General features: G+C 41.5%; 1 protein-coding gene and 2 pseudogenes across 4 annotated transcripts; 1 reads left to right on the top strand and 2 right to left on the bottom strand.

Moving 5' to 3' along the window:
• The first annotated feature begins 27,731 nt into the window (after positions 1 to 27,731).
• LOC145799353 (phospholipase A1-IIgamma-like) lies at positions 27,732 to 61,046 on the top strand (annotated as a pseudogene).
• LOC145798550 (CDT1-like protein a, chloroplastic) lies at positions 52,038 to 59,538 on the bottom strand. Of its 4 annotated transcripts, none has more exons than XR_014339549.1 (8): positions 58,747 to 59,538; positions 58,565 to 58,645; positions 58,350 to 58,456; positions 57,876 to 58,197; positions 56,230 to 56,278; positions 55,448 to 56,144; positions 53,339 to 54,070; positions 52,038 to 52,665 (listed from the first exon to the last, which is right to left on the bottom strand). XR_014339549.1 is itself a non-coding variant. In XM_082886576.1 (8 exons), the coding sequence occupies exons 6-8, from the start codon at positions 55,558 to 55,560 to the stop codon at positions 52,565 to 52,567; spliced, it is 456 nt and encodes a 151-aa protein (XP_082742702.1). In that variant the 5' UTR covers positions 55,561 to 56,144; positions 56,230 to 56,278; positions 57,876 to 58,197; positions 58,350 to 58,456; positions 58,565 to 58,645; positions 58,747 to 59,538; the 3' UTR covers positions 52,038 to 52,564. The 4 variants fall into 4 exon arrangements, 3 of the variants coding, with proteins under 3 accessions (XP_082742702.1, XP_082742701.1, XP_082742700.1); XM_082886576.1 differs by having other exon boundaries at positions 52,038 to 52,672; positions 53,339 to 53,573; XM_082886575.1 differs by having other exon boundaries at positions 53,339 to 53,573; positions 55,448 to 55,554.
• Positions 61,047 to 63,867: 2,821 nt separating the features above from the next.
• Positions 63,868 to 64,848, bottom strand: LOC114290629 (phospholipase A1-IIgamma pseudogene; annotated as a pseudogene).
• Between the last annotated feature and the right edge of the window lie 7,241 nt (positions 64,849 to 72,089).

Genomic DNA, 72,089 nt, shown 5'->3' with positions numbered 1-72,089 from the left:
CATGGTGTCTGTAGACGACCCCCGAACGCCCCGGGAGAAACGAGTCCCCCATTCCGTTCGATATTGGGCTCACTACAGTTCAGGACTCTCAAATTGTCACGGTTCTAAGTCTAAACCAAAGAGTCCAAATCCGACAAATCGTTTTGAGAAAACAAATTTTTGAAAGAAGTGCCAAACATGGACTGCTTTGCCAGATACAAAGTCGCCACCTAAATGTTTTATTTTGGGGAAATTTAGGAAACCCTGACTCGTTTGCCTAAGGCCACGTGTCCGTCATCACCAAAGTTGCCTCGGCTCGGGAACTTGGGTACGATTGGGGAAGGTCACTTCGTGAGCACCCCCGCTCACCCGATCAAAGATTGGCCTCTACTAACCATGATATCTATTTTTAAAAACATTATGCGTTCTTATTCCGGTTATTAGCCTAGATTTACTATGTGATGCGCACAGCATACAAGTATAGACTGGATCGTCTGAATTGGAACAAAACATTTCATTTTTATTTTTTAAAGTGGTTTGATGGTACTACCCGCAAGTAGGCTAAGACGTGGATTTGCCACCCTCGGGTGGGCTTAGAAAAACATGATTTTGCCACTATCTAGTGGGCTTAAAACACACATTTGATGAATTGTTCCAATTCAAATAACCCAACCTTCACCCACAGGCATTCAGGCAGTTATATCACATAAGCAATTAGCCTCATGGTAAGCATGCTATCATGGCAGTCACTCACACGCATGCAAGGATGCTAAAGCATAAAACTTACCGAATACTCCAAGCCAAAACAAAAACTAATTAGAAATCCATGCATGATCCTAATTATACAGAAATGCCTAATCCAACACATGAAAAAGTGCAACTATAGCAGACTCGGCTATTCTAGACATGGCATATGAAATGCTACAGCTAACATGTATTCAACTTGGAATTGAAAATTCAATGCAGTTAGTATGATGCGCCGAGCCCGGTGCATGCAAGACAGATGAATGAATGCAAACATGCTATCATACTGTATGCTAATTGAAACATGCCCTAATCTAACCATCATAAGTGGGTAAATAAAAGGGAGAAAGACGTGGGGTTGGAAGACATACATCACACACACGCACACTTATTACAGTATTGCCCTCGCGCAGAGGGTCCGAATAAATTATATACAGTCCCGAATAAATATTACAGTCCAAATAATTACAAAATCCTAATTAATTAACAAATTAAACTAGGTAAGCTGTATACTAGCATGCAAGCTAGGGACTGCCTCAACTCTGATCCGGATGATGAATGATGCATGTTCGGGTTGCCTTGCATGGAAATCCACTGCGATGCCCCAATTAGCCTCTGTTTGCGATTGATGCCGGAATGCTGTGCAAGGCTTTTGAAAGGCTACTGATTCTTGATTTGCTATAACAGAGAGCAAGAAAAGGGCATGGCAATGTATTTTCACAAATGTATGCATACCTCGATCCTCGTGCCACCAATCACGCATCTCGATGCATGATGGCCAGGGAGTCGAATTGCATGACTCAATATAGAATGAATGCACATATGAACACAACAAAACCTAAACTCCATCATGGATAATCCGGAGTGTCGGTGACTAGGAATTGAGACACGTTTCGTCACTCGAAGTACGAAACGTCCCTCGTTTCCCGTGCTCGGGCTAACTCCTATCCCAAGCACAATGCGATATGCATGACGTGCATGAATGCAATCCTAACATGCAACATAGCATACACAATGCTATGAAATGGCATACACAATGCACGAGGTAACAAGGCATACACAATGCTCTAACATGCAACCTAGCATACGCAATGCTATGAAATGAAATGGCATACAAAATGCATAATGGACTTACACCAATATGAGTGGACCTCAGCCACACTCACATAAGAGGCCATTAGATGAAAATGAGACACTCGAGATGCGTGCACGCATGCACGCAAACCGAGGACCGAACCCAAGGCATAGCATGCAACACTAACAAGGCATGGCAAGGAATGAAACATGGTATGCAAACATGCAAATTTCAGTGCTGAAATATGATGCAAAACAGCCCCGAAACATGGAAACATGGCACCCGATGCATGGAATGAACCCGAAACACAAAACTAGGCATATGCATTGGCCTATAGCTATACAAAACATGCATTATTCAAACATGAAGTGTGAAGAAATAAGAAAGACAGTCCCAAAAAATGTATATTTCCAGTTTTAAGCAATGCCAAAAAGTGAACACAAATAGGGCTAAGTTAACATGCAAAAATGGCCCCAAAAGAGAGATAATGAAGCAAGTAGCATCTTCTGGCCCTAAATGGCCAAGATCCCTTCAACAAAGTTGAATAGGGGGTCAAAATGAAGCACTTTACAGTTTACAACAAGCCACGAAAACAAACACAAGTATGGCTAAACTATTGTGCAAGAAATGGGCCAAAAGGGAGACAAAGAAGCAAGTGATGGTTTCTGGCCTCAAACAGAGGAGGGCCCTTCAACAAAGTTGAAGAGGGGCCCAAAACATGGTGTTTTACAGTTAGTAACTAAACCCAAAACAGTGCACATGCAAGCTTAAAATACTATGCAAAATAAGGCCTAAAAAGAGGTTTAAACACAAAGAGCAAAAAAGGAACTTCAAACAGCAAAAGTCCCTTGATCAAACATGAAGAGGGTAACAAAATAAGGCTATTTACAGTTCTAACCAGATCCCAAAAATACAAGCACAAGGGGCTAACAAAACATGCAAAAATAAGGCCAAAAAAGGGGATAAAGAGGCAAGTGACAAAAGGAAGCCTCAAACAGTGAGAGCCCTTCAACAATGTTGATGAAGGGCTCAAAATAAGCTACTTTACAGTTTATAACCAAGCTCAAAACAGTTTACAAATAGGCCTAAAATACTATGCAAGAAAGAGGCATACAAGAGAGGTAAAGAAGCAAGTGTAAAAAATAAGCCTCAAACAGGGAGAGGCCCTTAAACAAACATGAAAAGGAGCTCAAAATAATGCTATTTTCAGTTAGGGTCGGAGCCCAAATATGCAAGCAAGAGGAGCTAATATATTGAGCAAAAATAGGCAAGAAAGAGGGAGAATGAGACTTACCCTTGTAGCCTATGTCTTCAACAACTCTTGGACCAAGTTTTGTGGCTCTCAACCTCTGGAAAACAGCCTCAAATTTCTGGAATGGAAGATGGAGTCTTTGTGCTAAGGGGTGTAGGGCAAATGGTGTAGGACTTGAGAGGTTTTGGTGCTTGGAAGAGAATGAGAGGGAGGATCAATGCAAGAGCCTCAAGGCAATTTTTGTAGCCCCTCAGATGGGAGCTGGAGGTGCTGTTATATAGGCAAAGGAGTGGAGAAAAAGGGGGGAAAATGGGGGGGAAAGGAATTCAAGTTTCCCCCCAAAAGTGCAGCCCCCCGGATACAAAATCTGGGGGGAAACAGAATACATTTCTGTAAAGTACCTGGAGAGAGGATCATGGCCGGCCGGTTTCCTAGGGTTTAGGTGGCCGGTCGGCTCTCCCCATGGCCGGCCGGCCAAGGGTCAAAAGGGTCAATGAAGATTAATGGCCGGCCATGCCAAAAAGAGGGCCTCTCATGTGTGCACAACACAACCATGTGGTCAAAAACTGGAGAGAATGAACCAGGAGAGAGAAAAGGGCACTTTTATGAGGGGTTCAAAAGGGTCACACAGAATTACTGGCCGGCCATGTGATATTGGTGGCCTCCCAGGTGTGTACAACACAAATATGTGGTTTAGGGCTGGAAAAGGTGGCCTTAGGGTGGTTAACATTGGCTTCCAAGTGAGAAAAACGGGCAACGGAGGGCGATGGAGGAATAAAACTAGTTTTCAGAACAATTACTAGCCTCCCACCCTTCTACAACCTTTCTAACAATGAAACAGAGGTCCCTGCCAAAAATGAACTCAAACCGATGCAAAATGGAGGTTTGGGGGCCGAAACGCGCAGCCCGAGGCCCCGAAAACTGACTGTTAGGCACCGGAAGTGGTGTTCGACCACGAAGTTGGTTTTTTGGACCGCAGTGTCCCTCAAAAGGGAGTAAATAAGATGCATGCCAAAAACCGGAGCAAATGGAGGTGGTTAAGTGGTCCCGAACCGAGGCACACGGACAACGGCTCTGAAAAACCGAAAACCGGGCTCCAAACGGGAAAAATGGCCTACGACCAGGAAACGTAGCCTACAGCCACTGAGATATGATTTACGAGACCTCTCTCTCCCTTCGGGAAGAGAAAACAGAGAAAACAGAGCCTGGTTCGCAAACCGAGGCAAAGCACAAAAAAGCTCCGAAGTCTGGAGGCAAGGCACGCAGCCAAGACTCCGCAACCTCAGAACGAGCACAATATGCAACATCACCAAGCGCTCAATCGGTGATGTCTGAGTCTTAAGGTCGGTCAAAAATGGGGTGTCTACAGTTGCCCCTCTTTGACAGAACTCGAAAGTCATAAGTGACGGGAGTGAATGTCAAAGCCCAGAGACGACCCATTTTTTACGAGGCCGAAGACTTAGACAAACAGGCAAGATAACAAAGATGTGCCCGCAGGCGTGCCCGCAGGCAGGGGCGAAATGCAAAATGATATGCACAAAGCCGAATGTAGCTCATGATCATGCAAATGCAGCAAGCTGTAATGAGGCAAGTATTCGCAAATAGATGCAACAGTTTTAAGCAAGAATGCAAAGCAACAACTACATTTCATGCAGTTAGGAATGCAGAGAATTATTCAATTCTCGTCGCGTCTCACACGGAGAAGATACGATACCTGCGCGATTCGTCTGGTCGCACCAACTTCAAATGAACCGTACATACAATATCGTGCCTGCAAAATAAAGAAACTCAACAAGCACAACATATCTAACAACATATGTTCAATGTGATATCGAATGCAGACAATCACGGTGTTGACGGAAAAGTGCATCGCAATACGGGAAGAAACGCGCGTGACAACGCGAGTTTAAGCACAAAGGCTCGGTGATATCAAAGAGACGTGCATAACAATGCAAGTATGTGCATGAGAATGCAAGTTATGTGCATGATAACGCAGAACAAGCGTAAACCAGGATATATGTTTGTCACAAAACAATGAGCAAGGAAATGCGCGTTTCGGCGAGGGCGACTCGATCGCGGCCTCCGGTCCACCTCCCGGAGAGGTTACAACATGTTCAAAAGGATACATCTCACTTTCAATGAGTAATGATGAGACACGCATCGGAAGTTGAAGCTGAGGTTCCGGCGGAGCGATTTCGCGACAGAAAGTGCACTTCTCTTGTACTTTTTCAAGTCCCGGGGACTCCAATCCTCCTCAAAATTTGCAGGGACCTTGGGGGGCATGTGGGGAACACCACCGGCCATATTTATTGGGAGAGGGAGGCCACCGGCCAGTTTTTGAAAGGGAATGGCCGGCCTGCCAGAAAAAGTGGCCGGCCGGCCACTTTGCCAAATTTCGGGGCAATTTTGTACTTTCACCCTCTTTCCTTTAAATATACTCATCCAAACACTTTGTGCTCACAAGTGCAGCTCCGAAAACATCTCCTCTTCCTTCCCAAACCATTTTCTCCCTCAGATTTGTGCTCTATACGCGTTTTCCAACGTCCCACGCAAGTTGTTTTCGCGAAATCTTTCAGTTTTAAGCACTTTGAACCAATTAAATTTTGATTTCGGGGCTTCTTTTCTCATTTTCGCCACTTGAGGTGAGTTTGTCTCAATATTTGGAAGATTTTCTCGGGAGTTCACTTTTGTTGACTTTTTCATTTCTCGAGAGTTGACTTATGTTGACTTTTTTCAATTTTTGCTAATTTTTGCCCCCTTTTGCAGATTTTCTGGGATGGCTGATCATTTCCCCCACGGTGGAGGTCCTCCAGATGCCGGAGGTGATCCCGATATCATGGTTCTGCCTCCGAGGGTTCGACCCTTCATACCCGAGAGGTACGACCCACCGGCACATATCCTTCCGCGGGCTGTTTTCTATCACCTCACCGATTTCGACGAGCGAGCACCCGGCGATCTCCTTCTGCGGGAGCCAGAGTATCACCTCTCCCATGAGGCACGAGAGGTATTTACTTCGTTCTTACCTTTTCTGTAACATATTATGAATTTTTCATGCATTCTGTTTGCACTCTGAACACACGGTTCAATCACTTGAATTCCTGAACACTCAGCCCGTAAATTGATTGTGAACACACGGCACACATCGGTTAAGGGTTGAACACGCAGCCCACACACTGATTTTCTGAATACATTGTCCGAATTGAATGTGAACACGCAGCACACACTGATTGAGAGTTGAACACGCAGCCCAAAACACTGATTTTCTGAACACATAGCCCAAATTGAAGGTGAACACGCAGCACACACTGATTGAGAGTTGAACACGCAGCCCAAAACACTGATTTTCTGAACACACAGCCCAAATTGAAGGTGAACACGCAGCCTAAAACACTGATTTTCTGAACACACAGCCCAAATTGAAGGTGAACACGCAGCACACACTGATTGAGAGTTGAACACGCAGCCCAAATTGAAGGTGAACACACAGCACACACTGACTGAGAGTTGAACACGCAGCCCAAAACACTGATTTTCTGAACACACAGCCCAAACTGATTGAGAGTTGAACACGAAGCCCAAAACACTGATTTTCTGAACACACAGCCCAAATTGAAGGTGAACACGCAGCACACACTGATTCTGAACACACGGCTCACTTACTTTACTTTGCACGCAGCCTATTCATTTTATTTGCACGCAGCTTATTCATTTTATGCTGAAACATGTATTCATTCTGAATGCTTATTCATTTTATGCTGAAACATGTATTCATTCTGAATGCAGGTGACTTATCGCATTGTGCGGGGATATGGCTCTACCACGACGAGAGATTGGTACACCGAGCTCCCGGAGGCTGTTCAGGATTTGGTTGACTTGGCGGGGTTTGGGCCCTTCTGTACTGGGCTATCTCATTGTCCTGCAAGGAGGACGTTGATGGCCGCCTTGGTGGAGAGATGGTGGGACACCACCAACTCCTTCCATTTTTCTGCCACGGGGGACTTGACTATGACCCCATTTGACTTCGCCGTACTGACTGGCCTTGACGTGGGAGGTTGGCCCATCCCTTACGACGAGGACATGGGCCAGTGGGAGGCTACTTGGATATATTTTCTGGGGGTTCGCCCGCCTGTTGATAGAGCTTCGGGGAGAGTCCGATACACCTGGTTCTCTTCCCATTTCCGGGGGGTGGAGATGGAGCCCGGGACTCCTGAGGAGGCAGCACAGTATGCCCGCAGCTTTCTGATGTTCCTTTTCGGGACCACTTTGTTTGCCGACAGGGGGAACACTGTTGGGCTTTATCTGTTGAGTGCTTTGGTGGACCTGTCACAGGTCAGACGGTATGACTGGGGTGGCGCCGGCTTGGCTACCCTTTATTGCTACATGAGCGCGACCTCCCGCGGACGGGGGGAGTTACTTGGCGGCTATTGGAGAGCCTGGGAGGTACTTTCTGCCTTCTTAATTTACATTTCTGCTCCTCATTACTTACACATTGCACACATAGCGCACTTTATACTCTGTATCGTGTATTTTGCCCTCAGCACTTCGTATTCTGCTTTGTTTTCCGCAGTTGTGGGTCTATGTGTATTTCCCGACATTGGCCCCGGAGTTGGTGGTAGAGGGACCTCTCGCGACCCCGTACTCACTTGTATTTGAAGGCCAGCATCAGCCAAGACCTCGGGAGTCTCTCCTTTATCTGCGGCAGTACTTCGACACGGTGCGGTCAACGGAGGTATTTCAGAACCCTCAGTTCTTTCTGTTTTCATCTTTGATTTGTCCTGTACACTTTCGATTTCTGCTTGGTTTATGCGTCTGTTATCCGTAGATTACATGGCAGCCCTGGGCGCCTTTAGGTGAAGGTCTCCGATTCCAGTTTGCCGGAGGGTGGGGTGCCTCCCGGTACAGGATCTTGTTCGAAGGGCCAGTTGGTAGGGCCTGGTTTTTGGGGGACCGCTTCTTGCGTCAGGTCTGGGGGTACACTTCTCAGGACCCTCCCTCAGCACCCCCAGTCGATATGCGGATTGCTAATAGACTCTCTTCCCGGGATGTTGTTAGTGCTATGCTGGGTACTGATGCTTTGCTACATCTTGAGGAGGGGAATTACGCTACTTACCGTCACATATACATGATGCCTCCATTGACGGGAGTTCGTACTCCGACGATGAGGCCTGCTGGTATGCCATCTTCGAGCCAGGCCCGGGCTTGGGCTGCAGACGCCCCTTCCACCAGCAGGGTTGGTACATCTAGAGGTGGGGGTGGATTGGGTCCCCCGATTCCTCCGACTTATCCTCATCCTGGATGGTCGGACATGCCGACCGAGTTGATAGGGTGACAATATGGGACTACCTCTCTGATTCCGATCCCGATAGAGCCTCCGATGCCCGGCCATCGATATGTCAGAGACCCCGACTCACCACCGGTATGTTTTACGTCTTTGATTCATTACTCAGATACTTGGACGTTCATTCCTTTACTGATACCCTTGCCTTTGCATCGGCAGCCCCCTGTTGAGTACATGGATTAGGTGCTCGAGATGGTAGCCTCACTTGAGGGGATGGTCCTGCGGGGGGAGGCGCAGTTGTCCATCATGGGCTTCTAGGTACCCTTTAGTTTTCTGTCGTTTATCATACTTCTGATTATATGCTGATTTTTGCTGCATTGATAGGCTACTTGTGTAGAGCACATCTGACACACACCTCACTTATACACTGTGTTTACATGTACCCACTTCATATAGTTTTCTTGTATCTGCATCTGATGTACATATTTGGACTGATGTATTTAAATTAAACTCTTTATTCTCAGATGCCCCCGGTATATGCTCAGCTGGGCCTTCTCGGGGAGGTGGACCATCCGGGCCTTTTCGAGGAGCTGGGCCATCTGGGCCTTTTCGAGGAGTTGGGCCATCCAGGCCTTTTCGAGGAGCTGGGCCATCCAGGCCTTTTCGAGGAGCTAGAGGGGGGGTTGTCTCGCAGACGCAGAGCACACATTGTAGAGGAGGAGCCCAGTGAGGATGAGGAAGAGGAGGCTGCAGATCGTCAGTCGGAGACATCTGCTGACAGAGAGGACGGCTCCGGTCTTGGTTCCGGGAGTGGAGGCGAGGCTGAGGGGGATCCCCGAGGATGACGACTCCGACTCAGATGATGATGATGGCGATGGTGGCGGAGAGTCTATTCCGCAGAAGAGGGCGAAGAGGGCCTCTTATTCCTGCTCTTGAGAGCACAGATGCGGCTATTTCCTGTTTTATTTATCTTTTTGCTAGTAGTTGTAGCACATTGTACATTATCGGGCAGTTTTATTCTTTGTAAAACTTGTGCCTTAGCTTGTAAAATGTTGTAACAAGCGAGACACGATGGAATGAAACAGCTTTTGAAAAAAGTGTTGTATTTTAAACTCTTAGCATCATATCGTATCATTTTGCACCATAATGAGATTGAATGAAAATGTGCATTGCGCATTTTGCCCAGTCAGGTAGTGAACCGACGCAACAACTTAACTTTCTAAGATATAACAAAACTTTAGCAAGTTTACAACTCGATAAACAAAACACAATAGTGTTGATAACTCATTAAACAAGACTCAAACAAAAATTGCTTAAACAAAGAGTAACAACTCAAAAACACGAAACACGACAGCTCGACAAACAACTCGATAAGCAAAACAACAACTCGATAAACAAAACTTAGCAAAACAAAGTGTACTTCGGACGATCTGGGCAACGGAACGCATCCGAAATAGAGGGAAATAGAGGTCTTCGACACACCCGTTGCATGGAAATGCTTGAAACTTTCTCTTGGAGGGTAAAACAGGGCTAAAGACACACATTGGAGCATGGCCGGCTACTTTTGGGAGCCGGCCGGCCAGATTTATTGCAAAGGGGAGGCCGCTGGCCAGGTTTTGAAAAAAGAAATGGCCGGCCTGCCAGAAAAGGTGGCCAGCCGGCCACTCAGCTCAGCAACCGTCAAATTTTTGACACTTGTCCCCCGAATAGTGTCTTTTCCTCTTTAAAAGCCTTAGCTCCGTGTTTTGATTCAATTCATCTTAGTTTTGCACAAAAATGGAGGCGTTTCTCGTTGAAAATCTCACAGCTTGGATCGCTTCTCTAGATGGTTCGGAAAAGTTGAACTTCCGGGGTTTCGACTTGAATGCACTGTTCGTGCTGAGTCGCACTCCGCTGCACCTTCCTTTCCTCCATCCTGCGGCGAGGTTTTGGAACCCGGTGATGCATGTCTTTAGCTTTGGCGGGCAAGAGGTATGTCCAACTTTTGAAGATTTTCAAGTTTTGATGCAATCTGAATGTCATGAAGAGATCTTGCCCCAGTTCCGCTTTGGCCACGCCCAAGCCTTAGGGCAAATGTGTGGACTCACCGCGCATGACGCTCGGTCTCTGATCTGTAATGGGGAACTGGATATCCTCAGTTTGATTCATCATTTTTCTGACGCTGGTGACCGCAGCAACCATTATTGGCAAGGCTTCCGGCGACACGCCCTTTGCTTGTGCCTACTGTCTCATTTTCTGCTTTCCCCGGGCTTTGGCGGATTTAGCATTCGTCTGATTGAAGTTGCTCAAGGCTTGAAAGAAGGAAAGAGCTGCATCGCCATGACCCTGGCCGAGACACTGATGGGCTTGGATGCTATCTATCACCGGGAGATGACTAGATTTGCTGGGAGTCCACTACTGCTGCAGGTAATGTTTCCCACCCAATCTTACATATGTATTTGCTCACATCACTCGGCCCTCATGCTCGATTTTTCTCACAAAAACTGTTTTCTCACTTTTCTCTCACCGTACATCTCTCTATTCTTTATTCTCTCATTTTTCATCCCTCCCCAGGTATGGTTGATGGACAAATTACAGGTTGTGGACTCTTGCCCAGCCTACTCAGCTTGAGGCTATTTCTTTTGACAGCGCCTAGTCGATGCCCCTGATGAAAGATGGTGGTTTGACTGGATGTGCAATTTGTCTGCAGATCACATTGTTTGGCGTTGTCCTTGGCTCAATCTCCCGGCAATGAGTTATAGCATGTCCCAGCTGATCGGGATCCAGTTGATTGGTCTGACCCACTATGTGTTTTACTTTCCGTTCCGGTTCCTGCGCCAGTTCGGTCATGATCAGATTTGCCCGCCAGAGGGGATTGAGTACCCGGCTGCTTTCCCGGTCCGAGGTGCACAGCTTGCCCAATACGCCACAGTATGGAGGACTAGAGAGCTCCTGGCCCCTGCTCCCACTTTCAGTTGCACTTTGTCTGACGAGTGCTTGGATTGGCTCAATGAGGAGGCACAGATTGGGCCTAGCTTGGCATCAGAGGCTTCGACCAGCTCTGGGAAGGGGCGCAGGGATACTTGACTTGAATATGCCCCGGATTTATTGCTTTATTAGTACTTTCAAGTTTTCTTTATGAATGTAATAAAAAGCAACTTCGATTGTATGCAAGAGTAGGAGAACTCTATTTTGAAATCAATGAAATTGAAGGTTGTGGTACTGAAAATTTTCCGCTTTGGTCCAAAAATGGTCTTAGTTGTAAAGAGATTAATTTGAACAAAGTCAACTTTTATTAAAACTTTTCAAAACCATTTTCGATATGGATCAGAACTGGACACGCCTAAGATCTGTCACTGAGATGCACAACCCCGGATCCCTGCAACTGGAAAGTTGCCCCTAGTCTGAAGAGTACCGCGGCACTGCATGGCAACGGAAAGTTGCCCCTAGTCTGAATAGCACTGCACCGGAGATTGCGATAAATGCTGATGGATAAAGATGACTGAGATGGTCAAAATGGACAAAGTTGATCGGGAAAAGTTTATGGCTGAACTTCATGATGAAGTTGCCTACGTATCCCAGAGATGGGAATCAAGCCTTACGTAGTTCAGGCTTAGGTTCACTCGAGTATTTTCACTCTCCTTTTACGCTCTAACTTTTGCCAGGGTCGCCCTTTGCGGGTTTTCAACCTTACGAGTTCAGTTTTTATATTTTCCAATTTTTTGTACTCTAACTTCTGCCTAGGTCGCCCTTTCGGGTTTTCGGCCTAGCGAGCCTGTCAGGGGTAATATTTCCTCAACTTGTCCGTGTTGATCGGTTGGGAGAATTCCAGGCCATCTAGGTCCATCAGAACCACAGCTCCACCTGACCAGATAGCTTTGATGATATAAGGACCAGTCCAATTAGGTCTGAACTTGCCCCTTGGGTCGTGGATGGGAGCTCGGTTGTCTTTGAGCACCAAATCTCCTTCCTTTAGATTCCTGAACTTAACTTTCTTGTTGAAAGCCCGGGCAATTCTGCGCTGATAACCTTGAACATGGTACAGTGCTTTCAGTCTCCTCTCATCAAAGAGCATGAGTTCCTCAAACCTGCTCTGCTGCCAATCTGCTTCGGCTATTTGACACTCAGCCAATACTCGCAATGACGGAACTTCAATCTCGATAGGCAGAACGGCCTCCATCCCATAAACCAATGAATACGGAGTTGCTCCGGTAGAAGTGCTAATTGAAGTCCTGTAGCCCCACAGAGCAAATGGCAGCTTATCTGGCCAATCCCGGTAGGTTTCCACCATCTTCTGCAGTATGTGTTTGATATTCTTGTTGGCGGCCTCGACCGCTCCGTTGGTTTGCGGCCGGTATGTGGATGACTTATGGAAAGCCATGTTGTATTTCTCCAACAAGTCAATCACTTCCTTCTTAAAGTGGGAACCATTATCTGAAATGACCTCGTTTGGGACCCCATAGCGACAGATGATGTTGTTTCTGATAAACTTTGCAACGTGCGAAGCCTTCAACACCACATACGATTGGGCCTCGACCCACTTCGTGAAATAATCTATCGCAACCAGGATGAACTCATGCCCATTCGACCCCTTCGGAGTGACAGCCCCGATCACATCGATTCCCCAAACTGAAAACGGCCATGGCGAGGTCATGTTGTACAGTTTCAACGGCGGGATATTCATGCGATTTGCATGGATCTGACATTTGTGGCATCGCCGAACAAAACTAATACAATCCTCCTCCATGGTGGACCAGTAGTAACCCTGTCTGAGGATCTTCCGTGCTAGCATTACTCCGTTCATATGCGCACCACATTCTCCTCTATGGATGGCCTCCATCAGGCGCTTCGATTCCTCGGCTTCAACACACAGTTAATGCATTCCCAGATGACCTCTCTTATACAGCTTACCCCCACAAATGATGAACTGAACGGCCATTCTTCTTATCGCCCTTTTATCCTTGGCATTTACCCCTGGCGGGTATGCTTCCTTTTCCAAGAAATTCCAAATGTCGTAATACCAGGGTTTTCGTCCTGAACCTCATCTATAGCAGCGATCGACTCATAGGCTGGCGCAAATTTCTGGTCAATGACGACTGAACGCATCCGGATTCCAAACGGGATGTCTATCATGGAAGATAGAGTTGCTAAAGAATCTGTGAACTTGTTGTTCTCTCTTGAGAGATGAGCAAAGTTTAGCTTCTCGAACCTAGGAATTAACAAGTCCAAGGTCTGGTGATACATCATCATCTTTTCTTCTTTGACTTTCCAGTCTCTTTTGCTTGAGACACAACAAGGTTTGAATCCCCGATGACGTCCAACCGTCTTGCTCCTAATTCCAGGGCTGCTTCTAAACCGGCAATGCATGCCTCATATTCTGCTTCGTTGTTTGAGACTTTGAACCGGAGTTTGAAAGCTAGCGGGATACGGGAATTGTCGGGTGGTATCAGCAACACTCCTATCCCATACCCGTACTGATTTGATGCTCCGTCAAAGTACATCGTCCAATACTCGTCGTCGATGTGCAAAATGGCTTCATCTGGGAATAAGTATTCAACTGCTTCACCTCCTTCGACTGGATGATCGGCTAAGAACTCTGCCACTGCTCTTCCCTTGACTGACTTGCGTGTTACATATTTCAGATCGAATTCGGAGAGCAACAGCAACCAACGAGCTAGCCTACCCGTAAGTGCCGATTTCTCGAAAAGGTATTTGATGGGATCCAGTCGTGAAACCAACATTACGAAGTAAGCTAACAAGTAGTGCCGCAGCTTCCTGGTAGCCCATACCAAAGCTTAGCAAGCCTTCTCCAGCGGAGTGTAGCGGGTCTCGTAATCCAACATCTTCTTACTCAGATAGTAGATGGCCCTCTCCACCTTATCCTCTGATTCTTGTGCGAGCATGCAGCCCATTGTAGTCTCAGTCACTGAAAGGTACAATATCAACGGTTTCCCCGGCTCTGGTGGCGACAACACGGGCGGGTTCTGTAAATATTCCTTGATCTGTTCAAAAGCAGCTTGGTATCAGCTGTCCCATTGGAATTTCTTTCCTTTCTTCAGCAGGCCAAAAAGTGGTTCACAAGTCAAGGTTAATTTCGAGATAAACCGTCTTATGAATTGCACTTTACCCAGAAAGTCTCGCACCTCCTTTTCAGTCCTTGGTGGTGGCATTTCTAAGATGGCCTTGATTTTTGAAGGGTCGACCTCGATGCCCCTTTGTGTAATCAGAAATCCCAGCATTTTTCCCGCTGTAACACCGAACGTACACTTCTGAGGATTTAGCCGCAACTGGAATTCCCTGATCCTTTGGAAGAACTTCTGTAAGGCGGTGTAGTGGCCCTCTCTTTCTTTGGACTTGACAATCATGTCGTTCACGTACACCTCAACCTCTTTGTGGATCATACTATGCAATATTGTAGTCGTGGCCTGTTGATATGTAGCTCCAGCATTCTTTAACCCAAACGGCATTACTCTATAGCAGTATGTCCCCCACGGGGTGGTGCCATTACTATCTGATTGTACCCTAAGAACCCATCCATGAATGAGAGCAAAGCATGCCCTGCTGTGAAATCCACCAACTCGTCAATATGCGGCAAGGGAAAGTCGTCCTTCGGACTAGCTCTGTTCAAATCCCTGAAATCCACGCAGACTCGGATCCTGCCATCCTTCTTCAGCACTGGGACAATGTTGGCCAACCAAGTCGGGTATTCGGATACCAGCAGGAAGCCTGCGTCGATTTGCTTGGTGACCTCTTCTTTAATCTTGAGAGCCCAGTCAGGGCGGATCCTCCTGAGTTTCTGTTTGATAGGTCGGGCCTCGGGGTCAAGGGGGATCCGGTGCTGTACAATCTCAGGATCGATCCTAGGCATGTCTTCGTAGGACCACGCGAAAACATCTTTGAAATCTTTTAATAAGGCGACTAAGCGCTCGCGTTCCTCCGAAGACAACGTGGACCCGATCTGGACCAGCCGCGAGTCCTCTTCAGTACCAATATTCACGGTAATGATTTCATCCATTAAGGGTTTGACAAATCTCTCCTACTCCTGCTCAATTAAACGTTGCAAAATCGGAGGAATTTCTTCCTCGTCGTTTTCATCAAAATTTTGAAAGTCTGAGTTTATGCAATAAATTAAGGGCACAGAAAAGTACTCAGAAACCACAGTTACTTGATTCTCATTAAGCACATCCAAATCGTCCGAATTCTCGGTTACAACAGACTCAAACGAGAAAGAAAAAGACGACCTGGACATAACTGTGGCATCCGGGTTATCATCCATAGGATTACCAGACTCAGGCTCAATCGAGCTCGAACCTGATTTTGACTCACAAGACTCGGTGGAATCAGATTCCAGCTCACTACCTGACTCGGTACTACTGGACAAAAATCCCTTTTCATACTGCCAAATGAGAGAGGGTGCAATAGATGCATCCAAAATAGTCGCTGGCGGGCCCGCAGCCGTTCCATTCCCGATCACGCATACCGAGAAGTTATCCCCCAAGCACTCCTGGTCGATCGGAGGATCTGAAAGTAGACACGCCAGTGCTACCCCCATTTCAAATTCGGTGTCCTCAGATTACACTATCCTACTCTGTTCAACGTCAGCCGATGGGTCTGTCTGCTCTTCGGTAATATCATCCCCGGGTAGTTGCAGGTCAAAGAAGATCTCAAAACCTGGCACGCGCTTCTTCTCCGCGTTTAGCCACGGCTCTAGGAAGCCACAAAATGGGAAGTCCTCCCTCTCCCGGACGAAGCGTCCATTCAGGGTACCCCGAATGGGCCTATGCATTAATTCGAAAGGCTTCCCAGCCTGCTTTGCTCTGGCTCTTCCGGCCATTTCCTTACCCTTCCTTACCCAGTCCTCTTTGGTGGGCAGATATCCCAAGCCAAAGGTATGAGGGTTGTGTGGCACTTCGGCCAATGCTGCGACGCCCTTCCGGCCGCTCCTTCCTAATCCCATCTCGGGGATGTGTTGTAACTTGTTCATGAGGTAGACGGATTAAGCACTGGCGTACACCCCCTCATTCACAGCCATAATATTCTGCACCACTCGAGCCTCAGCCAAAGTGAACCCTGATAAGAACACATCCTCAGTGCCATGCTCGATTTCCAAGACTGGTGTGGACACTTTCGGCGGCGGATGGATTGATGAATTCTCGAAGACAATAGCCACCCCCTTCCCGTGAGGGTACTTCAACATCTGATGTAAAGTGGAAGAGACTGCCTTTACTTGGTGCAACCACAGCCGCCCCAAAAGTAGATTGAAGGTTGCGGAAACGTCCAAGACATGGAATTCAATGTTGTGTTGTCCTGGACCAACCTGGGTCTGAATTTTGACAGTCCCCATCACCTCCCTGCTAGTGTTGTCATAGGCTCTGATCACTTGAGTAGTCGGCACGAAGTCCGCGGGCTTCAATCCGATCGCATATGCCGTCCTTGACGGGCATACATTAATGGCGGATCCCGTGTCGATAAGAACCACTGGCACCCACTTATCTCTACATTCCACAGAGATGTAAAGGGGTTTGTTATGATTTGCGCCCTCAGGCGGTAGTTCTTTATCAGAAAAGGTCAACATCGGGGAACCTCCTCCCGGAAAAACCAATCCAACTAACTGCTCTGGTGTGGTGTCTATAGAAAACTTGGCCTTGTCCATGGCTAAAAGGACAGCCTGTCTATGCACTCGTGAAGCCATAAGGAGTCCCCAGATGGAGATGTCTGCTTGTATCTTCTTTAACTGTTTGAGTACAGCCTCCTCTTCAAGCTATTTCTCCTTCTGTTTCTCAGCTTCTTTATCCTTCCCAGATGCCTCGGGTTGGTCCAGGTGTGGGGGCTTGAAGTACCGCCCGCTTCTTGTCATGTGATCAACCTCATCGAGGTACCAGGTGTCGTCTGGTTGATTGCTTCCCCAGTCTTCGTCTATGTGGGCAAGACATAAGTCATCATCTTCTCACCACATTCCGTTGGCATTCAAAAGGCACCTGTCTGGCTCGGGCATGTTTGTACTCACAGCACTTTCAGCCTGCATGCTCACAGCATCCTTTGTTCTTGTGCCCGCAACACTTCCGATCCCCTCATGGATTTTGGCTTTCCCGGTTCTCTCAAAACCCTGTTGTTCTACCTGTGTCAGTGTAGTTTGTTGTTCAACTTTCCCTGCATTCACAATTCCTCTGTCTTGAGCGAAATTCTTTGTACCGGCGCTCTCCGGCAATGCACTCTGACTTTCGGCCCTTCCGGCCATCACTGGTACTCTCGCCCCTGCTTGGCCTTGTTCTGGTTGAAATTCTACAATGTCTGGTTGATCATCTAACCATCCGGTAACTTCTGCCGACTCCTCATATTCAAACCAGTTGACCGCCGCATCCCCTGATTCTTGGTCACTGAAGAACTGGAGGTTGGCAAGGCCCTCTTCTATAGCCGTCAGATTGTCCGTTCCTTGTTCAAATCTGTCCCCCTGAATCACACATAGTTCTGCTTCTTCTGGCAACCCTATACTTAGCTCAGATTGGCCCACTGACAGGATGTACTCACTTGGGTCGTAGGCTTCCCCAGCAAAACTCTCAGACTGTTCAATCCCAGACTCAACAATCCCATTCTTTCCTGAAGTCTGCCCTGCCCCATCTTCGATGGTCACCACCGTTGGCTCGGGTTGGGTTGTGGAGATGTCCATCATGCACAAGAAGTCAGTGCAGTCGGGAAGGAGCACCTCCGGCTTAGGTAGATGGGTAGGAGTAATATAGATGCTAGGATCGTAAGACACGACCCCAGTCTGGATAAGATTGACTCTTTTGGGAGGTGGAGCTTGGTTGTGTGTAGGGAGTGGATTGGTTGTGACGTTAGGTTTCTCCGGGGGTAGAATCACATTTTTGTCAACGAGGTCTTGAATCTCGTGACGCAGCCTGAAACATTGGTCAGTATCATGACCGTGCTGCTGGTGATATGCACAGTACTTGGCTGGGTTGTGAGAGGGTGGAAGTGGATTTGGTAATGGCCTCGGCTCCAGGGGTTTTAGATGCCCTTTTCTGATTAAGACCCCCAGAGCCTTAGACAAAGGCATGTACAGTGGGGTGAAGGTTCTTTGGCCTCTAGGCTAGTATTTAGAGGTTTGGGTATTACTTCCGGATGCACCGGAGAAGGGTGTGGCTGCCATGGGTCTTGGAAGGGGAGGGGGGATGGTGCTGACCATGCTCACCTCTGAAGCTCTTGCAGTTGCAGCGCCATTCGGGCCTGCATTGTTGTTACGGTTGAAAGTCCTCCTTGGTTGTTCCCTATCTTGGTCGATCAAACCCTGTTTCATTGCATCTTCAATCTATACCCCCATCTCGTGCGGGTCTGAAAAGATGGGAAAGGGGAGTACAATCATTTTCTGCATCAATTTTGGTTAGAGGTTGCGCACAATCATCCTGATTTGGTCCTTATCAGTGGGCCTCAAAGTCATCATCGACGCCTTCACCCTCCACCGAGTTACGAAATCTGAGAAAGTCTCTTTGGGCTCCTGCCTCGTTGTTTCGAGATCACGAGTTGTAATCTCGATCTGGGTATTGTACGAGTACTGTGCGACAAAGGCCTCGGCCATTTCGTCCTAACTTCTTTTTACCTCATCTTCCAACTTCGCGTACCAAATAGCGGCCACACCGGACAGGGTTCGGCCGAACAGTGAAAGCTTTTGTGGTCGGGTTAGGCCCATTGGCCACAGTATATCTGAGAATAACCGGAGGTGGACCATGGGATCCCCGGATCCATCAAAACGATCAATCTGCGGCATCTTGAATCTATCTGGCAATGTTACGGCCACATCGGTATATCCGTCCTCGATATCCGGAATAGCCTTTACTCCTTGTGATTTCTTGAAAAGCTTCTCGAGCTTGCTCAGTTTCACAGCTATATGGTCTATTTCGAACTCGAAGGGAGAGTCCGGGTGGTTGGGTGTATGGGTCTTGGACAGTTGAGGCGAAAGCGGGGGCGGAGCTGGCCCCGTTGGAAGGTCTATGTCCTCTTGGATGTTCTGGAGATTGGGTAAGGTGTTCTGGGTGTTTGGCAAGGCATTCTGGACAGTAGGTGCCTGCTCGGGTAACGGGACCCCTGGTGGATGAGGAACTGGATGTGAGGCTGACGCTCCAGCTTGCTGCTGGAGCCGGGTAATTATCTCCACCTGTTGGGCCATGATTGCGACCTGCTGCTTAGAGAATTCCGCTTGGCGGACAGCGTCCTCCTGCATTTGTTTCATGCTTTCTTAGAGCTGACGCATCATTTCCTCCATTCCGGCTACACTCTGCTGATCCTGCTGACTGACTGGTATGTGTATTTCTATGGCAGAAACTAAAACCTCAGCCCGACTGTTCACTGCTAGGGTACACCACTGTTCTGGTAACCTCTGCTCAGACACACTGCGTCTTCTTGGCCTTCTTCTGACAACTGGGGGTAGAGAATGAAACACTGGCTATCCGTCAACCAGATCCTCAGATCGATTGAGCCGACGACCTGTTGTCCAAAGTGCTTGGGGAATATCTACTAGGTCGGAAGCAATTGTGCTAAAACTGCCCCTAGTAAAAAGATAAATAAAGCAATAAGGAAATAAATAAACAGATAAACGGACAGCATAACAGCTTAAAGTAAATGCATGACACACAGCCGGGCATAACAACACACGGTCGATAAACTGAAAACACACTGTCCTCCAACACTGATCATTATCCCTGAATCACTGTCCCCAAAACTGAATCTCTGATACCCGCAGATAACTGATTCTCAAATACTGACTGATGCCTGTAGGCCTGATGCCCCAAACTCATAAACTGATACATGCATTTCCTGTAGAGACACATTCTGACAGCACATAACAGATAATTGAGAGCCAAAACACCCCTATGTTGGGGAAGGGTTTTCCCTGTCCTATTTTGTCAGGAGCTAGGGTTTCACTACGCACGCAGCGGTTTCAAACAACCTATATCGGGTAAGCAACCTGTCCTAGTTTGGAATGGTCACTAGGTCGAATGGTCAAAAAGGGTGCCCCGGTAAAACCGGGGTTTGTGTTCCCATACTGGCAGAGCCCACAACCGGTCAGCCTTATGGTCATGTCTTGACAAGACAAGCCTCCGACAAACTGTTCAGGAATAGCAGATGGCAAACACGGTGTCCTAGGCGCACCAATGCAAATGCAATGCAAAGAAACACATAAGTGTAGTCAAAACCAGATATCATGAGTTCAAGTCAAGTTCTCTAACTCCCCAGCAGAGTCACCAGAAACTGTAGACGTCCCCCGAACGCCCCGGGAGGAACGAGTCCCCCGTTCCGTTCGATATTGGGCTCACTACAGTTCAGGACTCTCAAATTGTCACGGTTCTAAGTCTGAACCAAAGAGTCCAAATCCGGCAAATCGTTTTGAGAAAACAGATTTTTGAAAGAAGTGCCAAACATGGACTGCTTTGCCAGATACAGAGTCGCCACCTAAATGTTTTATTTTGGAAAAATTTAGGAAACCCTGACTCGTTTGCCTAAGGCCACGTGTCCGTCATCACCAAAGTTGCCTCGGCTCGGGAAATCGCGTACGATTGGGGAAGGTCACTTCGTGAGCACCCCCGCTCACCCGATCAAAGATCGGCCTCTACTAACCATGATATCTATTTTTGAAAACATTATGCGTTCTTATTCCGGTTATTAGCCTAGATTTACTATGTGATGCACACAACATACAAGTATAGACTGGATCATCTGAATTGGAACAAAACATTTCATTTTTATTTTTTAAAGTGGTTTGATGGTGCTACCCGCAAGTAGGCTAAGACGTGGATTTGCCACCCTCGGGTGGGCTTAGAAAAACATGATTTTGCCACTATCTAGTGGGCTTAAAACACACATTTGATGAATTGTTCCAATTCAAATAACCCAACCTTCACCCACAGGCATTCAGGCAGTTATATCACATAAGCAATTAGCCTCATGGTAAGCATGCTATCATGGCAGTCACTCACACGCATGCAAGGATGCTAAAGCATAAAACTTACCGAGTACTCCACTCCAAAACAGAAACTAATTAGAAATTCATGCATGATCCTAATTATACAGAAATACCTAATGCAACATATGTAAAAGTGCAACTATAGCAGGCTCGACTATTCTAGACATGGCATATGAAATGCTACAGCTAACATGTATTCAACTTGGAATTGAAAATTCAATGCAGTTAGTATGATGCGCCGAGCCCGGTGCATGCAAGATAGATGAATGAATGCAAACATGCTATCATACTGTATGCTAATTGAAACATGCCCTAATCTAACCATCATAAGCGGGTAAATAAAAGGGAGAAAGTCGTGGGGTTGGAAGACATACATCACACACACGCACACTTATTACAGTATTGCCCTCGCGCAGAGGGTCCGAATAAATAATATACAGTCCCGAATAAATATTACAGTCCAAATAATTTCAAAATCCTAATTAATTAACAAATTAAACTAGGTAAGCTGTATACTAGCATGCAAGCTAGGGACTGCCTCAACTCTAATCCGGATGATGAATGATGCATGTTCGGGTTGCCTTGCGCGGAAATCCACTGCGATGCCCCAATTAGCCTCTGTTTGCGATTGATGCCGGAATGCTGTGCAAGGCTTTTGAAAGGCTACTGATTCTTGATTTGCTACAACAGAGAGCAGGAAAAGGGCATGGCAATGTATTTTCACAAATGTATGCATGCCTCGATCCTCGTGCCACCAATCACACATCTCGATGCATGATGGCCGGGGAGTCGAATTGCATGACTCAATATAGAATGAATGCACATATGAACACAACAAAACCTAAACTCCATCATGGATAATCTGAAGTGTCGGTGACTGGGAATTGAGACACGTTTCGTCACTCGAAGTACGAAACGTCCCTCGTTTCCCGTGCTCGGGCTAACTCCTATCCCAAGCACAATGCAATATGCATGACGTGCATGAATGCAATCCTAACATGCAACCTAGCATACACAATGCTATGAAATGGCATACACAATGCACGAGGTAACAAGGCATACACAATGCTTTAACATGCAACCTAGCATGCGCAATGCTATGAAATGAAATGGCATACACAATGCATAATGGACTTACACCAATATGAGTGGACCTCAGCCACACTCACATAAGAGGCCATTAGATGAAAATGAGACACTCGAGATGCGTGCACGCATGCACGCAAACCGAGGACCGAACCCAAGGCATAGCATGCAACACTAACAAGGCATGGCAAGGAATGAAACATGGTATGCAAACATGCAAATTTCAGTGCTGAAATATTATGCAAAACAGCCCCGAAACATGGAAACATGGCACCCGATGCATGGAATGAACCCGAAACACAAAACTAGGCATATGCATTGGCCTATAGCTATACAAAACATGCATTATTCAAACATGAAGTGTGAATACAGAAGCAAGAAAGTCCCAAAAAATGCATATTTTCATTTTTAAGAAATGCCAAAAAGTGAACACAAATAGAGCTAAGTTAACATGCAAAAATGGCCCCAAAAGAGAGATAATGAAACAAGTAGCATCTTCTGGCCATAAATGGCCAAGATCCCTTCAACAAAGTTTAAGAGGGGGTCAAAATGAAGCACTTTACAGTTTACAACAAGCCACGAAAACAAACACAAGTATGGCTAAACTATTGTGCAAGAAATGGGCCAAAAGGGAGACAAAGAAGCAAGTGATGGTTGCTGGCCTCAAACAGAGGATGGCCCTTCAACAAAGTTGAAGAGGGGCCCAAAACATGGTCTTTTATAGTTAGTAATCAAACCCAAAACAGTGCACATGCAAGCTTAAAATACTATGCAAAATAAGGCCTAAAAAGAGGTTTAAACACAAAGAGCCAAAAAGGAACTTCAAACAGAAAAGGTCCCTTGATCAAACATGAAGAGGGGGTCAAAATAAGGCTATTTACAGTTTAGACCAGAGCCCAAAAATACAATCACAAGGGGCTAACAAAACATGCAAAAATAAGGCCAAAAGAGGGATAAAGAGGCAAGTGACAAAAGGAAACCTCAAAAAGTGAAGATCCCTTCAATAATGTTGAAGAAGGGCTCAAAATAAGCCACTTTACATTTTATAACCAAGCTCAAAACAGTTTACAAATAGGCCTAAAATACTATGCAAGAAAGAGGCATACAAGAGAGGTAAAGAAGCAAGTGTAAAAAGGAAGCCTCAAACAGGGAGAGGCCCTTAAACAAACATGAAAAGGAGCTCAAAATAATTCTATTTTCAGTTAGGGTCAGAGCCCAAATATGCAAGCAAGAGGAGCTAATATATTGAGCAAAAATAGGCAAGAAAGAGGGAGAAGGAGACTTACCCTTGTAGCCTATGTCTTCAACAACTCTTGGACCAAGTTTGGTGGCTCTCAACCTCTGGAAAACAGCCTCAAATTGCTGGAATGGAAGATGGAGGCTTTGTGCTAAGGGGTGTAGGGCAAATGGTGTAGGACTTGAGAGGTTTTGGTGCTTGGAAGAGAAGGAGAGGGAGGATCAATGCAAGAGCCTCAAAGCAATTTTTGCAACCCCTCAGATGGGAGCTGGACGTGCTGTTATATAGGTAAAGGAGTGGAGAAAAAGGGGGGAAAATGGGGGGGAAAGGAATTCAAGTTTCCCCCCAAAAGTGCAGCCCCCCGGATACAAAATCTGGGGGGAAACAGAATACATTTCTGTAAAGTACCTGGAGAGAGGATCATGGCCGGCCGGTTTCCTAGGGTTTAGGTGGCCGGCCGGCTCTCCCCATGGCCGGCCGGCCAAGGGTCAAAAGGGTCAATGAAGATTAATGGCCGGCCATGCCAAAAAGAGGGCCTCTCATGTGTGCACAACACAACCATGTGGTCAAAAACTGGAGAGAATGAACCAGGAGAGAGAAAAGGCCACTTTTAGAAGGGGTTCAAAAGGGTCACACAGAATTACTGGCCGGCCATGTGATATTGGTGGCCTCCCAGGTGTGTACAACACAAATATGTGGTTTAGGGCTGGAAAAGGTGGCCTTAGGGTGGTCAACATTGGCTTTCAAGTGAGAAAAATGGGCGATGGAGGAATAAAACTAGTTGTCTGAACAATTACTGGCCTCCCACCCTTCTACGGCCTTCCTAACAATGAAACAGAGGTCCCTGCCAAAAATGAACTCAAACCGATGCAAAATGGAGGTTCGGGGGCCGAAACGCGCAGCCCGAGGCCCCGAAAGCTGACTGTTAGGCACCGGAAGTGGTGTTTGACCACGAAGTTGATTTCTCGGACCGCAGTGTCCCTCAAAAGGGAGCAAATAAGATGCATGCCAAAAACCGGAGCAAACAAAGGTGGTTAAGCGGTCCCGAACCGAGGCACACGGCCAACGGCTCTGAAAAACTGGAAACCGGGCTCCAAACGGGAAAAATGGCCTACGACCACGAAACGTAGCCTACGTCCACTGAGAGATGATCTACGAGACCTCTTCCTCCCTTCGGGAAGAGAAAACAGAGAAAACAGAGCCTGGTTCGCAAACTGAGGCAAAGCACAAAAGAGCCCCGAAGTCTGGAGGCAAGGCTCGCAGCCGAGACTCCGCAACCTCAGAACGAGCACAATATGCAACATCACCAAGCGCTCAATCGGTGACGTCTGAGTCTTAAGGTCGGTCAAAAATGGGGTGTCTACAGTGTCCTCATTGCGAATGAGATTGTTGATTAGTGGAAGGGAAGTCGGAGAAAAGGGTTAATACTCAAGCTTGATTTTCAGAAGGCATATGAATCTGTTAGTTGGGAGTGTTTGTTATCTGTGGTAGAAAAGTTTTGAGTTCGAGGCAAGGTGGAGAGTTTTATCAAGGAGTGTTTAGCATCAGCCAAGGTGTCTGTGTTAGTGAATGGCTCCCCTACGGTTGAGTTCATTCCTGAAAAAGGCCTCAGGCAAGGTGATTCGTTGTCTCCATTTCTTTTCAATTTGGTAGCTGAAGGTCTGAACATGTTAATGGAAAGAGCTAGATCATTGGGACTGGTTAGGGGAGTTGTGGTGGGTAAACTTGAAGTGGTGGTCACACGTCTCCAATTTGCAGATGATACAATAATTTTTTGTGAAGTTAATATGGAGGAGGTCATGGTAATTAAATGAATTTTGAGGTGCTTTGAACTGTTTTCAGGGTGGAAGATTAATTTTTATAAGAGCTCCATTTGTGGAATTGGAGTGTCTAATGTTGAGGTGAAGAAGTTTGCTTCCAGACTTAATTGTGCAAGTCAGAGGCTTCCACTAATGTATCTTGGTCTGCCTTTGGGGGCTAGTCCCAGGTTGAAGAAAACATGGAAACCAGTCATCAAAAAGTGCATAGTTTGATTAGCTTCTTGGAGAAGGCGATTCTTATCTTTTGGTGGGAGATTGACGCTTATAAAATCTGTATTATCTAGTCTTCCTATCTATTACTTATCTATCTTTAAGCTTCCTGTATCTGTGGCTAAGTTAATAGAAAGGATTCAAGTAAATTTTCTCTAGAGATGGTCTGAATTGAAGAGAAAGGTCCACCTAGTCAGCTGGTTGGAAGCAACCAAAAGTAAAGAGAATAGGGGTTGGGTATTAAAAGAATCAAGGTGGTTAATGATTGCTTGTTGGGTAAATGGTGGTGGAGGTTATGGGCTGAATCAAACACCTTGTAGAAAAAAATATTGTGTAGTAGGTATGGGTCAGTGGGTGGGAATTGGCTGCCTATTACTACTTTCATTAGTACCTATTCAAAAATCTGGGATGGAATCATTAGCATAGGTCAATCTAATCCTCATCTTTTCAGTGTTTTTCTGGAAAATAATCGGGTGGTGGTGGGTAATGGGAGTAGAATTTATTTTTTGGACTAATTACGGGATAGGGGCATGCTGTGTTAAGAATGAATTTCCTAGGTTGTTTAGTCTATCAACAGAAAAGGAGGTGTCTGTGAGATTGATGGTACAGAGGAATGAAGTCTCAATTAGGTGGAATTTCAGGTTTAGAAAAAGGTTATTAGGATGGAAGGCTGATCAACTTAGCAGATTGAGTACCTTTTTAGATCAGAATTTGGTTGGCCTCTCTGATAGGGAGGATGGTCTTGGGTGGTTGGCATCTTCATTTGGTGAGTTCTCTATCTTATCTTTGTATTCTTTGGATATGCCTTCATCTTCACTACTGGTAACAAAGTTGATTTGGAATAATTTTTCTCCCCTAAAGGTCCAATTTCTTGGTTGGCTAGCTTGGAAATTGAGGCTAAAAATAGCTGGTTTTTTACAGAGGATTGGAGTGTTAGGGTCAGATGCATCTGCTATGTGTGTGTTCAGTAATGTTGAACTTGAATCTGTATTTCATCTTCTCATCTAGTGCTCGTTTGCTTGGAGTGTTTGGTGTAATCTAATGCAGTGGCGAGGACTGACTTGGGTAATCCCACAAACAATGGAAAGAATCCTTAATTCATGGAGGGGCTTCAAGTACAGAAATTATTTGAATATGATCTAGCGAATTATACCATTTGCGGTATTGTGGTCTTTATGGAAATTCAGGAATGAGAAAGTATTTTGCGAAAGTCAGATGCACTTGAAGGAGCTGTGTGAATTAATCAAGACAATGATTGCATTGTGGGCCAAATATTATTCCAACGATTGCTGTTACTCAATGTAGCAGATTATTTGCAACATTCAGGAGATTCGGCTTGGTCCCTAGCTATCATTGGTGTTAAGTTGAGGATGGCTAATGGTCAGACTTTGTTTGAGGTGAAGGGTGAATTTCTAGTGTTTTTTCTGCTATTTTGGCTCTGTTGCTGAATTGCTTGCTAATGGTCAGACTCTATTCCTGAATTGGATGCTGGATGTCTTTTTGAATCCTTGGATCAGGAGATATCTCAAATGAGGTGTGATAGGGCTGCTGTTGTTGCTGCTAATGGTTGTTGCTCTTCTTGGTTTTGGGCTGATGGTAGTTGCTGCTGAATTTTGCTACTGCATAATTGTTTTGTTGTTGCGTTGTTTTGAAGGTTTTGGTGTTGTTTTCATTTATTTATTGTTTGTTTGTGTCTTGGTCTTGCAAATAGTGGGTAGTATGGTGCGTTGTTGCTGTGCTGTTTTGGTGGGGCTTTTGTTGTCATTCGTTGTTTTTTTTTCTTTGCTTTGGCTGGTTTCTCACCAACTTTTGATGATGTGCTAGCAAAGGATTGGGCGGACTTATCGGTGCCAACCTAGTTAGCATTGGTACGTCTCGCGATGAAACCTTTTGCACCCATCTTTTTTCCTTTCCTTTCCTTTCCTTTCCTTTCCTTTCCTTTCCTTTCTTGATGTAATGAGTTCTTTGTTCATCAATAAAGGTTTTTTGGCTGATCAAAAAAAATGGTATCTCTCAAGTTCACTATATAAAGCATATAGCACGAGCCCATTCGGTATAACATTCATATAACAAACTAATATACAAATTGGTTTAGAGAAAAAAAAATACAAACAAGATGGATAACAATAGCAACATTACTAAAAGATGGAGACTTCTAAGTGGTGAAGATAACTAGAAGGGCCTATTGGACCCTCTAGATATTGAACTCCACCAACACATCATTAACTATAGAGAAATGGCTCAAGCAACTTACGACCACTTCATCTTTGATAAGTTGTCGAAATATGCAGGAAGTACTCGGTATGCAAAGAAGAACCTCTTTACTAAGTTGGGTCTAAATCCATTGACGTATCATGTGACTAACTATTTGTATGCAACATCATCAACCCAAGTCCCTAATGCATTCATCTTGAAGTCTTTATCAAGAGAGGCATGGCGCAAAGATCAAACTGGATGGGATATGTCGCAATTTCTGTTGGAAAATTTATAAAGAGGTAGTTGTGAATTGAAATAGACTCCATTTTGAATGAAAGGGTGTAACCTTTCGTGGTGTCTTTTTGTTTTATAGAAAGGGTCAAACCTTCATTTGAATGAAAGGGTGCAAACCTTTCATGGTGTCTCTTTGTTTTAAAGGAAGGATTATGTCCCTTCTTCATACCTTTTCTATTCAAATTGAATAGGTGCCAACAAAGCCTATATAAAGGCAGCCACATTCCAATTTTGATTGATTCCGAAAATCAGTCTGCAGATTGTCTAAATTGCTGTCCAATTTTTCTCTAGTGCATTTATTCTTCATATTTAGTTTTAGAATAAATTAAAGAGAGTATAGATCACAGGTTTGGTTCACCGAACAAATTGTTTGGAGTGCTACTACAATTTGTGAAGATCATTGTATCTTGGGAGATAGACGCCACTCAACCGTAAGCACCGTACCGGGGCGAATCTGTCTTGAGGACAGAGTGTCACACACTCGACTTGGTCTTTAATTATTGATTCGGTTCAACAAAATAATTTCTGTAAGTTTATTTTATTTTGTTTGAATTATTTTCAGTTTATTTTATATACACAGAAGATTGTTCCAACAATCTTAAGACAGATCCGAATTTAATCTGTTTACAGAATTTTTTCGTTTGTTTCATTTTCTCTTTCTTCTTTTAAGAAAATTATTTTCTGTGAATTTACAAAATAATATTCTGGTTGGGAAAACAAATAGTGATTATATGCTATTTGACAGATAGTAGTAATATACTGTCTCTTTTCTTTGACAACTAGTAGTACAATACTGGTGTCATTAACAATTCAGAATATATTTTTGTGGAATTCTGTTAGAAAATTAATTTTGGTTTTTTAGAAATTATTTTCTGAGTTTTCATTAATTAAAATTCTGTTTTCAATATTTTAATTATTGAAGTATTACTGAAATTAATTTTCTATGTGGAATTTGATTAAATAAAATTGTATTTTATTTCCAAATTAACTGAAAAATAAAAGTTATTTTCTTATTTCTTTTATTTTACAGAATTTAATTTCTTGTGTGGAATTAATTTGGTTAAATAAAAATTTTATTTTATTTCCAAATTAATTGAAAAAATAAAAGTTACATTCTTGTTTCTTTTATTTTTACAGAATTTAATTTTCTATGTGGAATTATTTTGGTTAAATAAAATTTTATTTTATTTCCAAATTAATTGAAAAATAAAAGTTATATTCTTATTTCTTTTATTTTACAAAATTTAATTTTATGTGTGGAATTAATTTGTTTGAATAAAATTTTAATTTATTTTCAAATTAATTGGAAATAAAAATTACATTCTTCTTTCTTTTATTTTTTACATAATTTAATTCTGTGAATTTGGTTTAATTTTCTGTGTAGTGTAAATTCTAATTATAATTTTGTTTTATAAATTAGAATTGATAGCTACTGAAACCAATGCCCAAACAAGTACTACTGTGGTGGCTGCAATGACGCCAACCCCCTCTCATGTTGTAACAGTACCGGTAAATCACGGTGAAAAGCCTGAGAAGTTCTCAGGAACTGACTTTAAAAGATGGCAACAGAAAATGTTGTTCTATCTTACAACTCTGAACCTGGCTCGTTTCCTCCGTGAAGATGCTCCTATCCTGAAAGAGGATGAAACCGATCGGCAAGTGGTTGCTGCAGTTGATACTTGGAAACATGTCGATTTCCTTTGCTGGAACTACATCTTGAACGAACTTGACAACACATTATACAACGTCTATAGTCCAATCAAGACAGCAAAGGAACTTTGGGAATCGTTGGAGAAAAAGTACAAAACGGAAGATGCTGGCTCAAAGAAATTTGTGGTTGGCAGATTCTTGGATTTTGTAATGGTTAATTCAAAAACTGTGATCAGCCAAGCTCAAGATTTCCAACTCATTCTGCATGACATTCACGCAGAAGGTATGTCTCTCAGTGAATCCTTCCAAGTTGCAGCCTTAATTAAAAAATTACCAAAAGCCTGGAAGGAATTCAAGAACTACCTCAAACACAAGCGCAAAGAAATTTCTATAGACGAATTAATTGTGCGTTTGAGAATTGAGGAGGACAACCGCAATTTTGAAAAGCGGGCTGGTAAGCATCCTATGGAGTCTAAGGCAAATGTGGTGGAACATACTTCAAAAACCAAGAAACGAAAGTCTTCTGGAGAAAGTTCATCACAAGGCTCTAAAAGGGGGGATAATAAAAAGTACAAGTTTAATGGCAAATGTTACATCTGTGACAAAGGGGGACATCGGGCCAAAGATTGCCGTAGCAAAGGCAAAAGGCAAAGAAAAACAAGCAAGAAGCCTGCTCAAGCTCATATGACCGAAGTGGACAATATTTCCAATGGTGTCGAAGACATCAATCTTTCTGCAGTTGTTTTCGAGGCAAATCTTGTCGGAAATGCTAAAGAATGGTGGGTGGACACTAGTGCTACTCGCCATATTTGTGCCGACAAAAAGATGTTCACATCTTATTTTACAGTGGACAATGGTGAACAATTTTTTATGGGCAACTCCTCAACTTCTAAAGTTGAAGGACAAGGAAAGATTGTACTCAAAATGACATCAAGAAAGGAACTCACTCTCAATAATGTGCTGCATGTACCGGACATTCGCAAGAATCTTGTTTCCGGATCTTTGTTGAGTAAGAATGGGTTTAGGCTAGTATTTGAGAGTGATAATTTGTACTTACTAAGAATGGGATGTATGTAAGAACAGGTTACATGTCTGATGGCCTTTTCAAGTTAAATGTAATGACCGTTTGTAGACACCCCATTTTTGACCAACCTTAAGACTCAGGCGTCACCAATTGAGCTCTTGGTGATGTTGCATATCGTGCTCGTTCAGAGGTTTCAGAGTCTCGGCTGCGAGCCTTGCCTCCGGACTTTCAGACTCTTTCGTGCTTTGCCTCGGTTTGCGAACCAGGCTCTGTTTTCTCTGTTTTCTCTTCCCGAAGGGAGGGAGAGGTCTCGTAGATCATCTCTCAGTGGCCGTAGGCTACATTTCGTGGTCGTAGGCCATTTTTCCCGTTTGGAGTCCGGTTTTCGATTCTTCGGAGCCGTTGGCCGTGTGCCTCGGTTCGGGACCGCTTAACCACCTCCGTTTGCTCCGGTTTTTGGCATGCATCTCATTTACTCCCTTTTGAAGGACACTGCGGTCCGAAAAACCAACTTCGTGGTCGAACACCACTTCCGGTGCCTAACAGTCAGATTTTGGGGCCTCGGGCTGCGCGTTTCGGCCCCCGAACCTCCATTTTGCATCGGTTTGAGTTCATTTTTGGCAGGGACCTCTGTTTCATTGTTAGGAAGGTCGTAGAAGGGTGGGAGGCCAGTAATTGTTCTGACAACTAGTTTTATTCCTTCATCGCCCTCCGTCGCCCGTTTTTCTCACTTAAAAGCCAATATTGACCACCCTAAGGCCACTTTTTCCAGCCCTAAACCACATATTTGTGTTGTACACACCTGGGAGGCCACCAATATCACATGGCCGGCTAGTAATTCTGTGTGACCCTTTTGAACCCCTCCTAAAAGTGGCCTTTTCTCTCTCCTGGTTCATTCTCTCCAGTTTTTGACCACATGGTTGTGTTGTGCACACATGGAAGGCCACCAATCTGGGGTGGCCGGCCACTAATGCTTCTTGAGCCTTTTGACCCTTGGCCGGCTGGCCATGGGGAGAGCCGGCCGGCCAACTAAACCCTAGGAAACCGGCCGGCCATGATCCTCTCTCCAGGTACTTTACAGAAATGTATTCTGTTTCCCCCCAGATTTTGTATCCGGGGGGCTGCACTTTTGGGGGGAAACTTGAATTCCTTTCCCCCCCATTTTTCCTCCCATTTTCTCCACTCTTTTGCCTATATAACAGCACCTCCAGCTCCCATCTGAAGGGTTACAAAATTTTGGTTTGGGGCTCCTACATTGTATCTCTCTCTCTCTCTACACTCCAACCCTCAAAACCTCCCAAACCCTACACCATTTCTACACCACCACCTAGAACCACACCACCACCATCCATTCCAGCCACTTGGAGCTGTTTTCCAGAGCTAAGGAGCCCTCAAACTTGGTCCAAGAGTTGTCAAAGATTTGGTCTTCAAGGGTAAGTCTTCTCCTCCCTCTTTCTTGCCTTATTTTTCTCAATATATTAGCCATACTTGCTTGCATATTTGGGCTCCGACCCTAACAGAAAATATCATTTTTTTGAGGTCTTTTTCATGTTTGTTTAAGGACCTCTCCCTGTTTGAGGCTTCCTTTTTACACTTGCTTCTTTACCTCTCTTGTATGCCTCTTTCTTGCATAGTATTTTAGGCCTATTTGTAAAATGTTTTGAGCTCGGTTATAAACTGTAAAGTGGATTATTTTAATCCCTTATTCAACATTTTTGAAGGGATCTTCACTGTTTGAGGCTTCCTTTTGTCACTTGCCTCTTTATCCCTCTTTTGGCCTCATTTTTGCATGTTTTGTTAGCCCCTTGAGCTTATATTTTTGGGCTCTGGTCCGAACTGTAAATAGCCTCATTTTGACCCCCTTTTCATGTTTGATCAAGGGACCTTTTCTGTTTGAAGTTCCCTTTTTGCTCTTTGTGTTTAAACCTCTTTTTAGGCCTTATTTTGCATAGTATTTTAAGCTTGCATGTGCACTGTTTTGGGTTTGGTCACTAACTGTAAAACACAATTTTTTAGGCCCCTCTTCAACTTTGTTGAAGGGCCCTCCTCTGTTTGAGGCCAGAAACCATCACTTGCTTCTTTGTCTCCCTCTTGGCCCATCTCTTGCACAATAGTTTATCCATACTTGTGTTTGTTTTCGTGGCTTATTGTAAACTGTAAAGTGCTTCATTTTGATCCTCTATTCAACTTTGTTGAAGGGGTCTTGGCCATTTGGGGCCAGCAGCTGCTACTTGCTTCATTACCTCTCTTACGGGGCCATTTTTGCATGCTAGCTTAGTCCTATTTGTGTCCATTGTTTGGCTTTGCTTAAAACTGTAAATATGCTTGTTTTGGGACTGTCTTGATTCTTTCTTCACACTTCATATTCAAATAATGCATCCTTTGCATAGTCATAGGTCATTCCATGTACCTAATTTCATGTTTCGGGTCTCATCCCATGCATCGGGTACCATGTTTCCATGTTTCGGGACCATTTTGCATCACATTTCAGTACTGAAATTTGCATGATTGCATACCATGTTCCATGCCTTTCCATGCTTTGGTAGAGTGGCATTTGTGCCTTAGGTTCGGTCCTCGGTTTGCGTGCACGTGTGCACGCATCTCGAGTGTCTCATTTTCATCTAATGGCCTCTTATGTGAGTGTGGCTGAGGTCCACTCATGTTGGTATAAGTCTATTGTGCATTGTGTATGCCATTTCATTTCATAGCATTGCGTATGCTAGGTTGTATGTTAGCGCATTGTGTATGCCTCGTTACATTGTGCATCGTGCATGCTAGGTTGTATATTAGTTGTATTCATGCATGTCATACATATTGCATTGTGTTTGGGATAGGAGTTAGCCCGAGCACGGGAAACGAGGGACGGTTCGTACTTCGAGTGACGGAACGTGTCTCAATTCCCAGTCACCGATACTCCGGATTATCCATGATGGAGTTTAGGTCTTGTTGTGTTTATATGTGCATTCATTCCATATTGAGTCGTGCAAATCGACTCCTCGGCCATCATGCATCGATATGTATGATTGGTGGCACGAGGATCGAGGACTACACTCCCCGAAGAGTAGTCATGCATACATTTGTGAAAATACATTGCCATGCCCTTTTCCCGCTCTCTGTTGTAGCAAATCAAGAATCAGTAGCCTTTCAAAAGCCTTGCACAGCATTCCGGCATCAATCGCAAACAGAGGCTAATTAGGGCATCGCAGTGGATTTTCGAGCCAAGCAACCCGAGCATGCACCATTCATCATCCGGAGCGGAGTCGAGGCAATCCCTAGCTTGTATGCTAGTTTACAGCTTTCCTAATTTAATTTGTTAATTAATTAGGGTTTTGTAATTATTTGGACTGTAATATTCATTCGGGACTGTATATTATTTATTCGGACCCTCTGCGCAAGGGCAATGTTGTAATAAGTGTGCGTGTGTGTGATGTATGTCTTCCAACCCCACGTCTTTCTCCCTTTTATTTACCTGCTTATGATGGTTAGATTAGGGCATGTTTCAATTAGCATACAGTATGATAGCATGTTTGTATTCATTCATCTGTTTTGCATGCACCGGGCTCGGCGCATCATACTAGCTGCATTGTATTTTCAATTCCAAGTTGAATGCATGTTAGCTGTAGCATTTCATATGCCATGTTTAGAATAGCCGAGCCTGCTATAGTTGCATTTTTGCATGTGTTGCATTAGGCACTTCTGTATAGTTAGGATCATGCATGGATTTCTAATTAGCTTCTGTTTTGGCTTGGAGTACTCGGTAAGTTTTATGCTTTAGCATCCTTGCATGCGTGTGAGTGACTGCCATGATAGCATGCTTGCCATGAGGCTAATTGCTTATGTGATATAACTGCCTGAATGCCTGTGGGTGAAGGTTGGGTTATTTGGATTAGAGCAATTCATTCACTATGTGTTTTAAGCCCACTAGATAGTGGCAAAATCATGTTTTCTAAGCCCACCTGAGGGTGGCAAATCCACGTCTTAGCCTACTTGCGAGTAGCACCATCAAACCATTTTCAAACAAACAAACATGAAATGTTTTGTTCCAATTCAGGCAATCCAGTCTATACTTGTATGATGTGCGCATCACATAGTAAATCAAGGCTAATAACCGGAATAAGAACGCATAATGTTTTCAAAAATAGATATCATGGTTATTAGAGGCCGATCTTTGATCGGGCGAGCGGGGGTGCTCACGAAGTGACCTTCTCCAATCGTACCCAAGTTCCCGAGCCGAGGCAACTTTGGTGATGACGGACACGTGGCCTTAGGCAAACGAGTCAGGGTTTCCTAAATTTCCCCAAAATAAAATATTTAAGTGGCGACTCTGTATCTGGCAAAGCAATCCATGTTTGGCACTTCTTTCAAAATCTATTTTCTCAAAACGATTTGCCAAATTTGGACTCTTTGGTTCAGATTTAGAACCGTGACAAATTGAGAGTCCGAACTGTAGTGGGCCCAATATCGAACGGAACGGGGGGACTCGTTCCTCCCGGGGCGTTCGGGGACGTCTACAGTTTCTGGCGACTCCGCTGGGGAATTTAGAGAACTTGACTCGAACTCATGATATCCGGTTTTGACTAGACTTATGTGTTTCTTTGCATTGCATTTGCATTGGTGCGCCTAGGACACCGTGTTTGCCATCTGCTATTCCTGAACGGTTTGCCGGAGGCTTGTCTTGTCAAGACATGACCATAAGGCTGACCGGTTGTGGGCTCTGCCAGTATGGGAACACAAACCCCGATTTTACCGAGGCACCCTTTGACCATTCGACCTAGTGCATATTCGGAATCCATAGTGACCATTCCAAGCTAGGACAGGTTGCTTACCCGATTTAGGTTGTTTGAAACCACTGCGTGCATAGTGAAACCCTAGCTCCTGACAAAATAGGACAGGGAAACCCTACCCCAACATAGGGGTGTTTTGGCTCTCACTTATCTGTTATGTGCTGTCAGAGTGTATCTCTACAGGGGTTGCATGTATCAGTTTGCAAGTCTAGGTATCAGGTCTGCGGGCATTAGAATCTGAAGAATCAGTTTTACCCGAGGATATCTGATTTGAGACAGAATTTTGGGGGCAGAATTCAGTAGAGGGCACAGTCATCCTACTATTCTCACATCTGTTTTGGTGAAGTTAGGCTGAGATACTGCATGTTTTCTCTTTTGCTAGGTAGTCTGGGAACCATAGCTTCAGAAGGCTCCGATATCCCCCGAGGTTCATCGAACTTGTGCTAATAGACTTTGTCAGGTCAGAGATTCAGTTCAAGGGCAATCAGTGTTCCTTTGCCAGAGGCAGGGTAAAAGGGCCAGTCAGGCACAAATCACCAGTTCAGCAGTTACCAGATCAGTGGCCCTTATCCACCCCACCAGTGAACAGTCAGGCTGAGGTCTCAGTTTCTACTGTAGGGATAGATACCAGTTAGTTAGATGGATCAGCAGAACACATCAGGGATGGAGGCAATGATGCGTCAACTCCAAGAAAGTATGAAACTCATGCAGTAAGACGCTGCCCGGCAAATGGAATTTGCCAAACAGCAGGCTGCGATCATGGCCCAGCAGGCAGAGCTAATCACCAGATTGCAACAGCAAAACGGAGCATCTGCTTCGCATCAAGCTCCCCCCCCACCAGTAGATCCAATACCTGGGGAGACGCCAAATGTCCAAGAAAGTACAGACATTCCGACAGGGCCGGCTCCGCCCCCAATCTTACCCCAGCTGTCTAAAGCACCAATCAACCCATCGGACTCTCCCTTTAAGTTCGAAGTAGACCATACAGCGTTGAAATTGAGCAAGCTTGAAAATTTGTTCAAGAAATCCCAAGGGGTAAAGTCCATCCCGGACATTGAGAACGGGTACACCGACGCAGCTGTGACACTGCCGGACAGGTTCAAGATGCCTCACATCGACCGTTTTGACGGGTCAGGAGATCCCATGGTCCACCTGAGTTTGTTTTCAGATGTTCTGCGCCCGATGGGCTTGACAAGATTACAGAAGCTTTCCCTTTTTGGCAGGACCCTGTCGGGTATTGCGGCCATCTGGTACGCCAAATTGGAGGATTCAGTGAAACGAAGCTGGGAGGAGATGGCCAAGGCCTTCGTCGCACAATATTCATACAATACCCAAATCGAGATTACGACCCGTGATGTTGAGACGACGAGACAGGAGCCTAAGGAGAGCTTCTCAGAATTCGTGGCCCGCTGGAGGGCCAAAGCCTCAATGATGACCATTAGGCCAACGGATAAGGATCAAATACGGATGGTTGTGCGCAACCTCCAGCCCAAACTAATGCAGAAAATGATCGTGCTCCCCTTCCCTACCTTTTCAGATTTGCATGAGATGGGAGTACAGATCGAGGATGCTATGAGGCAGGGCCTCATTAACCAGGAGAATGAGCAGCCCAGGAGGGTGTTTACCCGCAGTTCGAATGCGACCTCCAGTGGTGATGCAGCTGCAAGATCTTCTGAAGTGGGCATGGTCACCACCACCACATCAAAAAAAGCTACCCAATTCGCCGGTGCGTCCGGAAGTAGCTCACAGACGGCCAAATATCCACCCCGAGTCAAGAGGGTTTTCACCCCACTTTATATGCCTTTGTCAAAGGCTCTAGAGGCCTTAATTCGGAAAGGACATCTGAAACCATTGGAACAACGGCCTTTACCTGATTCTCTCCCTCCAAAGCATGACCATACTAGGTACTGTGCATACCATCAACAAACCGGTCATGACACTGACAGTTGCTTTCGTCTGCGCCATGATGTACAAGATCTGTTTGACAACAGGGTCATCCCCGCGCCAGTCCAGCAAAGTCTATCGGCACTCGACCAGTGAACCTATGGGGGATAATGTGATGTGATCGAGGGATGAACCACCTGCGGGCGGCGTTCAGTTTATTTCAGATATGGTGTATGGCATGCACTGTTTTGAGTATTTGCCAATGCTAGCTTTTGTGCTTTCTGACTTGGGTATTGGGTCAGTCTTGTTGTTTTGTTTTGAGTCTGTCTTTTTGTTTTGAGTCAGTCTCTTTTTGTTTTGGGTCTGTCATTGTTGTATCGAGTCAGTCCTGTTGTATAGAAGTCGGGTGATTCCGGGGGGTGTTACCTCGGGCGTCACCATTTTGTTTTGTGTTTATCTTTTCGTTTTGTTTTGAGTCTGTTTCTGCGAGGGAACCAGTTGTGCCAACAGATTTTGAATGAAACAGCAGTGATTTTCACACTCTCGTATTTGCTTTTGCCTTGTGCCAGTTATGCCGGAAGTTTTGAATGAGATGGCAGTATTTGACTAAGAACTCTGCCTTTTTTGTGCCTTGAAGTCATTGTAATAACCTGAGTTTTTCAAAACCTTTTAAACATTGTGATGAAAACAAAGGGGAAGGAATTCCTCGGGATTTGCAAAACTTTGATCAAATTGAGAGAAAGAGAGGCGTGCTAAGCCCTTAATGAATGAAATCATGTTTGTTAACGTGAGTACTGAGAAGGATCCTGGCTTGATCCATATTGGTCCCACACCGTCTTCAGCGTGAGCGATTAGTCGCTTTCTTAAAAGATTTCAAAAAAATGTTTTACGCGGTCCTGCGAAGACCTATGTGGAATCGCTCTTGAGATTGTGCAGCTTAGGATCGCTCTCAGCCTCGAGACTCGACTCCTCATTTTCAAACCTTGGACTAAAACTCAGAAAGTTCAAAGGTCAACTACAATGTAAGGCCTGTGTGACCAGATCCAGAGCAGCCCGTGAATTAGCGACAACAAAGTCAGATCAAGAAGCTTGCGAAGCTAGATCAGGAACACCCCTCGAACTAGGGGTAAGAATTTCAAATGTGCTCAAAGAGTCCAAGATGAAGATCGGCAAGAATGCCAAACCCCAGAAGGGAGGAAAGAATAAGACATTGTTGAAGGACAACCGAGTTCCTATCCACAAACACTAGGGGCGAATTCACCCTCCATTGGATGGACTCTTGCATCGTCAGCGAACAACAGCCATTCCCCTGGATTCAGATGACTTCGGGATCTTAAAACCATTTGACATGGACAAAGCTATACTTTAACCCTTGAGAGGCTCGCTGGGCCGAAAACCCGGAAGGGCGGCCCAGGCAAAAGTTAGAGCAAGAAAAGAAGAAAAATAACAAAAAGAGAAAAGAATAAAAGAACAAAAAAGAAAGATGCAAAGAAAAGAACAAAAAAAAGAAAATCAAAAAAAGAAAAGAAAAGAAAAGAAGACAAAAATTGAAAAAAAGAAAAACATAGCTCGCAAGGTCGAAAACCCGCAACGGGCGCCTTGGCAAAAGTTAGAGCCTAAAAAGTGAAGGTTAATTACCCGAGTGTACCTTAACCCCGAACTACGTGAGGCTTGATTCCCATCTTTGGGATACGTAGGCAACTTCATTCTGAAGTCCAGCCGTAAAACACTTCAAATTCGATTGTGTCCATGCGATGGTTTTGGTCATCTTTGTCTTCTCTATATCTGAGAGTCTAGTTGTGTTCGTCGCTCTGAGGACTGACTACAATGCGCTGCGATGCTATCCAAACAAGGGGCAATTTTCCGTTGCCATTCAAAACGCCACAGTGTCATTTCAAACAAGGGGCAACTTTCCGTTGCCATGCAATGTCCTTCAGACAAGGGGCAATTTTCCATTGCTATGGGTCCGAGGTTGTGCATCTCAAGAGTAGGTTCCGTGCTCGTTGAGCAGTGGTCGTTTGCAAAAATAGTTTTTGAGAATTTTTACTGAGGTTGACTAATCTTCTCAAAAAGTACTCCATTTTTCAAAACTGGACCATTTCTTGGACCCAAAAAAGGAAAACTCTCAGTGCTCATAGCCTGACTTGCATGATTTTAAATCAGAAAATTGAACAAGCATGTTAATCGAACTCTCATTTTGGTCAAAATTGTCTTAGCAGAAAGCCAAAAACAAAAAATGGTCAAAATGATGAACTAGGGGCACAGTTGAGTCAGGTGTTCTGTCTTTTCCTCTTTGTCAAAATACTTGCCAAAAAGGGCACTCTACTTGTCGGAAAGGGCACCGTATTCGCCAGAAAAGGGCACAACAAAGGACAGAAAGCTCTCACATCCTCCAAGCAACGAGGTATCAAGCAAAGTGCGAAGCACGAACTAGAATGAGGCAAGATATTCCACTCCATCATCTGGACAGATCTTATCACGTCCAAACTCCCAGCAAAGCATCATCAACTGATGTTAGTTACAGATTTTCTACACACCCAGTTGTAGCGCAACCTTTCCGTGGGAGGAATTCACTGTGAGCAGAAGAAAGAGAATCTAGCAGAATGCTAGGGGCACGAGCCCACAATTTGCTGTTTATCCATCAACCACCCAGGGGAGGGATGAAAAATGAGAGATTGAAGAATAGAGAGATGTGCGATGAGAGGAAAAGTGAGAAGAGGGCTTTTTCAGAAAAAACAGAGCTTGAGGGCCGAGTGATGTGAGAACCACAAATGAGAAAGGGTGGGAAACACTACCCGGTGAAACAGGCTCCCTGTGCACGTCTAAGTGTCGTGTCTTTTTGTTTTATCTCGATTCTTGTTTTGAGTCGTTTCGAGTGTTACTCGATGTGTCTAGGTTTTGTGCCTTTTATTTCCTTGTTGAGTCGTTTTGCTGTGTTTAGTCGTAGGCTCAATACTTGGTCGAAAACTCATCTCTCAATTTCAAAAATAAAATCGTTTTGCGCTCCGAGTGCCGTGCCGTTCTCCACATTTATACAAAACAGAATTTGTTCTTTCATAAAATTGCAGGATTCAACCCAGGTCATGTGAGAACAGTAGAACCAGGACCTATCTGAAGCTATATATGGTTCTGGACTGCAAAGCAAAAGCAAAAGAGGAAAATGTCGGGTATCTGAGTTTGTTTCAACTTCAGTAAGTTCCGGGACTACATTCCGTGTGTACCTCTTCAGGTCTTGCCAACGCTCCGAAGTATGAATGTACCTTTACCTCAAGCTCAAGATCAAGTCTGCTTCAAGCCAGAATAGGCAATCAGAAGTGCTCTCCTTGAGGACCGTTTCGTGCCAGGGACATCTTGGCCGTGTTTGCAATGAGTTCCTAAGAGACCAGCTGCGACGGTGGAAACTAGAGTTCGAATGGCTGATGCCTAGAACATAAAGGTTCGGGATTTCCGGGACTAAAGTCTGGTTTAAATACCCAGGGGTGTATCCCCGGCTTGAAATCTGTATGGAAGCCCCATAGGTTGAGATAGCGTGTATGCACCTCAATTCTGGATACTGAACCAACCTAGTCTGTCACCCCGTTGGAGAATAGGGAAAGTTGTGAATGTAGTGAGGAAGAAAAGTGGCATCCCAAGTGTTCTACGTGAAGGACCCTTGTTAGCATTTCAGAGCCTTTGTACTGTAAGTTGAAGGTAAGTGTTCGAAGAGCACGAGGGGAGATCCCCGTCAGAGTAGAGCGGTTCATCGCCACTCACCTCATGAGGTGCTTTCTAAAGCGCCGCTTTGTCCATTTATTGCTTTCCTTAAGCATCATGCATTGTAATGCATTATACCTATCAAGTTTCTTTCTCATTCATGCACGATATTGTATGTACGGTTCATTCAAAGAAGTTCCGTTTTAAGATCATTTATTTAGTGTACCAATCACACTTCATTCATCTAGTGTATCAATCACACTTTTCACTTTTAGTGTATCAATCACACTCTGTTCACATAATACATTTATCACACTTTGTGTTCACTTTTAGTGTATCAATCACACTTCTCACTTTTAGTGTATCAATCACACTTTGTTCACATAGTGCATCTATCACACTTTGTGTTCGCTTTTAGTGTATCAATCACACTCTATTCACTAAGTGCATCTATCACACTTTGTGTTCGTTTTTAGTATATCCATCATACTTGTTCACTAAGTGCATCTATCACACTTTGTGTTCCCTTTTAGTATATCCATCATACTTGTTCACTAAGTGCATCTATCACACTTTGTGTTCACATCTAGTGTATCAATCACACTCTGTTCACATAGTGCATCCATCACACTTTGTGTTCGCTTTTAGTGTATCAATCACACTCTGTTCACATAGTGCATCTATCACACTTTGTGTTCACTTTTAGTGTATCAATCACACTCTGTTCACATAGTGCATCTATCACACTTTGTGTTCGTTTTTAGTATATCCATCATACTTATTCACTAAGTGCATCTACCACACTTTGTGTTCGCTTTTAGTATATCCATCATACTTATTCACTAAGTGCATCTATCACACTTTGTATTCCCTTTTAGTATATCCATCATACTTGTTCACTAAGTGCATCTGTCACACTTCGTGTTCACATTTAGTATATCAATCATACTTTGTTCACTAAGTGCATCTGTCACACTTTGTGTTCACCTTTAGTGTATCTATCACACTTTGCTCACTTCACCCTTTGTATATCAATTACACTTTGCTCAAATAGTGTATCTATCACACACTCACTTTGCCCATTTTGTGTATCAATCACACACGCTCACACTATGCCTACTTTGTGTATCAATCACACGCATTCACTCTGTGTATCAATCACACACTCCCGCTTTGTGTACCTATCATACTTGTTCACTTAGTGCATCTATCACACTTTGTGCTCACCTTTTTGTGTATCAATCACACGCATTCGCATTGTGTATCAATCACACACTCTCGCTTTGTGTATCTATCATACTTGTTCACTTAGTGCATCTATCACACTTTGTGCTCACCTTTTTGTGTATCAATCACATGTTCACTCTGTGTATCTATCACACATGCACACTGTATTCGCAGTGAGAATTCCATAATTTTCTTACATCCTTTTCTGCACAAGGTGTAGTTTGGCTCGAGTTTACTTGCTTGCCTAGCATTCGCTTAAAATGTTGCATTTATTTCGCATAATTGCTTCATTACAGCTCTCTTTGCATGATCATGAGTGATGTCCGGCTTCACGTAGCGTATAAGTCCAATTTTCAAACCGGCTTCGCGTAGCGTATAAGTCCAATCTTCAAAATATTTCTGCATATCATTTTGCATTTTGCGCCTGCCTGCGGGCATGCCTGTGGGCACATCTTTGTTATTTTGTATGTTTGTCTAAGTCTTCGGCCTTGTCAAAAATGGGTCGTCTCTAGGCTTTGACATTCACTCCCGTCACTTATGACTTTCGAGTTCTGTCAAAGAGGGGCAACTGTAGACAACCCATTTTTGACCGACCTTAAGACTCAGATGTCACCGATTGAGCGCTTGGTGATGTTGCATATCATGCTCGTTCAGAGGTTTCAGAGTCTCGGCTGCGAGCCTTGCCTCCGGACTTTCGGACTCTTTCGTGCTTTGCCTCGGTTTGCGAACCAGGCTCTGTTTTCTCTGTTTTCTCTTCCCGAAGGGAGGGAGAGGTCTCGTAGATCATCTCTCAGTGGCCGTAGGCTACGTTTCGTGGTCGTAGGCCATTTTTCCCGTTTGGAGTCCGGTTTCCGGTTCTTCGGAGCCGTTGGCCGTGTGCCTCGGTTCGGGACCGCTTAACCACCTCCGTTTGCTCCGGTTTTTGGCATGCATCTCATTTACTCCCTTTTGAAGGACACTGCGGTCCGAAAAACCAACTTCGTGGTCGAACACCACTTCCGGTGCCTAACAGTCAGATTTTGGGGCCTCGGGCTGCGCGTTTCGGCCCCCGAACCTCCATTTTGCATCGGTTTGAGTTCATTTTTGGCAGGGACCTCTGTTTCATTGTTAGGAAGGTCGTAGAAGGGTGGGAGGCCAGTAAGTGTTCTGAAAACCAGTTTTATTCCTCCATCGCCCTCCGTCGCCCGTTTTTCTCACTTGAAAGCCAATGTTGACCACCCTAAGGCCACTTTTTCCAGCCCTAAACCACATATTTGTGTTGTACACACCTGGGAGGCCACCAATATCACATGGCCGGCCAGTAATTCTGTTTGAACCTTTTGAACCCTTCCTAAAAGTGGCCTTTTCTCTCTCCTGGTTCATTCTCTCCAGTTTTTGACCACATGGTTGTGTTGTGCACACATGGGACGCCACCAATCTGGGGTGGCCGGCCACTAATGTTTCTTGAGCCTTTTGACCCTTGGCCGGCCGGCCATGGGGAGAGCCGGTCGGCCACCTAAACCCTAGGAAACCGGCAAGCCATGATCCTCTCTCCAGGTACTTTACAGAAATGTATTCTGTTTCCCTCCAGATTTTGTATCCGGGGGGCTGCACTTTTGGGGGGAAACTTGAATTCCTTTCCCCCCCATTTTTCCCCCATTTTTCTCCACTCTCTTGCCTATATAACAGCACCTCCAGCTCCCATCTGAAGGGTTACAAAATTTTGGTTTGGAGCTCCTACATTGTATCTCTCTCTCTCTACACTCCAACCCTCAAAACCTCCCAAACCCTACACCATTTCTACACCACCACCTAGCACCACACCACCACCATCCATTCCAGCCACTTGGAGCTATTTTCCAGAGCTAAGGAGCCACCAAACATGGTCCAAGAGTTGTCAAAGATTTGGTCTTCAAGGGTAAGTCTTCTCCTCCCTCTTTCTTGCCTTATTTTGCTCAATATATTTGCCATACTTTGTTGCATATTTGGGCTCCGACTCTAACTGAAAATAGCATTGTTTTGAGGTCTTTTTCATGTTTGTTTAAGGGCCTCTCCCTGTTTGAGGCTTCCTTTTTACACTTGCTTCTTTACCTCTCTTGTATGCCTCTTTCTTGCATAGTATTTTAGGGCTATTTGTAAACTATTTTGAGCTCGGTTATAAAATGTAAAGTGGCTTATTTTGAGCCCTTCTTCAACATTTTTGAAGGGCTCTTCACTTTTTGAGGCTTCCTTTTGTCACTTGCCTCTTTATCCCTCTTTTAGCCTCATTTTTGCATGTTTTGTTAGCCCCTTGTGCTTATATTTTTGGGCTCTAGTCCGAACTATAAATAGCCTCATTTTGACCCCCTCTTCATGTTTGATCAAGGGACCTTTGCTTTTTGAAGTTCCCTTTTTGCTCTTTGTGTTTAAACCTCTTTTTAGGCCTTATTTTGCATAGTATTTTAAGCTTGCATGTGCACTGTTTTGGGTTTGGTCACTAACTGTAAAACGCCATGTTTTGGGCTCCTCTTAAACTTTGTTGAAAGGTCCTCCTCTGTTTGAGGCCAGAAACCATCACTTGCTTCTTTGTCTCCCTTTTGGCCCATCTCTTGCACAATAGTTTATCCATACTTGTGTTTGTTTTCGTGGCTTATTGTAAACTGTAAAGTGCTTCATTTTGATCCTCTATTCAACTTTTTTGAAGGGCTCTTGGCCATTTGGGGCCAGCAGCTACTACTTGCTTCATTACCTCTCTTACGGGGCCATTTTTGCATGCTAGCTTAGTCCTATTTGTGTCCATTGTTTGGCTTTGCTTAAAACTGTAAATATGCTTGTTTTGGGACTGTTTTAATTCTGTCTTCACACTTCATGTTCAACTAATGCATGCTTTGCATAGTCATAGGTCATTCCATGTACCTAATTTCATGTTTCGGGTCTCATCCCATGCATCGGGTACCATGTTTCCATGTTTCGGGACCATTTTGCATCACATTTCAGTACTGAAATTTGCATGACTGCATACCATGTTCCATGCCTTGCCATGCTTTGGTAGAGTGGCATTCGTGCCTTAGGTTCGGTCCTCGGTTTGCGTGCACGTGTGCACGCATCTCGAGTGTCTCATTTTCATCTAATGGCCTCTTATGTGAGTGTGGCTAAGGTCCACTCATGTTGGTATAAGTCCATTGTGCATTGTGTATGCCATTTCATTTCATAGCATTGCGTATGCTAGGTTGTATGTTAGCACATTGTGTATACCTCGTTGCATTGTGCATCGTGTATGCCGTCTCATAGCATCATGCATGCTAGGTTGTATATTAGTTACATTCATGCATGTCATACATATTGCATTGTATTTGGGATAGGAGTTAGCCCGAGCACGGGAAACGAGGGACGTTTCGTACTTCGAGTGACGGAACATGTCTCAATTCCCAGTCACCGATACTCCGGATTATCCATGATGGAGTCTAGGTCTTGTTGTGTTTATATGTGCATTCACTCCATATTGAGTCGTGCAAATCGACTCCTCAGCCATCATGCATCGATATGCGTTATTGGTGGCACGAGGATCGAGGACTACACTCCCCGAAGAGTAGTCATGCATACATTTGTCAAAATACATTGCCATGCCCTTTTCCTGCTCTCTGTTGCAGCAAATCAAGAATCAGTAGCCTTTCAAAAGCCTTGCACAGCATTCCAGCATCAATCGCAAACAGAGGCTAATTAGGGCATCGCAGTGGATTTCCGAGCCAAGCAACCCGAGCATGCACCATTCATCATCCGGAGCGGAGTCGAGGTAGTCCCTAGCTTGCATGCTAGTTTACAGCTTTCCTAATTTAATTTGCTAATTAATTAGGATTTTGTAATTATTTGGACTGTAATATTCATTCGGGACTGTATATTATTTATTCAGACCCTCTGCGCGAGGGCAATGTTGTAATAAGTGTGCGTGTGTGTGATGTATGTCTTTCAACCCCACGTCTTTCTCCCTTTTATTTACCAGCTTATGATGGTTAGATTAGGGCATGTTTCAATTAGCATACATTATGATAGCATGTTTGCATTCATTCATCTGTTTTGCATGCACCGGGCTCGGCGCATCATACTAACTGCATTGTATTTTCAATTCCAAGTTGAATACATATTAGCTGTAGCATTTCATATGCCATGTTTAAAATAGCCGAGCCTGCTATAGTTGCATTTTTGCATGTGTTGCATTAGGCACTTCTGTATAGTTAGGATCATGCATGGATTTCTAATTAGCTTATGTTTTGGCTTGGAGTACTCGGTAAGTTTTATGCTTTAGCATCCTTGCATGCGTGTGAGTGACTGCCATGATAGCATGCTTGCCATGAGGCTAATTGCTTATGTGATATAACTGCCTGAATGCTTGTGGGTGAAGGTTGTGTTATTTGGATTGGAACAATTCATTCACTGTGTGTTTTGAGCCCACTAGATAGTGGCAAAATCATGTTTTCTAAGCCCACCTGAGGGTGGCAAATCCACGTCTTAGCCTACTTGCGAGTAATACCATCAAACCATTTTCAAACAAACAAACATGAAATGTTTCGTTCCAATTCAGGCGATCCGATCTATACTTGTATGCTGTGCGCATCACATAGTAAATCTAGGCTAATAACCGGAATAAGAACGCATAATGTTTTCAAAAATAGATATCATGGTTATTAGAGGCCGATCTTTGATCGGGCGAGCGGGGGTGCTCACGAAGTGACCTTCTCCAATCGTACCCAAGTTCCCGAGCCGAGGCAACTTTGGTGATGACGGACACGTGGCCTTAGGCAAACGAGTCAGGGTTTCCTAAATTTTCCCAAAATAAAATATTTAGGTGGCGACTCTGTATCTGGCAAAGCAGTCCATGTTTGGCACTTCTTTCAAAATCTGTTTTCTCAAAACGATTTGTCGGATTTGGACTCTTTGGTTCAGATTTAGAACCGTGACAAATTGAGAGTCCGAACTGTAGTGGGCCCAATATCGAACGGAACGGGGGGACTCGTTCCTCCAGGGGCGTTCAGGGACGTCTACACCATTGTACCCTTAGTTATTAATAATACTACATCTTCTTCTTACTTGCTTGAGTCTTCAAACTTATGGCATGGTAGACTAGGACATGTTAATTATGGATCTTTGCGTAGATTAATTAATATGGAATGTTTACCTAAATTTGATATTGATTCAAATCATAAATATGAAATTTGCGTTGAGGCAAAATTATCTAAAACTCCTTTTCATTCAATTGAAAGAAGTACGGAACCACTTGAATTAATTCATAGTGACATTTGTGATTTTAAATCAATTCAAACTAGAGGTGAGAAAAAGTATTTTATCACTTTTATATATGACTATACTAGATATAGTTATGTTTTTTTAATTCGAACCAAGAATGAAACTTTAGAAACTTTCATTTAATATAAGAATAAAGTTGAAAATCAACTTGGTAAGAAAATCAAGAAACTTAGAAGTGATAGAGGTGGTGCATATGAATCACCTTTTGGTGAGTTTTGTAAAGAACATGGAATAATTCATCAAACTACTGCTCCTTACTCACCTCAGCAAAATGGAATTGCTGAAAGGAAAAATAGAATTTTAAAAAAAATGATGAATGCCATGTTAATAAGTTCTGGATTACCTCATAACTTGTGGGGGGGAAGTAATACTTTCTGCTAATTATATTTTAAATAAAATACCCCGAAAGAAAGTGAATCAAACACCTTATGAAATGTAGCATGGTAGAGTACCATCCTACAAATACTTAAAAGTGTGGGGGTGTTTAGTTAAAGTGGCTATTCCTAGTCCTAAAAAGACTAAGATAGGTCCTAAGACCATTGATTGCATTTTCATTGGTTATGCCAAGAATAGTAGTGCATATCAGTTTTTGATTCATAAATCAGAACATTCCAAAATGCATGTAAATACTATTATTGAATCTCGGAATGCATCTTTCTTTAAACATGTATTTCCAAATAAGACTAGACAAGAGACTAGTAATAAGAAAAGATCTTTTGATACTATTACTAGTAATGATCAAGAATATGATCAAGAACAAGAGTTAGAGCAAAATGAGGAAGAGGAATCTATGCGTAGTAAACGTGCTAAAACCTCTAAATCTTTTGGTCTAGATTTCCTAACTTTTTTGTTAGAAAATGAGCCTTTAACTTTTAAAGAGGCTATGTCCAGTCTTGAAGCTCCTTTATGAAAAAAAGCTGTCAACAGTGAAGTTGAATCCATCTTGCAAAATCACACTTGGGAATTGGTGGATTTGCCACCAGGTTGTAAACCTCTTGGGTACAAGTGGATTTTCAAAAGAAAATTGAAAGCGGATGGATCAATTGACAAATACAAGGCAAGACTTGTGGTCAAAGGTTTTAAACAAAAAGAAGGTCTTGATTACTTTGACACATACTCACCGGTTACTAGAATAACATCAATTAGAATGCTAATTGACATTGCATCTCTATACAATCTAGAAATTCATCAAATGGATGTTAAAACCGCTTTCTTAAATGGTGAGTTAGAGGAAGAAATTTACATGGACAACTAGAAGGGTTTTCTGTTCTAGGGAAAGAAAAGAAAGTGTGTAAATTGGTTAAATCATTATATAGTTTAAAGCAAGCGCCAAAGCGATGGCATGAGAAATTTGACAAGGCAATGATGTCAAATTGATTTAAAATTAATGAGTGTGACAAATGTGTTTATATTAAAAACATAGACAAAGGTTATGTCATTGTATGTCTTTATGTAGATGATATACTCATCATAGGTAGTAATAATGACATGATTAAAACTACCAAGAAAATGTTGAACAAACATTTTGACATGAAGGACATGGGCATTGCTGATGTAATTCTTGGTATGAAAATTACCAAAGCATCATAAGGATATGCTTTGTCACAATCTCATTACATTGAGAAAATACTTGACAAATTCAGCAAAGATGATGATCATCTTGCTAGAACACCTGTAGATGTTAATTTGTATCTTTCTAAGAATGTACAGGAAAGTATTTCTCAATTAGAGTATGCCCAAATTATTGGAAGGTTAATGTACTTGATGAACTGCACTCGCCCAGATATAGCTTATGCAGTAAGTAAATTAAGTAGATATACGAGTGACCTAGGAGTAGAACACTGGAAAACAATTATAAAGGTTCTAAGATATCTTTGATTTACTCGTAACATTGGGCTGAATTTTACTAGATATCCAGTAGTACTTGAAGGATACTGTGATGCAAATTGGATATCGGATACTAGAGACTCAAAGTCCACCAGTGGGTATGTCTTTACTCTTGATGGGGTGGCTGTATCTTGAAAATCTTCCAAACAGACTTGCATTGCTAGGTCTACTATGGAATTAGAATTCATAGCTTTAGACAAAGCAGGGGAAGAGGCAGAATGGCTTCGCCACTTCCTTGAAGATATTTCAATATGGCCAAAATCGGTGCCTGCTATATGCATACATTGTGATAGTCAATCAGCTATAGGTAGAGCACAGAGTCATATGTATAACGGTAAGTCACGACACATTCGTCGTTGACATAACACCGTGAGACAACTGCTCTCTAATGGAATTATTTTCATAGAACATGTTAAGTCTAAAGACAACATAGCGGATCCACTAACCAAAAGGTTAGCAAGAGAGTTAGTTAAGAATTCATCGAGGGAAATGGGACTTAAGCCTATTAAATAAGAGTTACCACAACGACAACCCAACCTAGTTGACTGGAGATCCCAAGATCTAGGTTCAAAGGGACAACCGAGTTGTGAATGACTCAGAAGGATGACTAGGGAGTCTAACTCCTACCCATTTCTATGATGAAATAGTGATGTCTGCAGCGTTTTAGGTTAAGTAAAACTTTTAATGATTCTTATATCTAAGTTAACCTAGTGGAGTATAGCAGGATACTCTTCATAAGAATCACCTATGTGAGTGTGAACTGAGCCGGTTCTATTAGATTTGTGAAGGGCTACAATTCTCTAGAGCACTCATGAAAGACCAGGTTGTTTAGGGCCAAAATGAACACAATAGTGAGAACTAAACTGTGTCTGGGAATATACTGTGTGCGTTCTATTGTCTTGGTTTACACAAACGGCTGAACAGTTCAAGACATCATGTTCACTGGTAAGCTAGTAAATCCGATAGTGTCTTACAAGGGAAGGTTCAAAGCCAAAAGCTACCTATCCTTTGTAGAATATTACCAATTTATGTACTCTCTGTATTTACATCATGTTGTTGCATTTTCTCTCTGTCAATTTCATTCATGTGGGGGACTATTAGAAAATTTATAAAGACGTAGTTGTGAATTGAAATAGACTCCATTTTGAATGAAAGGGTGTAACCTTTCATGGTGTCTTTTTGTTTTATAGAAAGGGTCAAACCTCCACTTGAATGAAAGGGTGCAAACCTTTCATGGTGTCTCTTTATTTTAAAGGAAGGGTTATGTCCCTTCTTCATACCTTTTCTATTCAAATTGAATAGGTGCCAACAAAGCCTATATAAAGGCAGCCCCATTCCAATTTTGATTGATTCCGAAAATCAGCCTGCAGATTGTCTAAATTGCTGTCCAATTTTTCTCTAGTGCATTTATTCTTCATATTTAGTTTTAGAATAAATTAAAGAGAGTATAGATCACAGGTTTGGTTCGCCGAACAAATTGTTTGGAGTGCTACTACAATTTGTGAAGATCATTGTATCCTGGGAGATAGACGCCACTCAACCGTAAGCACCGTAGCGGGGCGAATCTGTCTTAAGGACAGAGCGTCACACACTGGACTTGGTCTTTAATTATTGATTCGGTTCAACAAAATAATTTCTGTAAGTTTATTTTATTTTGTTAGAATTATTTTTAGTTTATTTTATATACATGGAAGATTGTTCCAACAATTTCACCAAATAAAGGGAAGGCTAAACAGGGGAGAAAAGACATTGTTATTGCCTAGAGAGGAACAATCCAGCCCTTGGAATGGGTTAATGACTTGCAAATTCTTTTAGTCCCACGTTCAAAGCTACTTGGAGAGGAAGATGATGATCCTAACACTACAAGAATTAACACTTTTGGCAACAAAAAAATTGGTCGCTAAAAGTCAATTTTTGGTCGGCAAAAGTTATCCGCGACCAATTTTTTTGGTCGCTACTTTGGTCGCCAATTGAGGGTCGGCAAAAGTAATTCGCGACCAAAATTGTGGTTGGTCGGCAAAAGTTGGATTTCGCGACTAAATTTTTGGTCGCTAAATATTTAATTACCGCGACTAATTTATTTTGTCGCCAAAGCACTTTGGTCGCGAAAAGTAATATTTTCCCGACCAAAAAGTTTGGTCGCCAATTGTGACATTCCGCGACCAAAAATTTTGGTCGCCAATCGTGACATTCCGCGACCAAAAAATTTTGGTCGCCAATCATGACATTCCGCGACCAAAAAGTTTGGTCGTCAATTGTGACATTCCACGACCAAAAAAGGTTTTGGTCGCCATTTGTTACTTTTCGCGACCAAAACTTTTGGTCGGTAAAAGTAAGTTTCCACGACCAAGAACTGTTTTGGTCGGTAATAGATGTATTTTTTGCGACCAAAACTCTTGGTCGACAATTGTCATTTTTTGCGAAAAAAAATAATTTATTTGTCGCGACTAATAAATTGGTCGCCAAAACAGGAAAACAATACACCTGTAATTCTTAATAATTCATTCAATCCATAATAAAGCTATAATTTTAAAGCATTATTCAAATTAACTGAATCATTAACATTCGAAACAATACATAATTCATTAACATTCGACACAATACAACTATTCTAAGTTTTCATTCACAAGTCACACCCATCTAGCATAACAAATTGAAACAATACATAATTCAGATTTACAGCATCAGGAAAATTGCTTAATCCACTAAGTTGCCTTGATAGCCAATCAAAAAGATCCTTGCGCCCTTCCGTGCCACGCTTCGCATCCATCAAAGCAGTAGTGATGTAAGGCACCTAATAAAGAAACAGAATTGGAAAATTTACTAATGAATGGGGCAGCAGATGCACTAATTCGCTCATCATAGGAACTGTGGTCAACCTGCAGCTCTGAAACAGGGGGAACTGAAGGCTGAACAGACACTAATGATTGTTCTGGATTACTATGTACTGCTTCAATGCGTAAAACTTCTTTTGAAAAGCATTTTTGGAAAGATTGAGATAGATGGGATGCTGCTGCTGGCTGTGGTTCTTCAAGTGCATCAGTTAATGCCTCACCGATCAAGGATGAACTGGAGGCCTTGATTGTGCTTGTATGCAGATCTAGCTTTGACTGGTTGAATGGCTCTGGTAGCGTTCCCTCTGGAACTTCCCCCTGAATGCTAAGAGATATTGTTAATTACGCAAGCTATGCCAAAAAAAATCAGGATGACAGTGCAAGCAAAACAAAAGACAGATGATTATAGACAATAATATCTTTAAAAGTACATCAGAGGCAAAATGCAGATATAGAATATAGACCAAATTGTTCTTAAAACGCAAAGCCAACTTCCTAACTGGGGACAATCATTCATACTTCTGGTTCAGACCATCAAAAAGTCGCAGGACGCGTCTCTAACTTGTCACCATGACACTAATACTGATAACTGAACTAGAGTTTTGCATTCTACACAATTAAATAGTGTAGTGAAAATTGATTATGCTGAAATTTGGGAATGATGTACAGAATTAGGTTTTAATTTGTGAAATTGGCACCTTTCTGTGTAATTTGGTCTGTCAAATTTATTCTTTGTTTGGGTTAATTGATGTTAGAAATTAGGATTCGAATTGCCAACCCAACAAAACCGACCACACCAAACCTCCCACTACAAAACCAAAAGATTCAGTTATTTGTATAGTATGGTCAGTTTCATTACCATTTTATAGGAAACCAACATGTTCAGTATGGGGCCAATTTTGCTTTATAAACTGTCCGAACCAAACCAATTACACACTTACATACAGGTTCACGAAATCAATCTTAAAACTTCATAGAAAAATATGTATACCTCATGATGGGCTTTAAAGAAATCCAATAGTCTACCCTGAAAGACCTTCCTCGTGTGTGAATTCCCACTAGCCAATTTCAGCATGCCCTCATTCTTAATAGCATCAACATTCATAGTAACATGAAGATCAGGCTTCATACAACAAGGTCGCTCATCATGTACAAGTACCTTCTTTATCTCAATCACTTCAGGCAAAATAAACTTCAATTGTGCTAAATGACCATGGGAGAACCTCCTACAAAAATTAAATCATGACATTACAAATCTAATGAAAAGGATTAAAAAAGAAATCCTCTGGCAATATAGAAGTTTATGTGCTTTATGTCAAAAAGTTTAAGAAACAAATAAATTCATTAATCTAATACAAATAAAATGCCATAGGAATTTTGAATTAAGCTCACAGTTTTCATTGTCTTGCCTTTTTCTTTTCAACAAAAAATGGAAACGAATAACAGGAATAGACAAACAGTCAAGGTAAAAAAGACCTTATAATTGACGATTTGGACCCATATCACTAATTATTTAGATATGGCTTTTCTATACCAAGAAGAATCCTAGAATTCAGCTAAACTGATTTATTAAAATGGTAACATCATAAATTATTAAACCTGGTTCAGTGTAACTATTTAGATATAGCATCATAAATTATAAATTATTTAGATATAGCAGATTTGACAACTTGGCTGAATGGCTTTCCATCTTCTACCTCGCTCATTACATAACCCAGCGTACCTATTCACATACAAGGATATGAAACAAAATGATAAAATTACAACTTAAAAAACGAAGCATGTTCGATATATGCAAGCAAGCATGAAGAAGAAATAAGACATTTCAAAAAAAAATAAAAAAATAAATTTAGTTAATGTAACTTGCTTTTTCTTTAATTAGTAAGGGATTTGGGTGGGGGTGTTTGAAGACAGTGTCATTTTCTTGGGAAAAAAAATTATATTTACAGATAATCAAAAGGCACATAGTGGAACATTGCAGTGGAGAATCTGTACAAGATCATTGACAGAACAGAAATGAAGTTGCAGGTTAAATTTTCTGTAATTCTGATAAATAAATAAAAGACATTAAACTCCTTTCCCTTTAAAAATTATATTATGAAATTACTATTCAAAGTGAGTCCTCTTCACTACTTATTTCTCTTGTTTCAAACTGCTATATGTTACAGTTTTGTCTTTTTCTGAATACAACTAAGAAAGCCAGAAAGATAAGATATTACACCACAATATAGACTATTTTGATTCTCCTTGTATATTAGTTTGTTGATAACCTCACTAAAGTTTACATAATAGTATGCATTAGTCTGGATCTCAGGATCCTCGTCATTCATGCATTAGAAATACTATGAAAGAATATAAGACAATTCTATTAATTTTTAACATGAGAGCAATCCTGATGAAATTTAATTGTGGATATAGTATTCCCCACACCCTAAAATTTCACCATCAAATCTGAAATAAATCAATAGAGAATGCCAACTTCCCTAAATGCATGGAACTAGGCAATATTATGGCTGGCAAGGATCTGCAAACAATATCCCCTAACAATGTTCATGAGCCAGTCCTCACACAAAATTAGCCACATGATATGACTGATAAACAATTGGACATGCATGTTGCAAATCAACACTTTTCTATATGTATATAGTAGCAAAAACCATATAGTTCAAAAGGACGAAAAAATAAAGTCTTCAAAATTGCCTCACATTATACGGACATTTCTATATAAGAAGATTATCCATCTAAGACAGAAGATGACACGACATGAGCAAGGGAACCATGTAGGATATGCGACTTACTCACCCACTAGCATAACATTCCTAGTGCTATCATCCAGTGCATGAAGAAACGCCGCTATGCCTAATTTATTTGTAGTCTCATATCCTTCATAGATATTCCAAAATAAGTGCACATAACCATATCTTAGTAATTTGCATAGAAGCAGTATCTTATCTCAAGTCATGGATGACAAGAGATTGGTCTTGGTGATAATCAGTTATTTCCTCATATCCTTAGATGGAAGAAGTATACATGGCTAATAACTAGAGAATGCATTGAACATGCGTACCCACCAATATAAATAAATATATAGATTGAGTACCTTATTCCCAATAGTCTTATGGAATCAGATGCCAAAGTCATATCTGAAATGTATTCTTCATGAACATCAAAAGAGTTGCAGCAAGTACGCTGCCTGGTATCCCAAACCTGCATTAAAGTGAAAATGAAGAAATAAAGGTGTAAGCAAACAAATTAAGATTAAGTTTCTCCAGCACTCCACAGGGTCATAACCATAAACAGTTAAACAAAAATCATGGAACACCTCAAGGGAGAAAAATAGCATTATTTTTGTTCTTTCAAATTACAATGTTATATAGAATCATAATGTTCACAAGTTTGACTTTCTGCTGAAGTTGGCATACATAATTCATCTAATCAATGTATCGGTTCTTTTGTACTATAGAACTTGATCAGTGTTGTTGTAAAACTTCATTGATATCGTTTAATAACAAAAGATAAATTGTAGCTTTTTTCTCCTGCTCTAGTCTCTGTCAAACTTATCCTCTCTTGCAACTTTTAATTAATAGCATAAATATATACGTATATATATATATATAAACAAATCAATCTCTGCAAAAATGCAAAACATATAATCCAACCTTATAAGCTTTACTTCTTATCACAAATGGAAAAAGGTTTTGACCATTGTACTAATTGATAATATTGACAACGAAGAGTTGCTACCTGGTGATACGTGCTCCGTCTTGAGCATGGCGAGCAATCTTTTCTTCAACACTCTAAAACATACTAAGGACTTCAAATACCATCTATGAGGGATTAAAAAAAAAGTTCTAGACAGAAAATCATGAGATTGAGTCTCACCTCACGACGCTGAACAGTACCCCCATATCCAGTAGCTTGGCAGAATCTCCTGACATCGTTTTTGAAATAAAAAGAAAACTTGTTTTTGGTTAGTGAGAGTGTATTTTGAAATAAAATAAACAAATAAATAAAATCAAGATAGGAAAAGATGAAAGCAGAGAGCTTTCCATTTTTGTAAAAAAACACTAATAGATGCAATCACTATCCCTTTGCTCTGTTTCTCGGCAACCAAACAAATGTTAAATAAACAAGATCGACATAGCCAAAAAACTATTTTAAATTTAATAATAAGCTTCTTGATATCTATAGATTCTCTTTCTTTTTCATGTGCTACCAAGATCCAAGATATATATACATAAGGTTTACAGTAATCAGTTCTGAATTCTGATAATTTTCCAACCAGTTGCTGTCAAATACACTGTTAGAGAGGGACAACATATATTTTGGGGAGATATGGGGGCAAGGCATCATAAATAAGCTTCGGCCCTGAGGGAACACTCCATGACCCTACAATCCACTGATAATTCATGCTAACTTTTCATATCATGCTCCCCACCCCATCATCACACAAAGTGTTTGGCCAAAAAGAAAAGAAAAGAAAATAATAAGAAGGGGGTAGCCCAATGGCCAATGGTTTGAAAAATAATTTTGTTCACAATCCTCTTTCTTGGGTGAAATCAGGAGAGTTTTGTTCACCTAATTAGACTTATTAGGGGCTTTAACCATTGTAGGGTTCTTTCAATTCAAAAAATTACACAAATAGTGTATAGAAAAACTTTATTATTTAATTATGGTAAAGCATGATTAGCAATTACATTTTTTTTTTCAAATCTTTATTGCTAATAAAGTTTTTACTTAGGATTAGACAATTACACATTGTATAAAAAAAATGTAATTACTAACCACATTTTACTATAAAGTTTGTTCGTATACTATTTTATTTAATTTTGAACTTAAAAAAAATACAATGGTTAAAGGTCTTACCTTCATTCTTTCTCAGTTTTTGCTAAATAAGCCAGGCAGAGCAAGACCAGAAAGAAAAGATCATCACAAGAGTTCCTAACACCACTTTTCACAGATCCCACCATGATCATGAGTCATGATTATTCATCCATCCATCCCAGAAGAGGGTCCACATTAGAAGTATGAAAGAAATTATAGAGAAGACCAATCACCTCAACCCCAACCACCTCAAATCTTATTGTACTTTTTAATTACACAAAATTACATAAAGATATCAATCTCAACTTTTGAGGCAACGCAATAATTTAGTTATTAGATTACTGTGTTTAATGAATCTTTCACTTTTTGGAGGTTGCACCTGTATCCAGTTTATGGCTCTATAGTATGAACAAATTATGAATTTAAAAATTATAAAAGAGCATAATTATCAACAAAAGCTTGGAAGCAAAAGGAAAGAGCTAAAGAGCATTTATCAAACTGACAAGTGTATGGAATTCAAATGAAAAAGCTAAAGTAGATTGCCATCTGCCATAAAGTGTAATCATCCCCACAAATTTGTATTTGAGAGAAAAGAAAAGAAACCTAAAATCAAGGCCAAAAAAGCAAAAGCTAAAGCTAAAGAAACCTTTAACAAAATGGATCCATAAAATTAATGAATAAAATACAAAGCAAAATGAAAATACCTTCGTGTAGCTTAAGCTATCAGTCCATTACAAGCTTGTTGAGTTCTATCAGTCCATGGAGGCAAACCAACATTGACAGAAGAATTAAGCATGTGGGTATCTGAAGAACTTGTGAATTTGCCCTTCTTAGACCACAACCAGATCTTGGAGACCGAAAAGCTTTCACCTTTGCTTCTACTGCTTATTTTCTTCCCCTCTGCATCTCCATCAGCAGTGAAATTCACATTTTGTCCTCCTCTCCCTTTCACAAATTTCCCAAATTTCCCAAACCCAAACCCAAACCCAAATTTCCCAAATTTCACAAACCTAAATTTCCCAAGAGCTTCAACAGGCAGGCTTCAAGAACAAATCACAAAATCCCCAAATTTCAGAATCAATTTAGAACAAATCAAACCCAAATTTCAGTCAAGCAAAAATCAACCCAAATTTCACAAATTTAAATAAATTTCTGAAACGAATTTAGAAAATAAAGACCTGGATTCCAGTTTGATTGATGAACTTCTTCTTTGGGATTGATTTGCAGATGAACTTCTTCTTTGGGATCGATTTGCAACCGTAGTTAATCCCAGTTGACTTCTCTGCTGCAATACAAAACATATATATATATATATATATACATAAACCCTAAAACCATCTTAAAACCCCAAATTAATGACACTGAACAACACGGTCATACAAAATCAACTCACATGTCGTCGATGGAGATAGTGGCCTAGAAGATGAATCGAGTAGGGCCATTCGTCCTGGAATGTAATCCCCTGCGTTGAAACCTAGAGCGAGAGAGAGAGAGAGAGAGAGAGAGAGAGAGTAAATTAGGGTTTGATAAGAAGAGAGATCAATAATAGAATAGAAGGATGGGTAGTGTATGTACCTGGAGGATGAGGTCGTGATATCGGCGATCTTGTCGTAGGATTTGGAAGCCATTGCGTCGCTGTGGATCGCTCACGACGGTTAGATCTCGGCCTAGGATTCAAATCTGATTTAGATTTCGATGATCTTCTCGGATCCGGCAGAGGTACCAGTGGAGGAGGAGGAGAAGGAGGAGGATCATCGACGGCGGTGGGTGTTTAGAAGAGAGAGAGAGAGAGAGAGAGAGAGAGGCACCAGCGGAGGACGGAGGAGGATCATCGACGGCAGTGGGGATCTGCGGCGGTGGCCGTGGCGATCTGTGCCGGTGGTGGTGGTCTGCGGTGAGGTGAGGCTTGGTGATGAAGGAGAATCTGTGTGAGAGGTTTGAACAAATGGTTGTAAACAGAGGGGGCGGTGAAATATATCCCAATAAAAAAACATTTCACCTTTAGCGACTAAATTTGTTTTTTGTCGCAGAATCTTAACATATAACGACTAAAATTTGGTCGGCCATTGGCTACCAGTGCATTTAGATATCAAAACGACGTCGTTTTGATATCTGCGACTAAATTGTGTTAGTCGCTAAAAGATTTTACTGTTCCCGCCCAATTTTTCACCTCCTGACATCATTTTTAGCGACTAATATTTTAAATTGGTCGCGAAAAATCACCTTTTTGCAACAAAATTACTTTAGTCGGTAATAGTATCAACGTTTAGCTACAAAATATTTTTTGGTCGGCAAATGTTATTTTTTTGCGACAAAAATTTTTTTGGTCGGCAAAAGTGGTCGGCAAATATGTAAATTCTTGTAGTGTAAGGTGCATCAAGGATTTTACTCAATTTACACTTCAAATGATCCAAGATCACCATTCACTAATACTAGTGCTAGAGACCAGGTAAATTTGATAAATCATTTATTTATGAAGTAATGTTTTTACACTAGCCTTCTCTTTATTGGTGTGCATTGGATTTCATCAATAAAGTTTTATTTTCCCAAAAAAAAAAATCTCTTCAGAATGAAATAGCTGCAGAGCCTAAAATAGACACTTCAAAGATTGCCAAAAATGAAAAACATGTATAGATTCAAACTTAGTGTGATACGGGCACACTCTGAATGAATGTGGTGCACACATTTTATTTTCTCCACACCTTTGGGTAACTTTCTGAGCTCTGGAGCATTAATGTGAACACGTTTTATATTCTCATTATTTTTTATGGTAATTTCTGGCTCCCTAACATTATTGTTTGATAGAGATAGTGGACAAGAATTTCTTTAATTTTTGAGAAAAATGTCAAACTAACATTGTATTTTCATCATATTATATTTTAGGTTCTTGAAAAGGTCGAAAGACTTGTAGAAGAACACATGGATGAAGAAATCAGAATAACTATAGTTGGCCACAGCTTGGGTGCAGCAATTGCAACCCTAAATGCAGTTGACATAGTAGCTAATGGATTGAACATGTCTATAAACCAACAAAACAAGGCCTATCGTGTCACCGCCTTTGTGTTTGCAAGCCCTAGAGTTGGAAATTCAAGCTTCATAAAAAATCTTATCAGGTTTGAAAGATCTTCGAGTTCTAGGTGTTCGTAATGCCCTTGATATTGCTCCAAAGGTTCCATTGATAGGCTACAAAAACGTGGGTGACAAATTGGCCATTAACACTACCAAGTCAGAGTACTTGAAGTGTCCTGGAAATTTCCAAAGTTGGCATAACTTGGAGGCTTACCTACACGGTGTTGCAGGTACACAAGGATTAAGTACCAGCTTCTTGGCGAGTTGAGAAGAACAAAGGCATGGTTCCACAAGCGGACGGTTCTTGGAAATTGATGGACCATGAGCCAGATAATCCAGAAGATGAGTTCTTAAGCTCTTAGAAATTGATGGACCATGAGCGAAATCATCAAAAAGATGATTTCTTGATATTTTTTTTTTTTAGGTACATTTTCTTGATATTTAATATGGCTGAGAAACTGATCAAAACTTAATCTCTATAATTTAATTGGAGTTGTTTATGTACTCATAAGTAAATGTTTCATTAATTAAATTATGTTTTATCAACCTAGATATGAGTGTATGTGGAATTTTGTGTAGTAGCTTAGGTTTTGGATTCGATGTTGTTGTCAAGCTTTCCTTCGAGCTTTGCTTATCGCCCTTTAGTGCTTCTTTTTTTTTTTTTTTTTGCAATAAGTCTGGCTTGTCCCCAAAAAAAAGTTGGTAGGTAGTATGTTTCATTAATCCAATAAACCTGACCATAGTTAAAGAATCTAACCTGTTTGGTTTCTATTTTTTGTTTTTATTTTTTGAAACACACAAAAAACCGTGTTTTAAAAATATTTTTGAGAAAATTTTGTGAAAATAGCACACTTTAGGAAACACCAAAAAATTATTTTTGAATTTTTGAAATTTGTTCGCACCAAAGTAAATTGATAATCTAAACAATGGGTGGTTTAAGCTTGTAATATTTTTTTGTATGCCACAACACAAAAAATGAAAAAATAAATGACAGTACAGCCAAACAATTCCTCAGTTTTTTTTCCAATGAAAACTACATTATTAATTTTGGCATACCTATAATCATTCCTAAGATGAGGGCAAAGAATGAATAAATCCATCACATTCTCCTTAAACTGATTGTTAAATTATTCATATTTTGTTTATTTTTATGTTTGATATGTATTCCAGAACATAAATGAAAGAAATTGAAATATGGATGTGAAAAGGTCTTATAATTAAATGGGAGAATTAAATCACAACTTAGCGTCTAGTTTAATGGACAATTGGTTTGATCTCATTTGTAAGAAATTTATGTATGGAAGACTCTATTCAAAACTCGCGAGGGTTTTCATGAGTGGTTGATTGTTGTACCTTTTGGGCTATCAACGTACCTAGCACTTTCATGCACTTAAGGAACTAAGTATTATGGTTTTTTTACACATAATTCAACATATAATTACCCGTAAAACATCCAATTACTATTGAATAATTACCAATGAAACACATCTAATCCAACAACACGAAAGAATAATAATTCATCACTAAATTTTTAATTTTTTTGCTAAAAATTCAATGATAATACTTTTGACAAATAAAATATTTTATTCTTAAAAAGTGATATTATCTCTAAATTTTTGTCTTAAAACTTTTAATATATTGTAGTGTTGTAGCTGAGATTTTTTTATTATATTTTGTTCATATGCATTATTATTATTTTGTCTTTAAAACTTTATTATCATATGATACATTATTATTATTTTGTCTTTACAGCTTTATTGATAGCATCAAACATACCTAAAATATGGATAACATCAATAAAGCGAAGGCAAAGAGCAAAAAGTATCACGGAGTATCCCTTCATCCCAGCTATCCTTCATCCCAACTAGACAAACACCCTATCATATGCTAACTATTTTCTCATTTTGGCCCTTAAAGTTTTTTTTTTTTTTTTTTTTTTACTTGGCCTTTCATATTTCAAGTTTGTCTCAGTTTACTCTTAAAACTAATTTTGTTCAAAATTAGACAGAAAATGTCACATTAATTGTATGCAAATAATTTTGTGAACTCATTAAGGTATATATTGCTGACCAAATAATTTTGTAGAAGAAAAGAAGAATTTAGTGATGAAAAATCATAATCCATTGCCAATGATCAACCATTTCCAACGATAGACTTCGTCACATAACAGCTTATTCTATTTATTTAATAATTAGATATATAGCTTAGGGTTCAATGATTGTTTTTGAACAATTCAATATATTCAGAAATTGTCATTCGACTCATGGTCCATCAACTTCCAAGAGCCATCTGGTTGTTGAACCATACCTTTATTATTCTCACACCACCATGAAGGTGGTATAAAATTGTCATCATTTAAAGCATCTGATTGTTTGTTAACAAGTGCAATATCGTGTTAAATTTCCAACTCGAATCCTCCTTTTGATCCTTGTGTACCTGCAACACCATGCAAGTAAGCTTCCAAGTTATGCCAACTTTGCAGATTTCCAAGACTCTTCAAGTACTCCGACTAGGTAGTATTAATCTCCGATTCTTCACCCACTTCTGAGTATCCTATCAATAGACAGTTTGGAACTGTTGAATCCACACCATGTGAAGTTGTTTTTTAGTAGTCAAGAATGAAGGCTGCAGATCTGGGCTACAGATTTGCTGAAGATTTTCAAATCTAGGGTGGTTGTGTTAATGGCTCTTTATTTATTTTTTGGTAGTTGGTTGTTAGCAAGCATCTCTTCCATTTGTTTATAAAGGAGAAAGTTGTGAGAAGTGTATCTGTGAGTTGAGTTTTTTTTTTTTGCAAAGAAAAATTTCATTAACAACATGAAATTAAAGGTACAGGAAGACGACATGCTTTGAGAGAGATTCGGAAGTATAAAAATACCCCTACTACTGCTACTCGCATCCATACAACCAACCCCTTGGCCTCACGTTTTTTTTTTTTTAAGCAAAAAAGTTAAGAAGAACTTAACTCTAAAAAAAAAAAAAAAAAAAACCCACAAAATCAGCCCACAAAACCCAAAGCCACAGCCAAAACCCAAGACCAAATCCCAAAAAAAAAAAATTACAACTAAACTTTACCGCCCACCTGCAATTTTGAAAACTAAATCATACACCTATGCAGATTCAACTCCCAACGTCCACTGCTACACTCCCACGCCTGACAACTTCCAACGCCCAATGCCCACCTGCTACTGCTGCTAAAACTTTTCCCCAACCTGCTGCACGCTCCTCTGCACCTACCGAGGATGTTCGCTGGCCAAAAACTCCATAGCCACCGTCTCCATGGCTGGAAAAACTCCATTGCCTGACATCTCCAAGCTGCTATACTCCATGCTGCTAGACTCCCAAAACCCAGCCAAGGCCCACTCCGGACAACATGCTGCTACACCCAATGCCACACCTCACCTATGCTGCTGAACCAACCCTTGACCCACTTTCACGGTCGGAACTTGTTTTCTGAATCAAAACTCCGTACAACACCTAAGCAGCTTACTCCTCTTAACAACAACCACACATACTAATCAACCCGATTAATTTATTCACCCATGCTGCTGCCTACCAAACCCTACATCTGTGAGTTGAGTTGAGAGAGTGAGACTCCTCTTCCTCAGTTTTTTGTATTTGTTTTGATCACAGTGAACCTTTCTCTCTTTCTCCTGTGGGTTGAACCACGTAAATATTTGTGTCTTTGTTGTGTGTGATTGTTTGTACACCAAATTTGTGGGTGTGTTTAATCCTAACAGGAACAACATCTAGGGTATTACGGACACGTAGGACTCGGACATTTTTTAAACCAGAGAAGACCTCTTTGAAGCTTGAATCTCCAATTCTAGGGCTGCCAAACACAAAGGCAGTCACAGGACATGCCTTGTTTTGTCGGTTTCTAGGATTGTTCAATTCGTTGGCAGCTATATCAACTGCGTTTAGCGTTGCCATCACTCCGCCCAAACTATGGCCAACTACTGTTATGCTGATTTCTTCATCCTTGTATTCTTCTGCAAGTCTCCTAACCTCACCAAGAACCAAAAATATAATATGAGAAATAAAAAATAATATTGTTTTTGGTATTGCTTCCCAAAGAAATCATTGTATTTTACTTTTTCTTAAGTATAAGCTCTTTTTTTTTTATCACACACTTCATAATTTGTTTAGCGGTGAACTATATGCATCAATTAATGTACTAACTAGTGTGCCAACACTAGTTATGACATTATTATTAACCTCACTCATTACACAAATTACAAATACCAAAAATATCTTAAATTATGCCACATCATCAATTAGTATACTAGTTAATACACTAATTGGTGCATATAACATTATTCTTTGTCTAGATTATGAATATAATTTCTCTACATAAAAGCATGATTTTTTTAAAGTTACCTAGTCTCTAACACTAGTCTTGGTGAATGGTGATCTTGGATCGTTTGAGTTGTAGATAGAGTACCATACCCCACGCACCTTAGGCTCATGTTCCTCTCCAAGTATCTTTGAAGCTGAGACTAAAAGAAATTGCAAGTTATTAGCCCATTCCAAGGGTTGGATCGTTCCTCTCCAGGCAATCACAATGTCTCTCCTCTGCAAGTTAGCTTTCCCTTCATCTGTGGCCATCGCAACATATCCCATCCAATTTGATTCTTTGCTTTATTCCTCTAAAGTTTTTGAGATCAATGGACCAGGGACTTTGGTTGATGATGTCGAGTACAAATATTTAGTCACATGTTGCTTGAAGGGATTCCCTTGCTCCAAACCCACCATAGCAAAGAGGTCCTCCTTCACATATTGGCTACTTCCAGCATATTTAGACTCATTGCTAGAGATGAAGGTGTCATAAGTACAGGGGCGACGCCACAGCATAGCTTGTGGTGTCACTTGAACCCCCTCAATAGAAGAAAATTTATTTTGCTTTGCATATAATTGTTGTTTTAGAAATGTGTTATCATAACTAACCCCACTAAAAAAGTGACTTTGAACCCACAAATTTTTAGGCTTATTAATTATTTACAAATCAATTTCAACTTATCACATTGTACCAAACACTATTAGAATAGAGGAAATGGAATGATTATTCTATCAAAATATTCATTACTATGTTTGGTTGACTAAATAATTAATGAAAATTACATTACAAATGGAATAATTATTCACTATTGTAAGGGGATGATCATTCCATAAAGAGGCTAAATGAATGATCATAACATTCCATTTTATCTCATTCCAATAAATCAAATAAAGCATTACAACTTATTCAAAGCATTTTAAACATTAATATAAAACTCCATAATTTTAATAGCTAACTTTTATGTTTTTTTCAAATGGGACATTGAACCTACATAAAAATTAATCTTGGCTTACTTGTTTCTTTAAAATATTTTATAATATAAAATACAATATATATTTTTTGTTTTCGTTAGATATTTTTGCCTTTCAATTGACACCACTGACTTAAATTTCTAGAGTCGCCATTGCATAAGTAGCTTGAGCCATTTCTTTATTGTGAATAATGTACCCTCGAAGATCAATGTCCAAAGGGCCCTTTGGAAAGAGGTTTTATGCAGTAAGTACTATCATAATCGTAGCATTTGGTCACCAGTATCTGAGTCAAATCTCAGGGCTTCTAGAATTTGGAATGGCATCCTTTCAGTGGCTTCAAGCAATCCACTGTTGTGCAATTTCTTTCAATCAAGTTTGAGTATCACGATTGGGAATGGAAGGAAGGTCTCTGTTTGGAAAGATAGGTGGTTGGGGAATATCTGTTTGCAGTTGGTGTTTCCAAGGCTATTCCTGCTATCAGAAGAGAATGGTGGATCAGTGCAGGACATTAATAGTAACAGGGCTGTGTTAGGGGAGTGGAAGTTGAATTTTAGAAGATGTTTGTTCTCTTGGGAGTTGGAAGAGGTTGCCCATCTTCTTCATCTGTTGGAGTCTGCTCTTGTGCTTATTAATTCTGAAGTTGATTGCCTTAGGTGGACTGCTACTCCATCAGGTTTGTTCTCTGTTAAACAGGTCTATGAGTGGCTTAATCTTAACACTGGGTTAAGTCACCTGATTTGTTATGGAAGAACATTGCCCCTCCTAAGATGAAATTTATCAGCTGGTTGGCTTGGAAAGTTAAGCTCAAAACTACTCTGTTACTAAAAGATATGGGTGTATTGGATCAGAACACTTGCACCTTGTGCACTTTTTGTGGGTCTGAAGTCGAATCTAGGGATCATGTGGTAATTCATTGCGAAGGAGTGTGGAGAATATGGGCTGAGATTTTGGCTTGGATCGGAGTTCAAGGGGCATTACCTGGGTCTATCAACAATCTTTTGATTTTGTGGGAGCGAGTTAAATTCAAAGGGGTCAGTAAATTGGTTTGGGAGGCTGCTCCTGCTGCAATAATCTGGAATGTTTGGAAAGCTAGGAATGCATGCAAGTTTGAGGGGAAGAGATTCCATTGGTTGAGTATATTGGATGTTATCAAAATCAACATAGCTCTTTGGGTGAAGTATCACAGTAAAGGTATGCCTTTTTCTTTTAATGATATAGTCTTAAAGTTGAATTGTATCATGGGCTGCTGAGGTTCATTGGTCTTGCAGAGTTTTGGTAGGTGCTGGTCTGCTTGTGGCTTTGGCCTTTTGTTTTGGTGTTGTTTTGACTTCTTATGGTGGTTGTTCAATTGGTTGTAGTTCTCATCAACTAGTTGGCTGGATTACGCTGCATATGATTTGGCTGTGGTTTTGTGCCAACCTAGTTGGGATCGTAGCCTCCGCTTTGATGCTTATAGCATTTTTCAAGTGTCTTATTTTTTTTGCTTGCACCTTTATTGATGTTTGATGTAAGGTTTCACCTTGATTCTAAATCAATAAAGTTTTCTTTTTGCCAATCAAAAAAAAATTGTCCAAAGGGTCCAACAGGCCATTCCAGTTGTCTTCACCTCTGAGAACCCTCCATCTTTTAGCTTTGCTGCTCTTATTATCCATCTTGCTTCTACTTTTCTAAACCAATCCAACTATCAATTTATTTAATTGATGTTGGAACTGGATGGACATGTGTTGCACTCGTTGTATACCAGGCTTGAGAGGTACCTTGTTGATTATTATGTAATTTGTTCATATATATTTATCTTTGGTTGCAAAGTGAGAATGGTAGTTTGGTATTGTGCTGTTTCAACTACAATGGTACACACGACAATTGTCAAAATGACCATCTATCATTATTTTTGTTGGGCCTGCATATGATTTTACTTGCTTTTGGTGCTAACCTGGTTGGGATTCATCTTTCAACTTTGATGCATTATCCCCCAGCTTTGTTTTTGTAACCTTCCTTTATTTTTAATAAAATTTTATTTTGTCGATCAAAAAAAATTGACCATCTTTTTTATCCAATGTTGTTGTTAAGAAAATGCAAACTCTACATAAACTAAATACTAGTTTAGATCAAATCAAGACAATAATAACTTATTAATAGAAATGATATATCCCTCTAATTCGAGAGTTCTAAAATAGTACTAATGATGTGGAAAATCAAGAAATAAACAAATAAATAAATAAAGAAAAAAAACGAAGCTAAAACATCACATCACATGGGGATCCACACACCAATTAAAACTATTAGAACTCTTAATTTAGAACTTCCAATCTTTTTTCACTTGTTAATATGGATTTCATTTGATAATTAACTCATGATGTGCAACTAGAATTATAGGAATTTTCACATTGCCACTATAAGATTAAAAAAACGATGTAATAAGGATAGATGAGTTGGACAGGTAATTGGTCTAGTAGTCCATTTGATTGTTTCTTGAGATGATGAGAATGTTAGAGATTTACGCTGTGTTTGGTTCAGAGATTTGATGAGGGATTTGGAAAGGAAAAGGAAAAAGTTAGGTGAAATGTGAATAAAATATACCTATATTTCACCTAGTTTCACACATTTTTTCCTTTTCTCATTCCAAATCCCTCTCTAAATCCCTTAATCAAACACAGCATTAGAGTTCAAGTTGAAAGAAAAAAAAATGTTGGCCAACATTAGTATTAAACGTCTCGTAGATACAACAACCTTCTTATCTTTTTGGTATCTAACAAACATTTGCAATTATTTATATTCAACGTGTATAGAAACGTCTTTTATTTTCTTTTCTTTTTTTTCAAATTCAATGTTATTAATAAAAAGTAGTGTAAAAATACATTTTCCACCCTTGAAGTTTCACTTAGATTTCAATTTGGTTTCTCATCTTCTAATTGTAATAATTACGTCCAAATTTCAACTGGTATTTGAAAACGGTCCTCCCATTATCTTATCATTCAAAATTTGAGTGAAAATTAAAATATGAAAGAACAAAGTAGAATTTAAGTGAAAGTTAAAATGATAAAAAAATGTTATTCCTCTTACAAATTTTTTTTTCCCTTTAATGCCGGTAAATGAGCTCACTTAGCCCTCACATCACCGGATTTGGGATGGCTATTGTACAAGGTGCACAACAGCCACTATTGTGCAGCCAAATGGGCTCATATCATTAATTCGAATCGTTCACATTTTAAAATACATCAAGTAGAACATACTTGCAAAAAATCAAATTAATCAGATATCGTTTACCCTTTCATCTACTTACATTTGTATCTACAAAAATAAATAACAATTATAATTTAAAGTATTAAAATGAATACAAATATGAGTGGATAAAAAGGTAAACGATATCCGATTAACTTAATTTTTTGCAGGTATATTCTACTTTATGTATTCTAAAATGTGAACGGTTTAGATTATCGAAATAAGTCTCGAAATAAACTCATTTAACTGTACAACAGTAACTATTGTGCACTCCCGCACAGGAGCCACCCAAAATCCCACATCACCACTTTCTGTCCAAATTCTTCAACAATAAGTGATAGAATAGTTACATGAAAATACAATTTAAAGTTTGTGAACTTAATTATCACTGACAGTGGCACACACGATACGTGTATAATTCAGATAAGTAAAATTAAATATAAATAATAAAAAAATTAATATCATAATATGTATGTTACCTAAATGGTAAGAGTGTTCTTAATAAAACTCAATGTCTTGGATTCAAAGCTTACTCATGCTTTTGAATAATAATTTTTTATTTTAGGTTAGATAAAGTTACACGTGACATGACGTAAAGGTTTAGACACCAATCCAGCCATCACTTAATAATAGCACAATTTAGCCAAACAAATTGGCAAACCTTTGAAGATCGATCTCACAACCGCCATGGCCACAAGAGGCAAATTTGCTAGGGTCTGTATTGAAGTTGATCTTCGTAAGCCTTTATGCCCTCGATTTATACTCGGTAAGAACTGCTATAATATAGAGTACGAATCCATCCACTCTTTTTGTTTTCATTGCGGCAGAGTTGACCATCGAAAAGAACTCTGCAAGCACTCAGCAGCACATTCAAAAGCCCAGGAAACCCAACGGACCAACACACCGTCGGAAGGGCATCCAGTCGGCGTTGCCGGAAGCAAGGACCTTTCCCCAACGGTCGTTTTGTTAGACAACGGCCGAAGGTAGACGATGGAACCTATGGGCCTTGGATGATGGTCACAAAAAAAAATAGACGGCCCACTATCATTAAAAAGACCCAAACTAATGGACCAAGCCCCAATAACAACCGATTTTCAGGATTGGATACCCCAACTGAGCAAGAGGAACAAAGCAGAGGAAGGAAGACCACCCGTATGGGAGTAGAAAAGGATCCACATGACTCCAATCATGAACCATCTTCTGCTATAGCTCAAGCCCAAAACTTACAAAAACACATTACCACTACGGGTGTAAACTCCAACAATCCTATTGGACAAGCCAACCCAATGCTTCCCAATAGACCTGCAACACAGGTAACTCCACAATATATCCCTAACCAAGCTTCAGACATTATCCAGCTGCTAGAAAATGACAAAATATCCCAAGAAACCAATAACACCTTGACACGCACACCACCCTCTGCAAACCTTAGCCTCTTGGGAAACACCACTGAACCCACTATTAGCTCAAAGGAGGAGATGTTAGTAGACGCCCCAACCACACACACTACCAACTCTCTTAGCCCAGAACTAGTATACTCAGGCGGAGATGGAGCAACAAGAAATCCTAAACCTCCAGATCCCGGTATCATCCATGGTGCCAGAAGAGAGACCACTGCCAGAAGTAATAACCCACAAGATGGAGAACCAACCGATAGGACTATTGTTAGAACAAGGGAACGAAGCAATTCACCGCGTCGATATAACCTGGTGGATAGAGCAGATAAGGCTGAGAATCGAACCAAGCTGGAGCTCCAGACAAGGGCTTCCGTTTCACTCGCTCCAGATGGCATCCATGAGATCAATTGATCAAGACCATAGAAGGATTCGAAACATTCTTCCAAGTATGGCTACTGACCCCCTTCCTCTTTACCCTGATATGGAATCTTTCAATATTTTATCTTGGACCTGCCGTGGGGCTGGCAACAATGCTTTTAAGCGTAATATGAAGGAGCTAGTCCGTAACCACCACCCTGGAATTATCATTCTGATGGAACCAAAAATTCCCTTCAGCTCTACGGGGAATTTTTTCAATAACTTAGGATATACTACGGCTTCAATCCTGGATCCAGTGGGAAGAGCTGGAGGTATATGGATGCTTTGGGACACTGAACAAGTAAATGTCCGAGCATCAGTCATTAGTAACCAAGTCATTCAAGCCACTATTCATAAAGAAGACTACGAAGAATGGGTTCTCTCGGCAGTCTATGCTAGCCCGAATCCCTCCAGCAGAGAAGCCCTTTGGGATAACCTTGAAGACATAGCATGCAACATGGATAAACCATGGCTAGTATCTGGGGACTTCAATGACTTTGTTAGCCAAGATGAAAGAAGGAGCTTTACCCTTAACCACCACAACAATAGATGTCAAAAATTCTCTGAACGAATTAACAACTGCAGTCTCATGGATCTAGGGAGTGTGGGACCTAGACTTACCTGGACCAACAATCAACAAGGGCTAGCAAACACCATGGAAAGGCTTGATCGGGCTATGAGCAATGACAAATGGCGAGCTCTTTTCCCTGAAGGCACAGTAAGGACTCTGCCAAGAACATATTCAGATCACTCTCCACTAGTTGTTTACACTCAAGGTATGCATCCTCTCAACCCTCTAAACAGACCATTTAGATTTGAAGCAGCTTGGCTTTGTCATCCTAACTTTAAGGATGTTGTTCAACAATCCTGGTGGAACATGGACCACAGCCTTATTAATGCGATCCGTGATTTTACCCATAATGTGAAAATTTGGAATAAAGAAACATTTGGAAACATTTTTAAAAGAAAGAGAAACTTACTTGCCCACATAGAGGGTCTTCAAAAATCCCAAGCCCAATCTTACTCTCATAATCTCTTCTTACTTGAGAAAGACCTCATCACCCAATACAATGCTACCCTCTTTCAAGAAGAACTGCTTTGGTTCCAAAAATCCAGAGTTAAGTGGCTTACTTTGGGTGATAGAAACACTAGATTTTTTCATATATCTACCCTTAACAAACGCAGGAAACTAAAAATCAATGTTCTTAAGGATGAGGGTGGTAATTGGATAACCAACACTGATAACCTTAAATCTCATATCACTGACCATTTTACCAACCTGTTCAAGTATGAGGAAACTCTCAGGCTAGAAAACTGGATTAACATTGCTAAGGTTACCTTTACTAGGGAAGACAACAACAGTTTCAACACCCCTATTAGTAACCTTGAGATTTGGAATGCCATCAAAAACATAAAACCCTACAAAGCCCCAGGTAAAGATGGTCTCCAAGCTGTTTTTTATCATAAACTCTGGAACACTGTTGGTCCTTCTGTCTGTAATTT

The sequence above is a fragment of the Camellia sinensis genome, chromosome 9, assembly GCF_055761805.1.
Source record: "Camellia sinensis isolate YWXY chromosome 9, ASM5576180v1, whole genome shotgun sequence".
Lineage (NCBI taxonomy): Eukaryota > Viridiplantae > Streptophyta > Magnoliopsida > Ericales > Theaceae > Camellia > Camellia sinensis.
Note: the sequence above shows the minus strand (reverse complement) of the source record. Positions and strands in the feature narration are given on the sequence as shown.

Coding starts and splice junctions, on each gene's coding strand:
- LOC145798550 (XM_082886574.1), bottom strand. CDS start 55,560: ATGCAGGTTTGGGATACCAGGCAGCGTACTTGCTGCAACTCTTTTGAT. Junction 53,574..55,447: donor ATAAGACTATTGGGAATAAG/GTACTCAATCTA, acceptor TAATTTTTGTAG/GAGGTTCTCCCATGGTCATT. Junction 52,666..53,338: donor TCTTTAAAGCCCATCATGAG/GTATACATATTT, acceptor CTTAGCATTCAG/GGGGAAGTTCCAGAGGGAAC.